The sequence below is a fragment of the Hemiscyllium ocellatum genome, chromosome 47 (assembly GCF_020745735.1).
Source record: "Hemiscyllium ocellatum isolate sHemOce1 chromosome 47, sHemOce1.pat.X.cur, whole genome shotgun sequence".
In the NCBI taxonomy this organism is placed as follows: domain Eukaryota; kingdom Metazoa; phylum Chordata; class Chondrichthyes; order Orectolobiformes; family Hemiscylliidae; genus Hemiscyllium; species Hemiscyllium ocellatum.
In genome coordinates, this window is record NC_083447.1 from 24,112,008 (window position 1) to 24,184,096 (window position 72,089).

General features: G+C 44.8%; 1 protein-coding gene across 1 annotated transcript; it reads right to left on the reverse strand.

Moving 5' to 3' along the window:
* Positions 1–20,882: 20,882 nt before the first annotated feature.
* LOC132836655 (beta-1,3-galactosyl-O-glycosyl-glycoprotein beta-1,6-N-acetylglucosaminyltransferase 3-like) lies at positions 20,883–34,805 on the reverse strand. Its single transcript, XM_060856040.1, is given in 3 exon segments — positions 20,883–21,401; positions 34,042–34,169; positions 34,172–34,805. Coding segments are annotated over 3 exon segments (1,281 nt in total).
* Positions 34,806–72,089: the final 37,284 nt, after the last annotated feature.

Consider the following 72,089-nt stretch of genomic DNA (forward strand, 5'->3'; position numbering starts at 1 on the left):
ACAAACATTAAACAGTTTGGGACCGTACTCACTGGGATTCAGAAGAATGAGCCATGATCTCATTGAAACATAGGCTTTGACAGCGAAAATGCAGAGACGATGTTTCCTCTCATGGGAGGTTTGGCCAGTTCACTGAACCTGCTCATCTTTGGAATGTGGGAGGAAACTGGAGCATCCTGAAGAAACCCACACAGACACAAGGAGAACGTGCAAACTCCACACAAAGTTACCAGTTTGTGGATGGCATTTGGAGGTGGCAGAAATGGGGCTTATGCAGTGTAGAGATACCTAACTCAATTCTGGTTTTCTTCCATTGACCAGTCCCTTCCCACTTATATCTATACTTTACGTCAGTTTCAGAGTTTCCAGTTTGCAGGCTCTAGCCACCTCCCCTTTACTGTGGACAAGCAATCTTCTCCCCATCCATCCCATTAGGGTGGTCTCAGGGCTCTCTGCTTCTTCCTGGAAAAATGGCCTGATGGGCCCTACCCACCACCACTCTCCTCCACCTGGCTGAGCTTATCCTCACCTGAACAGCTTCTCTTAATGGCACTCACCTTCTTCAGGTCAGAGAGGTGGCCATGGATACCCACACGGAGCCCAGTTATGTTGTCTCTTTGTGGGGTATGTGGACAAGGGAAGAAAAGCAGAATTGAGTTAGGTCTCTCTACACTCCATAAGCCCCATTTCTGCAACCTCCAAATGTCATCAACAAATATGTCCTCCCATCTCCTCTCCTCCCGTGTCAGCCTTCTTCAAGGACCATTCCCTCTGGGAGACTCTAGTGCACTCTTCCTTCATTCTGCAACCCCAGAAGGTAGAATATCTGTCCATTTACTTCCTCCATCATCAATATCTCAGCGGCTAAACACACCTTCTAGATGAAATCATGCTTAATCTATACTTCACTCGATTTAGTTTACTGCAATCCCTGCTCAAAATGTGGTCTCGACTACACTGGGGAAACAAAGCATAGACTGGGTGACTGCTTTGCAGAACATCCATGTTCTGTGTGCAAAAAAATGTCCCTGAGCTTCCAGTTGCTTGAAACTTCAGCATCCCATCTTGCTCTCTGGCCTACATCACTGTGTCAGGCTTGCTGCATTGTTCCAGAACAGTGCCTCATTTTCTATTTAAGAGCTCTAGAGCCTTCTAGAGTCGGAGTTCAACAATTTTAGAACTTGAAACACCTTCTTCCATTCCTTACCCCAACCCCAAGCCTTGTCCTTACGTGGTCTGCTATTACATACAACCCATTATTAGCCAGTAATTTATCCCCCTATTAGCTATTTGATTTCCCAGGCTGCTCCACTTCTCCGTCTGCCCAACTGTTTATCTCTCTCTCTCTGGGCTTCATCTCCACTTTACTCCTTCCCTCCCTCACCCCCGACCCACTCTATCTTCTGCATTAAAAAAAACACTTTCCTAGTGACTAGCAGCTCTGTGGAAGAGTCACTCCACTTGATTTCTCTCCACAGCCACTGCCAGACTTGTTAAAGTCTTCCAGCAAATTCTGTTTTTGTTGGTGATATTAGACTATATTACTTAGTGTGGAAACAGGCACTTTGGCCGAACAAGTCCACACCAACCCACAACCCACCTGGACCCATTCCCCCGCTTCACCTAACACTACAGGCAATTTAGCATGGCCAATTCACCTAACCTGCTCATTTTGGACTGTGCGAGGAAACCGGAGCACCTGGAGGAAACCTACGCTGACACGGGGAGAATGTGCAAACTCCATTGACAGTCACCTGAGGCGGGAATTGAACCTGGGTCTCTGGCACTGTGAGGCAACAGTGCTAACCACTGTGCCACCGTGCCGCCCAGACTTGCTAAAGTCTTCCAGCAAATTCTGTTTTTGTTGGTGATATGTTGTGATTTATTTAATTAAATGCTGATTGGAAGCTGCTGCTGTTCCAGACCAATCATGTGATGCTGAGTGACCGAGGGGCATCGCGATTTGCTGAAACACTGAGGTTTCCCGAAGTCCCAATGGAGGCTTTGATTACAGAACGTTTAGGGGAAATCGATGGCAGCGAAACCTCCAAGCAGCTTCCACCCCAGTAGATTTGCAAATGGAAGCGTATTTAATTCTATCTTATTTTGTTCATTAAACTATACCTCTTACAGAATCCTGTACAATGATTTTTATTGACCTCAGTATCATTATGGTTATGGGGTTTTAGTGTGGGCTCATTTGATATAATTAGCATTTCTTACAATATGGAACTTGTTTGAATCAAGTTGCCTGTTACCTTCCATGTTTTACTGTAGTGTTAGACGTGCAGCTGGAGTTGAGCAGGATTTTCTGAATTCCCATATCTGCAGAATCTGAGCCAAAATGTAAAAAGAAGCACGAGCCAGGGTTATGGCCAGAGCACCGTCTACACTTGGATGTTATTCATTCACCCTCTATTTGCCTAAAATAGTCACATGCGCAATAGTGTTTATCACATTGTACACAGATCCTCAGAGCACAGTCACCGGGCATGTGATATCAGAGTTAATCACTTATACTTGCAGTAACCAGCAGTTTCCTTCTGCTATGTTAAAGTTTTAGGTGAAAATGAGGACTGCAGATGCTGGAGATCAGAGTCAAGATTAGAGTGGTGCTGGAAAAGCACAGCAGGTCATGCAGCATCTGAGGAGCAGGAAAATCATTGTTTCAGGTAGGAGCCCTTCATCAGGAATGAGGCTGGGAGCCTCCGGGCTGGAGAGATAAATGGGAGGGGTGTGGAGATGAGGGGAAGGTAGCCAAGTGTGCAATAGGTCAGAGTTTAGGGTGGAGTGGATAGGCGGGAAGGAAGATTGGCAGGTGGGACAGGTCATGAAGAAGGTGCTGAGCTGGAAGGTTGGAACTGGGGTAAGGTGGGGGGAGGGGAAATGAGGAAATGGTGAAGCCCACATTGATGCCTTGGGATTGAAGTGTTCCGAGACGGAAGAGGAGGCATTCTTCCTCCAGGCGTCGGGGGATGAGGGAGTGGCGGTGGAGGCGGCCCAGGACCTGCATGACCTTGTCAGAGTGGGAGGGGAGTTCAATTTCTGCCGTCACTCATAAAATATTTTATCTTTGTGACTAAGGCTGTGCAGGAACGTGAGCATAACTTCAGTACACCATGCACTAACTTCATGTCCCGAAGTTTGACTATCTGCGAACAACATTATGTCATTATTGGAGCATTAACACTTGCTTCAGTTCAAGTGGTTAAGTAGACATCATTTTAACCTAGTTAGTTACTGTGCTTAATTGGTTAAAATAGTTTAATACTGAAGGGTTGTACACTGATACTTTATATATGATTTCCAATTTCTTAAGCTTCATTTTTGGCTAACATAGTGACCATGTGCTATTGCATTAAACAGTTTTGGGAATGTGGCCTGTGCCACTTCCACTGTAGGTCTAACTAACACCTTGGTCGGCCGGATTGGTGATAGCCCCTGCATAGGTAAGCAATTCCTCTTGTTGCTTGTATGGTATTCTTAACTTACCTGCTTTTGCACGCTCTATCCATGCAGTCACAGAGCAAGACAAACCAACTTCCATTCACTGAGAGTGGAGCAAAGGAGATGTTGGAGGGCTTGAGGGAGACTGGGGAGATGTGGAGGTCAAGGAACTGTAGGAAGCAGCGGAAATGGAAGGATTGGTGAATGGGGGGAGAATAGGGAATGGGGCTGAATTCTGCCTGGGGAAAAGGTAAATGGGACACTTGAAGGGAAGTCCCATGTGGAACCAAACTACCTTTTATCAACTATCATTCCTCCATCAAATACATCCACTGGCCACTCATCCTGCTGTCAGTGGAGCCTGTTTCTTTTTCTATAAATAGTTTCTATCAAATCTTCCCTTCACCTACTCTGCTGTCAGAAGAATATTCCTAGCTTCTCTTGGTTCCAAATATTCTTGCTATCATCCTTTATCCTCAATACCATTTCAGTGAATCCCCTTTTTGTGCGTTGCCATTCGTCCTATATTATGTTACCCATTGTTGAGCAGAGTTCTCTAACTGGGACTTAACCAATGATTTTGCAAAAATCGGGAGAAAATCTTTTGCTTTATCTTTGCATCTATTTGCTCCTTCATAATGTCAGAGGTGAGAATATTTGCTGATGACCATGCAATGTTAGCACCATGTGCAGCTCCTGTCCTTACTATATCCTAGAGCCACTTGTCAAGCTGTTGCTTCCAATTCTGGAATCTCCATCATTGAAAAAGACTAACTTGACAGGTGCATTCACATTCGTGTCCTACCTTAATTTGGAACTAGATTGGTATTCCTGCATTGTCACTGAATCAAAGTCATGGAATTCCCTGCCTAACATCAGTATAGATGCATTTTCACCAGATAGACCAGTTGTTCAAGTCGGCAACTCACCAGCACTGTCTCAATGGAAGTGAATGACAAGCCTTGCTAGTGTTGGTCCTGTTGCTAAACTGTAAGTTAAAAACAAGATTGCTGGAAAATCATGTATGCATAACCTCTCAACACAAATGGAGCTCCATTTCAGGTGCATTGTTTGTAGATATGTTCTATGTTCAAAGTTATTATACATCTCTGGAGCAGGTGGGATTTGATCCCAGGCCTCCTTGACAAGACACACGGACTTTACCATAAGAGACCTTCAAATTATGGATTTATCAGGCGCCTTTTGGATTGATTGTCTAATCTATGTTATAACTCGGGCTGTAGATGTGCTATTTAGTTCCTGTAGAGGGAAGTAAACCTTTTGCCTTGGTAGCAGAGCATGATAATTGGAGCGGTTCTGAGAGCGTCCTTAAAACAGGTAAACATCTTACAGCTCCAACAACTTTTCACAGAACACAACAGGTTTTAAAACTAAATTGGTTGGTCAGCTTGTCTGAAACATCCTACGAAAGCAATAAAAATCATACTAAATATGAAACCTTTCTGCTTTCTCCCCATGCTCAGTAATTGGACTGCATTTTGCAGCTGAGGATGATGTAAAAATGCTGAAAATGTGTTGCTGGAAAAGCGCAACAGGTCAGGCAGCATCCAAGGAGCAGGAAAATCGACATTTCGGGCATGCGACCTACTTCATTTCTGAAGAAGGGCTCATGCCCGAAACGTCGATTCTCCTGCTCCTTGGATGCTGCCTGACCTGCAGCGCTTTTCCAGCAACACATTTTCAGCTCTGATCTCCAGCATCTGCAGTCCTCACTTTCTCCTAGACAATTTAAAATTCATATACTAAAAACTTTTTAAATTGATTAATGGTTTTGCTGCTTTTAGTTTAGAATTTTCCAGTCACAATATCAGCAGCGTTTCCACTGACTGCCTGATTTTCCAATATCATCTCAAAGGTCTCTTCTGTTTTGAGCAACTGACTATGCAGACATTGGGAAAAAAAAATGATGTTTTACAGTGCCCTTCCTGAGTGACTTCTGGATTCTCACCAGAAGTGAAATTCACTGTCTTCATTTAGATCTCCATCTAACCTGCATCTTTATGTCCAAGGCCTTTCCAAATGCTCGTTCCTTTTCAAAAAACGTTGAGCAAAGAGAGTTTTAACTACTTCAAGTTAAAGTAACAGTGGTGCAATATAGTTTGTATTTTGAAATACATCCATTGGAAGCTTTAACAAAAGAAAAAGAGTAACAAGGATTTTAATGCTTGGCTTTTGTTTTAAAAACTGAAGACAATTCTTGGAGAAATCTAATCTAATCTAAAAGTGACAAAGTTGATTGATGAGGGAAGGGCTGTAGATGTCATACTCATGGACTTCAGTAAGGCATCTGATAAGGTTCCCCATGGAAGGCTGATGGAGAAAGTGAAGTTGCTGGGGCTCCAGGGTGTATTAGCTAGATGGATGGAGATCTGGCTGGGGAACAGGAGACAGAGAGTAGCAGTGAAGGGAGTTTCTCAAAATGGAGAGAAGTGACCAGTGGTGTTCCACAGGAATCTGTGTTGAGACCACTGTTGTTTGTTATATACATCAATGAGCTGGATCGATGTGTAGGTGGTCTGATTTGCAGATGACACTGAGATTGGTGGGTTAGCAGATGATGAAGGGGACTGTCAGAAAATGCAGCAGAATATAAATAGATTGGAGAGTTGGGCAGAGAAATGGCAGATGTAGTTCAATCCAGGCAAATGTGAGATGATGCATTTTGAAAGATCCAATTCGAGAGCGAACTACGCAGTAAATGGAAATGCCCTTGGGAAAATTGACGTACAGAGTGTTCAAGCCCTGAAGGTGGCAATGCAGGTCGACCGAGTGATCAAGAAGGCGTACGGCATGCTTTCCTTCATCGGACATTGTTGAAGAAAATCTCAGATGCAGACCTTGGGAATTGACCAAGCTTATTACATCTCATAATATGTCATGGGTAGCAGCCAGTCCATAAAACAGATGGATCGCGACTGCGTCGAAAAGCTCCAATTCAGTGGGGATTTATAAATGGCCCAATGACAATTTGCTTAATTAGATCAGTACCACAAATTCACCACTAGATGGCCGACTTACACTTGCATGCAGCAGAGTTTTTTTTAGATTACTTAGATTACTTACAGTGTGGAAACAGGCCCTTCGGCCCAACAAGTCCACACCGACCCGCCGAAGCGCACCCCACCCATACCCCTACATATACCCCTTACCTAACACTACGGGCAATTTAGCATGGCCAATTCACCTGACCCGCACATCTTTGGACTGTGGGAGGAAACCGGAGCACCCGGAGGAAACCCACGCAGACACGGGGAGAACGTGCAAACTCCACACAGTCAGTCGCCTGAGGCAGGAATTGAACCCAGGTCCCTGGCGCTGTGAGGCAGCAGTGCTAACCACTGTGCCACTGTGCCGCCCACCACTGTGCCACTGTGCCGCCCACCACTGTGCCACCGTGCCGCCCTTGCCAAGTTGAGACCTTGCCAAGAGTGGGGTATTAATGGTGCATTGTTCTCAGGGTGTGTGTCAATACTCTGTATTCAAATGCTGATTAGAGACAGTCTCCAGATAAGGCAGTTCGTGAGTCATGCAAGAAAGCATACGATCTCAGAGATAAGGCAAGTCTATTTCTAGAGCAAATTATACAATGATGGAAGAGAAAGTTAAAAATCAGACAACACCAGGTTATATTTGAAGAGGTTTATTTGGAAGCACTAGCTTTCAGAGCACTGCTCCTTCATCAGGTGGTTGTGGAGTATAAGGTTATAAGACATCGGTCTTTTTCAATAGATCATTTCAGTTACATCACACTGTAAACTTTTGCTATAAATTCTGTGTGTTATGATCTTATATTCCACGACCATCGAAAACGCTGCGAAGGCTAGTGCTTCTGAATAAACCTGTTGGACTATAACCTGGTGTTGTGTGATTTTTAACTTTGAACCGAATGCAATATTCTAAGTATGGCTTAACCAATATAATGCAACGTGACATCCTGACTCTTGGACTCAATGTCCTGACCAATACTGGAAGTATGACACACACCTTCTTAACACCCTACCTACATGTGAGGCCACTTTCAGGGAGCTACAAACTTGAACCCTAATATCCCACTGTACATCGATATGTTCAGGGTTCTGCCCTTAACTGTATACTTTTCCTTAACAATTGATCTCCTAAAGAGTAGCACCTCACACTTAGACGGATTAAACGCCATCTGCCATTTCTCCGCCCATATCTGCAACTGATCTATATGCCGCTGCATCCTCTCACAACCTTCTACAATATCCACAACTCTACTGATCTTTGCATCATTTTCAAACTTACTAACCCACCCATCTACAACTTCATCCAAGTCATTTATATCTGTTACAAACAGTAGAGGTCCCAATATGATTCCCTGCAGAACGCCACTAGTCACCATTCTCCAGCCAGTAGAACACCCTTTCACAACTACTCTCTGCCTTCTATGGGCAAACCAATTCAGAATCCATGCGGAAAGGTTACCATGGATCCCATGCATTATACTCTTCTGGATGAGCCGACCATGAGGGACCTTGTCAAAAGCCTTACTAAAATCCATAGAGACAATATCCACCCGCTCTACCCTCATCGATCACCTCCACAACCAATTCAACCATTAGATTAGATTAGATTACTTACAGTGTAGAAACAGGCCCTTCGGCCCAACAAGTCCACAACGACCCACCGAAGCGCACCCACCCAGACCCATTCCCCTACATTTACCCCTTCACCTAACACTACGGGCAATTTAGCATGGCCAATTCACCTAACCTGCACATTTTTTTTGGACTGTGGGAGGAAACCGGCGCACCCGGAGGAAACCCACGCAGACACGGGGAGAATGTGCAAACTCCACAGAGTCAGTTGCCTGAGGCGGGAATTGAACCCAGGTCCCTGGCGCTGTGAGGCAGCAGTGCTAACCACTGTGCCACCGTGCAAGTTAGTATGACATGACCTGCCCTACACAAAGCTACGCTCACTGCCCCTAATTAGGCACTGCTTTTCCAAATGTGTTAAATATGATCCTGGAGAATTCTGTCAATAGCTTCCCAACAACTGATGAAGGACTCACCAGTTTATAATTTCCTGGATTATCCCTTATTGCAGTCTTGAACAGAGGAACAACATTAGCTGCTTGCCAATCTCCCGGTATCTCTCCAGTGGCTAGTGAAGATACAAATGTCGTGGTCAAAGTCCCAGTAATCTCCTCTCCTGCCTCACTCAAAAACCTGGCATAGATAGCATCAAGCCCTTGCGACTTATCAACCTTAGTGCTCTTCAAAAAACCCAATATCACTTCCTTCTTTATCTCAAAAATGTCCTTGCATATCAGCATGCTGCACACTAATCTCACTATCCTCTAAATCCTTCTTCTGGGTCAATACTGACACAAAGTACTCATTCAGGATTTCACAAGCCTCCAAACACAAATTCCTCCTTTATTCTCAAATGGTCCTACCTTCTCCCTCTTTATCCTCTTATTTTTATTTTTTAAATGTATGCCTAGAATGCCTTGGAATTCTCTTTAAACCTATTTTCAATTTCATGGTCCCTTCTTGCTCTCCTAATTCCCTGCTTGAATTCTTTCCTGCTTTCTTTATATTCTTTACAGTCCTTGCCCAATTTTAGCTTCCTAAACCTTCCATTTGGTTTTTTCCTTTTTGAGTAAATTCACAACCTCCCTCTTTATCCAAGGTGCCCTTACCTTGCTATCCTTATCCTTTCTCCTTACTGGAACATGCCTTACTGGAACATGCCAGTCCCAATACTGACTCGTTGGGAACTCCACTCCAAATCATCCTCCAGCCAGAAATATATCCACTGACCATTGACTCTTTTTCCTATCACTCAGTTAATGTTGTATCCATGTTGCCCGTGCCTCTTGTACCATGACTTATAATCTTCTGCACAATTTGTTGTATGCTATCTTCTGGAAATCCATGTTAATCACATCAGTAACATTGCCCTCATCAACCCTTTCTGTTAAGTCATCAGAACACTTCAGCCAGATAGTTTTACACAATTTCCCCTTGACATTTTTTAACCAACCCACCTTTATCCATGTGATTATCAGTTTTATCACAATAGTTGTTTCCAGGAGCTCTCCCAACACCAGTGTTAAACTGACAAGGCTGAGTTCCAGGATTAACTTGCAAATCTTCACAGAATAAGGTCATAATGTTGATAACCCTCCAGTCTCCTGACACCTCCTCTCAGTCCAGAGGAGACTGTAATGTTATGGCCAGTGCCCCTCTCACTTCAATCAGAATCCTTGGATGTATCTCATCCTGATCTGGTGTCCTGTTAACCCCGAGTGCCAACATCATTTGGACAGGTAATTGGATAGGAAAAGTTTCCTCCTCAGGGTATCCGCACATTAACAGTTTACTGATTAGTATCATAGCTATTTTCTCACCTTCACTGGAAAGACTTAAAAATAAACTCTTATTTCTCTCCACCACGAGACCCCAGACCGCGACCTCGCGCAGAGTCGGTTAAACGGCCGCGGTCTCGAGACCCCGCGTGACAACTCAAGGCGGGCCTTTACTCTCATTCAGCTCTGATTGGTTAGTCAATCTGTCAATCTCGGGCTATTAGCCAATAGAAGTGCGGTCCCGCGTTGGGCACGTCATCTGGAAGTGAATGTGGATGAAAAGAGAAGTCGCTGGAGAAACTCGGCAGGTTTGGCAGCTTCTGTGGAGTTAAAACAAAGGTAACGTTTCAGATTCAGTGACCCTTCATCAGTACTGAAAGTAGCTCGGAAAAAAGTGCAGTTAGTGGCTCTCACTCCTGCAATAGGTGGAGATGAAGCCCAGAAAGAGAGAGAAGAGACGCAGATAAAGGGGATGGATAATTGTGAGGCAGGGAGAAATAAAAGCTGATACATGGGAAAATGTAGGAGCAGATTACTGCAGATACTGGAATCTATTGAAAACAAGTCACATTCCTGATGAAGGGCTTATTTCCGAAATGTGGACGGCACAGCATTTCTGCGTTTTTGGGGTTTCGCTTGAGGGAAGGATAGGATTGATAAATCAATGGCTGAAAAGGTGGTGCAATGTGCAGGGATTCAGTTTCTTGGATCGTTGGGATCTCTTCTGGGACATAAAAGATCTGTTCAAAAAGGATGGGTTTTACCTGAACTGGAAAGGGACCAATATCCGACTGGGGAGATTTACTAGTTCTAGTTTTGGATCCTGTCAACATTTTTAGAGTAGTGAGGAGGGAATTCTAAGTAACAGTGCATAGACAGAAATATGAGGATGGTTCTGAATCAGAAAAGAGCAATTAGTTCGAAAAGACAGACATGAGTGGTTCGAGAATGATTTAACTCTCAGGTAAGGCTGATAAGCTCAGCACATATATGGGAATGTAGGTTTGGGATGTCAAAGCTACTACAGAAGCTTGGCTGAGGAATTAACAAGAGAGGCAGCTCAGGCTTTAGGTGTTATAGGAGGGATAGTAAGAGAGGAGAGGGAATGGCATATTTAATTAAGTAATACATTACTACTGCAATTAGAATAGATATTTCTGAGGGACTGTCGTAGTGTTAAAGTTTTGGTTGGTGAAGAATTTGTTAAATGTGTTCAAGAAAATTTTCTTTATCAATAAATAAATGTTCCTGTAGAGAATGAGCAAAACTTGAATATCTTTTGCAAAACAAGGCAGAGCAAGTGACTGGAACTGGTGATTGTAATGCTGTTATTTTTAAAAAGCTATGGAAAAGGATAAATCTTCCAAAAAAGTTAAAGCTCTTAATTTGAATAAGGTAAAATTTAAGGGAATGATGCAATAACTTTCAAAAGTTGATTAGAGCAGACCATTTACAGCTAAAAGTATGACTGACATTTGGGAGTCTTTAAAAGTGTGATAATGAGAGTTCAGAAGCATATGGTCCTGTTGGTTGAAGGGTATAAAGTGGGTAGGAACATGCTTAAAAAGGAAATCAGAAAGGCAAAAATGGAAAATTAGATAACATTGGCAAGTAAGATTTAAGATAACCCAAAAAAGATTCTATAAACACTTCGAGAGAGAGAAAAATACCCTTTTAAAGATCAACAAAGTTGACTTTGTGTTGAACCTCAGGAGGTGGGAGAGATGGTAACTGAATATTTCACATCAATTTTTACTGTTGGAAAAAGAAACGAGGGCTAGAGAACTCAGGGAAATAAATATTGATATTTTAAAAACAGTTCACATTACAGAAGAGGAAGAACTGGAGGTCTTAGAAAACACAAACACCCTCCAGTACCTGATTATATGTGTCCCAGGATGTCGTGGGAAGTTGGGTAGAAAATTGTGAGGCACCTAGTAGAAATATTTGTTTATCTATGTGTTGGGGAAGAGTTAACATTATTTGCCCAGAAGCCATTTTCCTGATTCGGCTGAGGGTTGCATTTGTGTCCCCAGCCAGAACTTTGCTGACTATGCATTCCTTACTATGAGGTAATGTGAAAGGTTGTCCTTGTCTTCCTTCTCAAGATAGTGTCTCCTCCCTTTGCTGAATGATCAGCACAGGCTGTAAAACCAGTCAAGTTGACATAGACTTTCCAATTCGTCCCCCTTCCTTCTCTAGTTATTGCCTCTTCATGGTCATTCAGCCAATTAGGGGTATCTCTGCTTAGTGTTAACTGGAGCATGTGGTGATACCATTTCATTTGTCCACTTGTAAAATGCATAATAGTGCTTTAGTTTTGAACTTAATGACTAACCTCTAATTTAGTACCAACTTGTAAGTATGCCAAACTATGTAATTAACGATGAGCTTCTTTCTCTTTATAATCCTGAAGTATCCTGATGTGCTTCGGAATAACACCGAGCCACAGTTAGGATGGTGAACTCCCATGATATATCATGTAATAAACTAATCAGTTTGCAAGGTCCAAGTCTCGAGAGTTTTCTTCAACACTGAGCATGGGTGAAGAACCAAAGAACTGGAATTTGGCTAATATTGTGCTATTGTTTAAGAAAGGATGTGAGGAGAAGCCTGGGAACTATAGACCTGTGGGTCTAACTTTAGTGGTGGGTAAGTTGTTGGCGATGATTCTGAAAGATAGGCTTTATATGCTTTTAGAGAGGCAAGGATTGAGTAGAGATAAGTATGTGGTGTTGCATTTTAGTACAGCAAATCAGGAAAGGACCAATACACTAAATGGGAAGTGCTGTCAAATAGAGAGACCTTGGTGTGCAGGTTCATTGTTCCTTGAAAGTGAAGTCGCAGGTAGACAGGGTAGTGAAGTAGGCTTTTGGTGTGCTTGCCTTTATTGTTCAGTGTGTTGAGTATGAGAGTTAGAAAGTCATGTTGCAGCTATACAGGACTTTGGTTAGACCTTTTGCAATGCTGTGCGCAATTCTGGTCTCCCTGTTGTAGGAAAGATGTTGTTAAACTCAAAAGGTTTCAGGAAAGATTTACGAGGTTATTGCCAGGATTGGAAGTTATGAGCTGTAGGGGGAACTTGAATAGGCTGAGGCTATTTTTCCTGGAGTATTGGAGGCTGAGGGGGTGACCTTTTATAGAGGTTAATAAAATCATGAGGGGCATGGATAGGGTGAATCGTCAAGGTCTTTTTCCAAGGGGAGAGGAGTGCAAAACTAGAGAGTATAGGTTTAGGAGACGGAGTTGGATAATCAGAAGGACTTTGAGAAGGAATCCAGAGGTTTAGACAGTGCAGTGACACAGGATTGTTCCCAATTGTCAAACTTACTGTTGTTTCTGGCATTCATATCTGCATTTCATTTCACTTAATTCAATGAAATCGGTCATAGATATTTTACAAAATGTGATTCACACCTGTCCAAGAAAGCAAATAAATTAATGATGAACATGGAACATTTTGAATACAGGTAAACAGGTGAGAATGTAAATTCGAAAATTTAGAGGCCAACATGCTCCAGAGATGGCAAGTGAAAATCCCAAGGATAGAAACAAGATGTCAGGCTAATAAAAGCAAGTATATTATCTCCATTCTTTATCTACCTTCAGAGACTGGGTGTACATTCACCCCAAATCAGTTGTCAATGCTTCCCAGGGTCCTGTTGTTCATCGTGTATTTCCTTGTCTTGTTTGTCCTGCCCATGTGCATTACATCTCCTTACCTCACCTCATTACCGCTGTTTAGAGACTTATTGTTAAGTTTCACCATTTTAACATGAAACTCAGTGGCACTGCTATTACTGAGTCCCCTTTATCCATAATCTGTGGGAGTGAGGGACCACTGGGGTGGGGGAGAGGCGAGGCGGTGTGTATATGGGCCAAACACAGGCAAATGGGACTATTTAACAGTGAAAACTGAGTGGCATCGTCAAATTGGGCCTAAAAGCCTGTTTCCATGCTGTAGACCTCTAGGACTCTGTAAAACCTTCACAATCACAGCTCCATCTCCCTCTGCTTGACAGTGACTATCACCCACACCCCAATGCTCACCAGCTGCTCCTGAAATTTTCCACTGAATCTTGTTGAAACAAGGAAGACTCCACATCACTCCCATTTTATTTCAGAATTCCAGGAATTGCTTTTCTTGCGTCAATGTAATGTCTTGTATGTTTTGCTTTATCCTTTATAGAGGTGAGAGAAATACACCACACTGTAATATCAAGTCCAAATAGTTGGCAATTTCTTGATCCTTTGATCACACAAATATTCAGACACCAGCCCTGCATTCTGTCAGTGATCAGAGCTACCTCTTTCCATCTGAAATGAACGATTACTCCATAATCTAAGAGTGAAATAAATGATTAATAACCAACCAATTAATAAAGTTAAAATTACAGAATCATTTGTAGTTTTCCAACTGAAATGCACACGTTTTGAAATCGAACTGTAGCAGCTACACAGTAACAAATGGGTGTAAGTGGTGGGGAAGAGAGAATCAAATGAGCTGCTGCACACACAGACAGTGCTGTAGGAAACTAAGGTGTTTATAGTTGGGGAATAATGTAAATTGTGATGTAGTTGGACTGGGGGAACCTCACTGGACTTGTAATGCAGTGACTCAGGATACAAATACCAGCAATTGGCAGAATTTAATCTCAAATAATTAATCCATCTGGAATTGAAAGCTAGGTTCTGCAATGGAACTATGAAACTAACACCAATTTCTGTAAATACACATCTGCTTCACTCATGTCCTTCACCAAAGGGAATCTGGGGATCTTATCTGGTCTGGCCCAGAAGTGTTTTCAGAAGACATGAAATAGTTCTGACTGTTATATAATGCATGGTTAAAGATGTATGTTTCAGCTTCGACATTGAAATTGGCAACACACACAATGAATACAGTAAAGTACTTCATTCGAACAACTGGTACCAAGACAGACATGGTCTAGGTTGTTTTTGCTGATTATTACGTCACTTCACTCCTAAATGTTGATTGCCCTTTAAACACCACCTCAAAGACGTGCTTCAAATGGCAAGGACTGAGAACAGATTCTGACTGGGGAGCATCAGATTCGCAGTAGCAACACGAGGGACCAAATTCATCAATTCATGAGGAGATGGTCAACCAGACTAGACCTGAAACTCGCATGAAGGGAACCAGTGAGAGAGAACAACTTACTTGTGTCCCACTCCTCCAATAGATGGAGCCCAGAAAGAGAGAGAGAAGAGCAGTCTGGCAGACAAAGGGATGAATAATTGTGAGGCAGGGAGAAAGACAAGCGGATCATGGAGCTACAAGTGAAAATGGAGTTGGCTGTGCCTGAAGCAGCCCATGTCATGACCAGGCCCTGGGTTGTGGAGGGTCGATGCAAACTCAATGGGCCAAACGGTCTCTTTCTGCAGTGTAGGGATTCTATGATCTTTGACAAGTTGAGATGATGATCACAGATAAGTACCTAATGCTATTAATCATTAAAGCAAACATTAAAAATTAGAGCTACACAAACCCTGTCAATTGAGCTAAAAGTTGAACTGGGAACTGAACTGAACTGCATTGCCAAAGAATTCATCAATCTTGGAGAGTTGGCACAGGAAGATTACCAGGAGGGTACCAGAGCTGGAGAACTTTATTTAAATTTGTTCACAAATGGGAACATCATTGGTTGGGCCGGCATTATTTTCCATCCCCAACTGCCTAGAGGGTAGTTAAAGGTCAAGCATATGCTGTGGGTCTGGAGTCACAAGTAAGCCAGACCATGTCAAATGGCAAATTTCCTTACCTAAAGCTCATTAGTGTATCAGACGGGTTTTCACAACAATGTTTTAATGGGGAAGACTCCTTCCTTTTCCCTGAAATTGAATTCAATTCCCACCATCTGCCACGGTAGGATTCAAACTCATGTCCCCAGAACATTGACTCGATTTTTTTCTGCCCTTGCCCAGTCCCTTCCCACTTCCATCTGTGATTTCTCTGACGCCTTACTTGGGTTCTGGATGCTGCCAGGTTTATAGTGTTGTCAATCACAGGGACTCTGTTTCCAAAACTCATTCAACTTCCACAACAGAATAATCATCTCACTCCTTGTGCTCCTCATGTTGTAGCTCAGACTGGGAAAACTTCATATCCCGCAGTTTGACCTACACTGCTGTCCCACAGGGACAAATCACCTTTGGAGTAGAAGGATAGACTGGGCAAGGAATGGGAATTTTAATCAGTCACTAAGTTAGCTTGGCAATATCTGCTGCACATTATATTCCATCTGCTAATTCCTTTCTCACTCAGTGAAGTTGCCCATATCTTCGGTCATCCCCACAGCTTTCTCTCCCACCCACTTTTCAGTGAACTTGGAAACATTACATTTGTTCCCTTCAGCTACTCATTGCTATCAATTGTAAGTGCCTGTGTCTTTAGCAGTGACCCTTCAGGCAGCCCCACTTGGTACTAACTCGGAGAAGGTGAGGACTGCAGATGCTGGAGACCAGTGTAGAAAAGTGTGGCGCTGGAAAAGCGCAGCAGGCCAGGAAGCATCTCAGGAGCAGAAGAATCGAAGTTTTGGGCATAGGCCCTTGTTCAGGAATGAGGCTGGTGTGCCAAGTGGGCTGAGATAAAAGGTGGTGGCGAATTTGGGGGAGGGCGCTGGGAATACGATAGGTGGAAAGAGGTGAGGGTGAGGGTGATAGGCCGGAGAGGGGGTAGGAGCGGAGAGGTCAGGAAGAAGATTGCAGGTCAAGAGGACGGTGCTGAATCCGGGGGTTTGGACTGAGATAAGTGCGGGGAGAGAAATGAAGCTGGAGAAATCTACATTCATTCCGTGTGGTTGGAGGGTTCCTAGGCGGAAAATGAGGTGCTCTTCCTCCAGGCGTCGTGTGGCCAAGGTCTGGCGATGAAGGAGGCCAAGGACCTGCATGTCCTTCGCGGAGTGGGAGGGGAAGTTAAAGTGTTCAGTCACGGGGTGGTTGGGTTGGTTGGTGCGGGTGTCCCAGAGGTGTTCCATGAAACGTTCCGCAAGTAGGCGGCCTGTCTCCCCAATGTAGAGAAGACCACATCGGGTGCAGCGGATGCAGTAAATGATGTGTGTGGAGATGGAGATGAATTTGCAATGTATATGGAAGGATCAATTGGGGCCTTGGAGGGAAGTGAGGGGGGAGGAGTGGGCGCAAGTTTTGCACTTCTTATGGTTGCAGGGGAAGGTCCGGGAGTGGAAGTTGGGCTGGTGGGGGGTGTGGACCTGACAAGGGAGTCGCGGAAGGAGTGGTCTCTGTGGAACGCTGATATATCCCTGGTGGTGGGGTCTGTTTGGTGGTGGCGGAAATAACGGAGGATAGTACGATGTATCCGGAGGTTGGTAGGGTGGAAGGTGAGGACCAGTGGGGTGGTGTCCTGGTGGCAATTGGAGAGGCAGGGTTCAAAGGCGGAAGTGCGATAAATGGAGGAGATGTGGTGGAGAGCATCGTCGACCACATTGGAGGGGAAATTGCGGTCTTTGAAGAAGGAGGCTATTTGGGCTGTTCGATAGTGGAATTAGTTCTCCTGGGATCCGATGCAGCAGAGGCAAAGGAATTGGGAATATGGGATGGCGTTTTTACAGGAGGCAGGGTGGGAGGAGGTGTAATCTAGGTAGCTGTGTTGAGTCGGTCGCCTGAGATAGAAATGGAGAGGTCGAGGAAGGGGAGGGAGGAGTCTGAGATGGTCCAGGTAAATTTGAGGCTGGGGTGTTACTAGCTCACCAAGCTGGAGATGGCATTGTTTACTGCCCACCAGCTAGTCTTCCAACCGCCAGGGCACAGCATACACCGTGACATTCATGGTACACTCTCTCTTAACATCGCAATGGTGTCATGAACCCACAGAAAACCCACAGAAAACCCACAGAAAGCAGAGATGAGGGAGGGAGGCAGAGAAGTGAGATGCAAAGAGAGAGAGAGAAAGAGAGAGAGACACACACAGGGAGAGAAATAGGGAGACAGAAGTGGAGAGACAGACACATTGTCTATGCCTATGAGGGAGAGAGAGCTGTGAGGGCTCACTGGGCTGAATACATTCCTAAATGATGAAACAAAATTCAGAGACAGATCTATAGTCAATGACAGTGTGGAGATGGCATTTCAAACCCATGGCCAAAGGAACAATGATGGGAACAATGTCGAGGTGAGTTCTTCCTCTGTACCTAACACCATTCTCTCCCTGTCCTGGGAGTGTTTGATGAGGATGGAGTGGAGGGAGATTTACTCTTATCAATCCCAGGATTGTTCCTGCCCTGGATGTATACAGATGGCATTACATGTGGCATTACAGAGGCAACATTTCTCTTTGTACACCTTCTGCTGTCATTGCCCTGTCAATTTTGGTGGGAGACGGATAAAATGGAGATGTCTGAGTCCTTGAAGTATGAAGCAAGCTCCATTATACAATCCCTGGATGTTAGACTAACACGGGCCATTCACACACATAGGTCAGCTTCCATCATTTGTACAGAAACCACCCTGAATCCCTTGATTAGATTCCAGTCTGAAAGTCACTCCCGCATATCTGGTATTCTTGATACAAACCACCTGAGACCCTCAATTAGATGTGGACATCATTGCAGTGTTCTGATTTCTGTTCATTAAACAGCCATAATCATTCTCACTCAGTCCCATTTAGAATCTACTTGTAGAAATGGGAACTATCTCATTTGTTTTCTTTTTGACTGTTTTCATTTCTATCTGCATCCAAATGATATCCAGTGTCACTATTTCCGGTGTTAGTGTCTATAGTTAAAACATCTGACATCGCAATGTCCAGCATTACACTGTCCAGCGTCACAGTCTGATCTCACAGTATCTAGTGATAGTGTCCAGAGGGACAGTGTTGTAACCGGAGTGACAGTGTCAAGCGTTGGAGTGTCCAGACTGGCAGTGTCATACAGGGAGTGACAGTGTCCAGAGTTATTGTGCCTGGAGATACGGTGTCCAGACTGACAGTGTCATACAGGGAGTGACAATATCCAGAGTTATTGTGCCTGGAGGTACGGTGTCCGGAGTGACACAGGAAAATGAAGCTCAACCAAAACCAGCCTCCCGATCACTGGATTTGCAACACAGTGACATTCAACTATTCAATGGCCCTCAAAATCGTTCAATTGTTCCTAACCAGAATTTACAAATAACGGATCTTGGATATTAAGTTTATAACTTAATAAATTGTTAATTTCTGTTTATGTCATATTAGCAGAACATAGATGATCATAAACCCATGCACCCGCCCCCCAATTCGCACACCAGCAGACAGTTAAGAGATAAACTTGTTTAAAATTTTAATTTGCCAGTTGATAACAGTTTCAATGATAAATTGTAAGCCATCATGAAATCCTTTGATGCTGGGTTGTATTACCGGCACAAGAACTGTACACTGTGTTTGAACTTAAAGTCACCAGTCAAAGCGAACAAATTCTGAAGACCTGTGGAGACTAATACTCATTCCTGAAGACTCACATTCTCATCTCAGACCTTTTAACAAGTTAACAACTGGGGAAATAACTAGACAAAGTCAAACCAAAAAGGAAGACCAGACCAGTCCAACAACTTCCAAAGAAGCACTTCCTCCAAGCCCAAAATCCAGTCAGAGCGAGGTCACTCATGCTTTTTGCGTTCTTTCTCACCATTCTCTGTGGTTACCTGCCTGGCAGCATTCCTCTTACTGACTGATCCATTCAATATCCATCCAGCTGTCAGTCCCTGAGCAGAACTACATCTCAGTGCTGAAATGTCTGCTGTGTTCAGAGAGCAGTAATTCATCTGCATTATCTTTCCTGGCCTGATTCTAACAGCAAACATCAGTCTTTTGTCTCTCCAGTTTTTTTAAAAGAAGAACTAGCCACTGTTCAAAGTTCAATTCTCAATTTGGACTCAGTTCCAAACCAAAATGAGAAAAATAAAAAAATAGTGATGGTCACAATATCGGTCTTGCAGTGTCCAGCTGTACAGTGCCCACTCGTGCAGTATTCCAGTAATGCAGTGCCCACTTGTGCAGTGTTCCAGTAATGCAGTGCCCACTAGTGCAGTGTTCCAGTAGTGCAGTGTTCCAGTAATGCAGTGCCCACTAGTGCAGTGTTCCAGTAATGCAGTGCCCACTTGTGCAGTGTTCCAGTAATGCAGTGCCCACTTGTGCAGTGTTCCAGTAGTGCAATGTTCCAGTAATGCAGTGCCCACTAGTGCAGTGTTCCAGTAATGCAGTGTCCACTCGTGCAGTGTTCCAGTAATGCAGTGCCCACTTGTGCAGTGTTGAGTATTATTGGTGGATGTGTCCCTGTGAGACTGGGCACAAATAACCCCATTGACCTGTGGCCAACCACTTCAACTCCCTTTCCCACTCCACAATGACATTTCCTGCCTCACCAAATCCAAGCTATCTGACGACTGGAGGAAGAACACCTCATCTTCTGCCTTGGGACCCTCAACCACTTGGCATCAACATTGACGTCACTAGTTTCCAAATCTCTCCTCTGCCCCCACCTCATCCCAGATCCAACCCTCCAAGTCGGCTCTCCCCTCTTGACCTGTCCATCTTCCTTCCTAACTATATGTTCGACCTTCCCCACCGACCAATCACGATCACCTAACCAACTGGACTTACCGAGCACCTTCCCAGCTACCTTCCCCAAAAGCCCCACCCTCACTCTATTTATCTCTCAACGCCCTTATTCCCCCACATTTCTGATGAAGGGCTTATACCTGAAACATTGATTCTCCCGTTCCTTGGATGCTGCCATGCTTTTCCAGCACCACACATTTTGACTCTCACAGTAACTAATGTTACAGTGCTAAGTCTCACAGTGCCCAGTGTTACAGTGGATAGTATTAAGGTATCCAATCTCCACAGTGCCCAACATTATAGTGCCCAACCTCACACTGCCTACTGCTACAGTGGTCATGTTACAGCATGCAGTTTCACAGTGCCTGGCCTCCGCAACAGCCAGTGTTATAGTATACAGTCTCACAGTGCCCAGTTTCACAATGCCCAGTCTCTCAGTGTTTCCAATGTCTCACCCACCACCGCTACCACCATCACCGAGGTTTACTCTGTCCCAACCTCCTACCCAGCCCCGGTTTTACCAAGTGTTCTGTTTCGGAGATATTCCTCCATGCACTGTACTGCCGTGTTGTCCATGTTGGGGTCAAACTTATTTGCAAAGTAACATCTCTGACGGACCACCCACTGTAGATCTCCTGCCCCATACACACAAACCAAGTGGCGATACCTTCCCGTGCAGGGAGGGTATAGGGCACCCCTCGCAACGTCACCAGCCTCAAAGGACCACTTTACTGCCCGGCCAAGTGTCCTGGTGGCCCCTTGGGTGTACGGGATGGAGCCGGGTACATTGGGCATTCTGTGCAGGGTAGCCCACACATGCTCGTCTGGCCTGTAGGTGTCCTCCGACCACTTGAGGAAGGCCTGGATCTCAGCACTGGCAAACACATGGCTGACAAACTCTCTGGTGGCCGTGAAGTAGGCACTGCCCACGAAGATGGAGGTGCTGATGTTCGGCTGGTCTTTCAGTTGCGCCGTCAAGACGACTTGGTCGAGCGTATCGTGGTGGTATTGCCAACGTTTCTAAAAGGCAAGCGCAAGAGAGAGTGAGAGAGACGAGAAAGTAGTAATGATAGCTTTTCAAATTCGCCTATGGCTTTTCCCCTCCCCAACTCCTCTGCACTCTCCTTGCCCCCAGCTCCAGCAAGATCCATGCACACTCCTTCTCTCAGTTACTCACTTTACAGTGGAGAACAAGGCCATTCAGGCCCTCAGGCCTTTCTCACTCCTATTGCCTAGTGCCAGTCACTTGCCTATTTCCCCATATCCATGCCTCCCAAACCATCTCCCAATGCTCATTTGCTGAGCAAACATAAAACTCATCCTCAAACCCTCCCAGTGGATCTGGCTCCAAAAGTACACTTCAAGCTGTGCCCTCTGGTCATAAAGGTTGAGAGCACCAGAAAAATAGATCCTTCAGCCCATCGTGTCTGCACTGGCAAAACAGGCTCCTTCTAATCCAGTCTCATTTTCCAGCACTGGGAATGTCGCCTTTCATGCCTCACCAGTGCAATGGAGACACTTTCCTGTGGTCATCAACTCCTGGAGTGGGACTTGAACACAGAGCTTTTGCCTTAGAGAGAAGGACATGGTGTGCAGGGATATAGTTCTTTGAAAGTGCATTGCAGATAGACAGGGTGGTGAAGTATGTGTTTGATACCTTTACCTTCATTGAGTATAGGAGTTGGGATGTAATGTTGCAGCTGTAACAGAGATGGATAGAGCTCTGAAAGATAGTGGAATCAAGGGTTATTGGGAGAAGGCAGGAACAGGATACTGATTGTGGATGATCAGCCATGGTTATAATGAATGGTGGTGCTGGCTCGAAGGGCACCTATTGTCTATAAGTAGGAGTATCTTTGACTATCTCTGATATGCCTTTGCCATTACCAAGTGTGATCTATTGTCTGTAGAGGACATTGGTGAGGCCACTTTTAAAATACTGTATACAATTCTGGTCACCCTTCGAAAGAAAGAACGTTGTTAAACTTGAGAGGGTGCAGAAAAGATTTACCAGGATGTTGCCGAGATTGGAGAGTTTGAGTGACAGGAAGAGGTTGAATAGGCTGGGGCTATTTTTCCTGGAGTGTCGGATACTGAGGGGTATCCTTACAGAAGTTCATAAATCAGGAGGGGCATGGATAGATGTTGAAATGATCAGCTGGATGATAGTACACTTCACACAGCTTCCTTTATCACATACATGCAAGAAGACTCAACCAGCCGGGTCAAAGCCCACCCTTGCCTGGAGAGTCTGAAACAGGCAGTTGCAATCCCACTTTTACACACAAATCAATGTTCCCTTTTCACAAATTACATTTTGATTTCAAGCCTTAGCAACACAACTAATCAATCAGATCCTGATCTAGGTACATGAGGCTTAGCATTAGATCATTGACCTTAAACTTCTACAACACCTGTTGAGTGTTGTTCCGATCTTCCTGTCTTCTCGCTTAACTGGAGCCAGTTTCAGTAAGCTCGCTAGCTTACATACGTGCTTGGCTGCACTTTTCTGTTGCAGCAAAGAACTATATCCCTGACCTCCTTTTCTGATCTTGCCGCATTTTGATTCCTTCCACGTCGGTTGTATAACCAGAGGTCATTTCCCAAGGGTGGGGGAGTCCAAAACTAGAAGCATAGGTTTAAGGTGAGAGGGGAAAGACCTGAGGGATTAGTTTTTCACGCAGTGGATGATGTGTGCCTGGAATGAGCTACCAAGAGGTTGTGCAGGCGGCTGGTATAATGACAATATTTAAAAGGCATCTAGATGTGGACATGAATAGGAATAGGTTAGAGAGATATGTGCCAAAGGCTGGCAAATGGGACGAGTTCAGATTGGGATGACTGGTCAGCGCAGATAGGTTGAACTGAACAGTCTGTTCCATACTGTATGATGCTATGACTCTGTGCTCTCTGGTTATTGAGGTTTAGAGCACCAAAATAATAAGTTGCCCTTCAGCCTATCGTGTCTGCACTGGTCAAAAAGCTATTCTCATCCCATTTTGCAGCACTTGGCCCATACCCTTGAGTGTCTCACAATAGCAATGAAGTCACCTTCCTATGGCCATCAGCTCCTGAAGTAGGACTTGAATCCAAAGCTCCTCCCTCAGAGTGAAGGACACCACACATTAGATTCTCTACAGTATGGAAACAGGCCATTTGGCTCAACAAGTCCACACCAATCCTCTGAAGAGCTACCCATCCACACTCATTACCCTATCCGATATTTACCCCTGACTAATGCACCCGAATACTATGGGCAATTTAGCACGACAAAAATTTAGCCTGCACATCTTTGTGGATTGTGGCAAGAAATCAGAGCACCCGGAGGAAACCCATGCAGACATGGGGAGAATGTGCAAACTCCACACAGACAGTCGCCCAAGGCTGGAATCGAACCCAGGTCTTTGGCGCTGTGAGGCAACAGTGCTAACCACTGAGACACCATGCCACCCCTTCCGCAAGTCACAAGACACTTTATTCACATTGTGTCAAAAGGTATCTTTTATCCTCGGTCCTTGTGGCATCATGCATGGGAGATATGGATCCTTGGTTACCAAGGGGAGGATAGATTATTGATGGTGTGCAGGAATGTGGATGGTGGAACAGGATCAAAAGGGCCAATGGCCTACTCTTGTTCCTTGTATGTATGGGAAGAGATTTTTTTTTATCCAACTTACATCGGAACTCGCCATCATCTCATACAAATGTAGTTTAGGCTTCATTAACGTTTCAATTCCTCAGTTATCCTCACCATGCCTCTAACCCAAAATCTTACATCTGCATTCCATTGCACTTGTACAATGGGTGAACAGTGAAGTATATTTCCTTGACTTCATTACCGAGTGCTCACCCTGTACCCATTGAATAAACCTCACCCCACTTTCCTTTGTTCCAGTGGGAGCATCGTTGACCTTTCCAACTGAGCCATCCAACTTAAACCCTGGCACCATTCTGCAAAATCTCCTCTTCTCCCTGTCCTGAGGGCCCTCACATCGTTTTATAGTCACCGGAAATGACCACAACAATCCAACTGGGGCTAAACCAATTTGACATGCAGTATAACTCAGCCATTTATTGGCATCAATGTCTCTATTTATGAAACCTTCTGCTTTTCTACCCTCTTATGGCCTTCTCCATCTTCTAATGTTGATGAATGTTTATCGCCAGATCCCTCTAACCCTGCGCACTCTATATGATTGTGCCATTACATTTCTATTACCACTCCACATCCTTCTCCCAAAACATATCACCTTACACTCTTCTGTATTCACCTCTGACTGGATGCTGTCTGTTCATTGTGGTGACTCTGGACAATTCACATCATCCTCACCATTTGCCAATTCTCCAGGTTTATCATTGCCCCGAATATGGGCATTTTGCCACATACTCCAAATTGATATCACTGACATATTGAATAAAAGCAGTCGTCTATTTAGGGCTGAGATGCGGAAACATTTCTTAACTTACAGGATAGTGAAGTTATGGAATTCTGTACCACAGAAAGCTGTGGAGTTTGAGTCATTGAATATATCCAAGAATGTGACTAACAAATATTTAGGTTTCAAAAGCATCAAAGGCATGGGGAGAAAGTGGGAGTATGGCTGTGAGATAGAGGATTAGCCATGATCATATAGTATGGTGGGCCTCAGGAAGGGCCAAATCATCTTCTCCTGCTCCGGGTCTTGATGTTTATATGTCCCAGCTGTGTGGATCATTCCCACCTACCAACCGACCAACCTCTCGTCCAAAACAAGATCCATGAATCAGGCCTTGTGTTGTCAATTTTGTTGTCCAGCCATTTTGATCTAGTGCCTAGTGAAACACTTCATTGAATCCAGTTCAGACAACATTCTCTGCATTCAAATTCTCAGCTGCTTCATCAATGCATGATGCGAGGTTGGAGACTTACCTTTTGAAAACCTGCAGTGGCTTCGCTTCATTAATTTGATCTAAGGCAGGTTGGTGCGAATTGCAGTCATAACTACCAGCATCAATGTCAAGTGCATGATATAAAGTAAACTAGGATCCATGCGATGTGAGCCTCGAAGACCCAGGTTTAAGTCGCCTCTGCTCCAGAGTTGTGTGATAACATCTTTGAACAGGTTCATCAGTAAATGTAAGACCATTAACAAGTCGGGACAAGAGTCGGCCATTTAGTCCCTTAAGCCAGCTCCACTAGGATCATGGCTGATTCAACATTCCTCACATCCATGTTCTTGCCCTATCCCCGTAACCCTTAATTCCTCACTGACCAAGAATCTATGCATCTGAGCCTTAAATATATACAAGGAATTCCAAAGATTCACAACCTTCTAAGAGAGGAAATTCCACCTCATCTCAGTCATAAACTGGTGCCCCTTTATTCTGAGACAATACCCGACCTGGTCCTGGACTCTTCCATGAGGAGAAACATCCTTTCAGCATTTACCCTGTCAAGCCCCTTAATCCTGTCCATTTCAATGAGGTCACCTCTCATTCTTCTAAACTCCAGTGAGTAGAATCCTGTTTAGCCTTTTGTTTTTAAGACAATCCCTCCATCATGGGGGCCATACCACTGAACATTCTTTTAATTTCCTCCAATGAAATAACATGTTTTCTTAAATAAGGTGACCAGAAGTGCTCACAGTACTCCGTAAATGCTCTCACAAGCACCTTGCACAGTTGCAGTAAGACTTCCTGACTTTTATACTCCAACCCCCTTCAAATAAGGGCAAACATTCCACTTCAGTTCTGAAGAAAGGTCACCAGACTCAAATCATTGACTCTGTTTTCTCTCCACGAATCCTACCCGACCTGCTGAGTCTCTCCAGAAATTTCTGATTTCATCCAATATTCCAATTGTCTTCCCAATTACCTGCTGCCCCCGTGTGCAAGCTTTCCATGTTTCATTCACTAGTTCCCTCAAGTCCCTTTGTGTTGCAGCTTTCTGAAGCTTTCTCCATTTAAATAATATTCTATTCTTTTGATTTCCCTTCCAACTGAACAACTTCATATTTTCCCACATTGCATTCCATTTGCCAACATTTTTTGCCAGCTTAACGTATCGATATCTGTCTGTAAAGCACATAAGACAACATTGTTTACTGTAACTCGATATACATGACAGTAAAATATCAGCAAGGTTTGAGAAGGTTTGTAGTTCAGGTTGAGGTTCTCGATGTAGGTTTGCTCGCTGAGTTGGAAGGTTCACTGAAGATGTTGCCTAGTATGGTGACGAAACATCTGAAAATGAACCTTCCAGCTCAACGAGCAAACCTACATCCAGAGGATTGTTTCAAGTCAACCTCAGAGTACAACGGGGTCTTGATCAGATGGGCTAATAGGCCAAGGAGTGCCAGATGGAGTTTAATGTCGATAAATGTGAGGTGCTCCATTTTGGAAAGGCAAATCAGGGCAGGAATAATACACTTCATGGTAAAGTCTGGGGAGTGATGATGAAACAAGAGATCTTGGATTGCAGATTCATAGCTTCTTGAATATGGAGTTCGCAGATAGACAGGGTAGTGAAGAAGGTGTTTGCTACACTTGCCATTATTGGTCAGTGCATTGTGTGGAGGAATTGGGAGGTCATGCTGTGGGTGAACAGGACATTGGTTTGGCAATTTCTGGAATACAGCATACAATTCTGGTCTCTCTGCTATAGGAAGGATGTTGCGAAACTAGAAAAGGTTCAGAAAAGATTTACAAGGATGTTGCCAGAGTTGAGTGTGGAAATGCAGGAGATTGGTACTAGATGTGGAAAATTACAGACACGATGGGCTGAATGGCATCCTTCCGCAAGAATTCTTTAATTCTGTGACTGGCACAGAGGAAGATTTCCTTCAAGGTTCATGTTATCAGGAGGGACACCAAAGCCCTTTCCTCAGCTGAGTGGTCAGAAAACTCCCTACTCTTTACTTGAACTAAGGCATAACCTGACTCCACCAGTATCATAGCAAAAATCAGCCATTCGTCCCTTCAAGTCTGCTCCACCATTCAAGAAGGTCACTGCACTTCTGGTTGCAATTTCAATTCCACATTTCTATCGGTTGCCCCGGGGTCCTTATCTTTTTTTAAAAAAAGGTCACCTTGCTCACTCTTTCATAACTTCATCAACTCAGCCTTCACAACTTCGTACAGAGTGCCACAGCCCTCTCAGGGGAAAATAATTCTGCAAGGCATTGGTGAGGTTACTTTTGGAGTACTGGGTAAATTTGTGATCGCCCTGCTATTGGAAGGGTGTTGTTAAGCTGCAAAGGATGCAGAATAAATTTCCAAAGATGTTGCCAGGACTGGAGGGTTTTAGTTATAAGGAGAGGTTAGGACTTTTCTCACTGGAGTATTGGAGGGTGAAGGTTGACCATATAGAGGTTTATAAAATTGTGCAGGAAATCAATAAAAGTGAATAGCCACAGGATGGGGGAGTCCAAACCCAGAGGGCATAGGTTTAAGGTGAGACCTGAGGGTGGTGCAAATATGGAGCAAATTGACGAAAAGAATTGTTGTAGTGGGTACAATTACAAGATTTAACAGACGACATAAATAGGACAAGTTTAGAGGGATATGGACCAAACACAGGATAATGGGACTAGTTCCAATTAGGATACCTGGTTGGCATGGATGAGTTGGATGAAAGGGTATGTTTCGGTGCTGTAGGACTCTGACGATATCTTATTCTACAGAACATCTTGTCAAACTTACAATGTCCCATCAACCACCTTATCATGTTCCCTCAGAGAAATTTATACATTTCAAAAACATCTCTCAGATTTCCAAACTTAAATATGTAAAAGCCAACTTGTTCAACCTTCCTTCATAAGGTAAGCCCTTCATCCCAGGAAAAAGGCAGGTGAAACTTGCTGTCAATGTAATTATTTTATGTTTTAAATGAGAGAAAAATGTACAGACTAATTCTGATGTGGTCTCATCAAGGCCTTGTATGGCACTCTCTCCACCCCTCAGGCCTGGAAATGGACTCTACATTTTGAAGAAAAATGTCTGTGCCAATGGACTCTGGACTAGAAAGAACTCTGTTTGTTGGTAATTAACTGTCATATGGTTTGTTGGGCTTATCACCTGCGCTATCTTGCATGTCTCTGGGTCTGGCAGGTCTTACTGTGAGCTGGGAGGCTCATGGGTCCTCCTGAAAGCTGTCACCCCGAGAGCCGGAGGGTGGGTAGGCCATCCTGTGAACCTAAAGATTGGTAGGCTGTCCCGAAAGCCGGAGAGTGGGTAGGCCACCCTGATGACAGTCTCCCCGAGAGCTAGATGGTGAGTAGACTGTCTTGTTTGTCATGTGTGTCCCTGGGTCTGGCAGGCCTTACTGTGAGTTGGGACGTTCATGGGTTGTCCTGAAAGCTGTCACCCCAAGAACCAGAGGGTGGGTAGGCCACCCTGATGCCAGTTGCCCCTAGAGCCAGTAGGTGGGTAGGCCATTCTGAGCGCTTTCAGAAGGAGTAATCTGGATGGGCTGTCCTAGAGCTGGTCGGAAGGTGTCTCAGAAGGTGCATAGGGGCAGGCTGAGATCCGGAAGGCTTGTGGGCTACCCTGCATGCTGTCGTCCCTGGGAAGGGGACGGGCTGTCCTAGAGGTGCCAGAAGGTGTGTCAGGTAGTCCACTGGCCAGACGGTGTATTGGGGTGATGAGAGCCCAATGATAAGTAGGGGCAGACAGAGAGCCAGAGGCCATCCTCAGCACTGTCGCCCTGGACGGGTAACGGGGTGGATTGTCCTAGAGGTGGTTGAAAGGTGTGTCAGGGTGGACCAAGAGCCGGAAGGTGCGTAGGGGCGGGCTGTCTTAGAGCGGCCAGAAGGTGGGAGGGATTGGGGTGGGGGGGGGGGAGAGGCTTGCTGTTTTTTTTTTGAGGGTCTGTATCATATGCGCTGTTTCTTACACAAGTCTTATATGTATGAATGTCATTGTTACTGTTTGTAACGATTGAAACTGGGATTTGAGGTTTGTCCTCATTTCCCTGAAAACCGGTTGAATGTCAGGATTTGGGGCTTGGCTTTGTCATTCCCCTCCCTTTAAAATTGCTGTTTCTCTGTATACAGCTGTAAATGTAATTGTTTGTATAAACTGTGCATTGTTTAATAAAATATAAATAAACAGGACTGTCTGTTTCCTTTCTTCCTGGTGATGGAATATAAATTGTGAGGAGCAATTATAAATGTTGTCTGCAAAAATCACAAAGCTGAATCATGAAAGAGGAGGAGGAGTGTAGGTTAAGCTAGATATGCTTGTACAAACAGTTATAAACATCTGTTTCCCACTTCTGCAAAAACAAAAACCACAACCAAGGTCATAAGGCTCAGTGTGGACGAAGAATGAGAGGAAATGTTGCTTTAGCATGCAAGGAAGCAGATGGCAGTGAAGGAGGACATACGCTAACAATAGACCACAGAGGGATGTGGAAATGGCCAAGCAAAACCTGTACTGTTACGCACAAGGCCTGATAAGGCTAGAGATAAACAATAGGAATGGATGCTGGGTTTAGAGTAGTGGGAGGAGGGAAAGAGAAATGATTTGTATCAGGTTTTGTACTCGGAGTGCCTATCTTGTAGACACCACTCTTGCAAGAGTATATCAGATGATATTGCTGCTTCAGATCTTGTCTTGGACTGAAATTATTAAAGTCAGTGGGTTCTATTTCCCACATAAATTAAGATTTACACACTTGTTGTTTTTTACTGCATCTGACACCTGCACACATGACATGGGTATAAGGGAAAAATAAGCATGACTGCTGTTGGGTGGTAGTGGAAGAAAAATAAACAGGCATGTCAAGGGATCTGCTCACTCTGAGAGCTGGCTCTAGGGGAGCTGGATCATCATATGAAGGACTCTTCAATCATCTTGAGGAGAGGAGACGGACTTTGAAACAGCCTCAGTGTGTCTTATGTGCTGCTGTTGGCGCCTTCCTACTGAGTAGGAGTTTATTTTTAATTTTTTTTTCATTGTTTGTTCTGATTGTATTCTGGGGTTTCTTTCTGCTTATTTCTGTTCATTTGAAGCTGTGCTCAGCTGTTCAGGCAGCTACTACCACCACTGCTGCTACAGTTTGGGCCTGCTCCTGCTACTGAAGCCTGGACTTTGCCTGCACCCCTGCTGCTGCTGCCTGGGCCTACCTAAACCCTGGGGAAAACTTTGACTGCTACTCCTGAGGCTGCTTCCAAAAAAAAAAGGACGATCAGATGTTCTGTTCACTCTCAGCTGGCTCTGAGGAAGCTGAATCCATGTCAAGGACCCTCCATGTGTAAACAAAAAGGTGATTGGTGACTGGATAATGGCCTCTGTGAAGTTATTCCTGATGTTGGGGTTTCCTGCTCCTTGGATGCTGCCTGACCTGCTGTGCGTTTCCAACACTAATCTTGACTGTAATCTCCAGCATCTGCAGTGCCCAATTACAGTCATAGAGATGTACAGCATGGAAACAGATCCTTCGGTCCAACCTGTCCATGCTGACCAGATATTCCAACCCAATCTAGTTCCACCTGCCAGCACCCGGCCCATATCCCTCCAAACCATTCCTATTCATATACCCATCCAAATGCCTCTTAAATGTTGTAATTGTACCAGCCTCCACCACTTCCTCTGGCAGGTCATTCCATATGCGTACCACACTCTCCATGAAAATGTTGCCCCTCAGGTCTCTTTTATATCTTTTCCCTCTCATCTGAAAACTATGCCCTTTGGTTGTGGACTCCCCGACTCCAGGGAAAAGACTTTGTCTATTTATCCTATCCATGCCCCTCATAATTTTGTAAACCTCTATAAGGTCACCCCTCAGCCTCCGAAGCTCCAGGGAAAACAGCCTCAGCCTGTTCAGCCTCTTGCTATAGCTCAAATCCTCCAACCCTGGCAACATCCTTGTAAATCATTTTGGAATCCTTTCAAGTTTCACAACATTTTCCAATAGGGAGGAGACCAGAATTGCACGGAATATTACAACAGTGGCCTAACCAATGTCCTGTACAGCCGCAACACGACCTCCCAACTCCTGTACTCCATACTCTGATCAATAAAGGAGCATATACCCAAACGCTGCCTTCACTGTCCTATCTACCTGCGACTCTGCTTTCAAGGAGCTATGAACCTGCACTCCAAGGTCTCTTTGTTCAGCAACACTTCCGAGGACCTTACCATTAAGTCCTGCTAAGATTTGCTTTCCCAAAATGCAGCACCTCGCATTTACCTAAATTCAACTCCATCTGCCACTTCTCAGCCCATTGCCCCATCTGGTCCAGATCCTGTTGTAATCTGAGCTAACCCTCTTCGCTATCCACTACACCTTCAATTTTGGCGTCATCTGCAAGCTTACTAACTGTACCTCTTATGTTCGCATCCAAATCATTTATGAAAATGACAAAAAGTAGAGGGCCCAGCACCGATCCTTGTGGCACTCCACTGGTCACAGGCCTCCAGTCTGAAAAACAACCCTCCACCACCACTCTCTGTCTTCTACCTTTTGAGCCATTTCTGTATCCAAATGGCTAGTTCTCCCTGTATTCCATGAGATCTAACCTTGCTAATCAGTCTCCCATGGGGAAGCTTGTTGAATACCTTACTGAAGTCCATATAGATCACATCTACCGCTCTGCCCTCATCAATCCTCTTTGTTACTTCTTCAAAAAACTCAATCAAGTTTGTGAGAATCTTTCACTATCAACCTAAGAACAATCCTTTACATGCTCTGAACCAAACTTACATTCTTTTGTTCACTCTTAACTCTTAAGGGGTAGCTATGAGCACCCACATGGACCCCAACTATGCCTGCCTTTTCATCCATCGGCACCATTCCCCACCTTTTCTGCCACTACATTGATGACTGGATTGGCACTACCTCGTATTTGCATGAGTTGTTGAAAAGTTCATTAATTCTACCAACACCTTCCAACCTGACCTCAAATTCACCCGGACAATCTCGGACACCTCCTTCCTCTTCCTGGACCTCTCCATCTCCATCTCTGGCAACCGACTAACCGCAGACATCTACTACAAACCCACCAACTCCCACAGCTACCTGGAATACACCTCCTCCCACCCTGCCCCTGTAAAACCACTATCCCTTATTCCCAATGTCTCTGCTTCTGCTGCATCTGTTCCCAGGAGGACCAATTCCACCACAGAACATCCCAGATGACGTCCTACCTCAAAAACTACAATTTCCTCTCCCACGTGGTTGACAATGCCCTCCAGTGCATCTGCTCCATTTCCTGTACCTTCACCCTTGAACCACACCCCTCCCAACGCAACAGGGACAGAACCCCTCGGTCCTCACCTTCTCCCCCACCAACATCCGGATACATTGCATTATTCTCCACCACTTCTGCCACTTACAAACAGACCGCACCATTAGGGACATACTTCCCTCTGCACTCCATCTGCATTCGATGAGACCATTCCCTCTGCAACTCCCTTGTCAGATCCACACCCCCCACCAACCCACCCTCCCCTCCTGGCACCTTTCCTGGCCTCTGAAAAGTGCAAAACCTGCACCCACATCTCCCCCCTCACCTCCGTCCAAGGTTTCAAAGGATCCTTCCACATCTGACAGAAATATACTTGTACCTCCACCAATGTCATCTACTGCATCCATTGCACCCGATGTGGTCTCCTCTACATTGGGGAGACAGAACTCTTACTTGTGGATGGTTTCAGAGAACATCTCTGGAATACCCACAACAACTAACCCCACTGCCCCGTGGCTGAACACTTTAACTCCCCCTCCCACCAAGGGCATGCATGTCCTGGGCCTCCTCCATCACCAAACCCTTACCAGCTGATGCCTGGATATTCCATCTTGGAACCCTGCAACCAGATGGATCAATGTCGATTTCACGAGTTTCCTCATTTCCCCACCCCAAGTAATCGCAGTCTCAAGCCTCCAACTCAGCACCACCCTCCTGACCGGTCCATCTTCTTGCTTACCTGTCCACTCGACCTTCCGCACCCCCGCCTGCCCCCCCCATACCTTCATCTATCTATCAATTTCCCAGCTACCTTCCACACCCATCCCACTTATCTCTCAGCACCCAAGTCCACAAGCCTCATTCCTGATGAAGGGCTTATGTCCAAAACATTGATTCTTCTGCTCTTCAGATGCTGCCTGACCCGCTGTGCTTTTCCAGTGCCACATTCTTGACTCTGATCTCCAGCATCTGTAGTCCTCACTTTCTCCTACACTCTTAACCAACCTACATTCCTGTATATTTGTGTAATCAGTCTATCTCCCTCCTTATCCCAAGCCCAGCCCTTGCTTTCCACCCCATCCCTTTCACCTGACCATCTTCCTTTCCACCCATCTGCTCCACCCCACCCACTGCCCAATCACAGCCATCTCCTCCCTGCATCCACCAATTGTCATCCCACCCACCTTTCCCCAGCCCCACACCCCCATTTATTCTGCAGCCCCTTCCTCTCCCCGGGTTCTGATGAAAGTTTCCGACCTGAAACGTCAATTGCCCTTCTACTCTGCTTGCAGCTCAACTCTCCAACTCCTCTATATTCCTTTGTACATTCTGAACCTCCCTCCTTGCAACTGAACAGTTTTAACAACCCTGTCTCTCTTTGTACAGACAGGAGTGGAGGACTGGAGGGAGAAAGAGACAGAGATGATGGAGGGAGGGAGGATGGAAAACACTTGGATGAAGAGAGGCCCAGCAGACAGGAAGGCGGTTACCTTTTTGAACCCTGGCGCAGGATCCGACTCAATCACGTTGGAGCCGTTCAGAGCTCTGAGGCTGCGGACTATCTCCCGGTTGGTCTTCAGGGGGAAGTCTTGGCCACTCACATTGATGAAGTACCTCCGGGGACAGGGCTCTCCAGCAGCTCCTTCATGCAGTTGAGATCCGCCTGAACTCTGCTCCAGCCAGCATAGGTGACCCACTCCAGCTTGGCTGCGACAAAGACATTGTGGAAACACGAAGCGATGGCCCGAACGGCCGCATGAAATTGACTCGGGGATTTGCGGTCCACGTGGATACAGTAGACATTCTGTGGGGCATAAATGCTCCGTAGGAGCCTCTCGAACATCTCAATGCTCTGGTGGATGACCATGGAGTAAGCCAAGGGGAAGTGTTCCTCCTCAGGGCTCAGGGGGACAGTGATATACTTACGGGCCCTCACAAACAATCTGCAATTTTGGGTCATGTTCAGATAATCTCCCTCAGTGATGGCTTGGTGCTTGAGGGAGACAGTAATAGAGTTGAGGAGGGCCCTTTCCACCTCCTGCCTGTCCCCCTGGATGATCTGCCAGCAGGTGGAGTTCTCCTCGACCAGCAGGTGTTCCTGCATTGGACTGGCGCCTGGTTTCACCAGCCTGAGGGTCAGCCGGCCCCCTCTTCTCTGGACCAGCAGCCATTGGCACAACAAGACCACACTGAGTACACACAGCGCTGATCTGAGGCACGACCAGTGGGCACAACGCTGGCTCAGCTTGGGCATGGCACTTTCCAGAGGGCAGTGTCCCCAGCCTATAGGCGATAGGCAAATGCTGAATGGATGCTCTCTGTGCTGGGCAGCACTGCCTCCACCAGGCCTTGGGGAAGGAGTGACTGCAATTTGCTGGAGAGGTCGCCCCAGCCAGTCCCCTCTCCTTGTTAGACTCTTGTCTTCCCTTTTCCCCAAGATTCAACGAATGACTCCGACTTTCACTCCCTCTCCCCCCGGAACTGCTCTCCCTCTGGAATTCCTCTCCCACTTTAACACCTCTCCCTCTCTCCGATACCCCTTTGTAACCCCGCTCCCTCAATAACCCCTCTCCCTTTGTAATCCCTCTCCTCCACTAACTCATCCCTCTCCCTCAGTAACTCCTCTCCTCCCTGTCTCGGTAACTCCTCTCCTCCCTCTCTCGGTAACTCTCTCTCTCTGTCTCTCTCAGTAACTCCTCCTGCCCTCCTTTGGATGAAACCCTGCCAATGTTCCGTTGTTTCTCTCTCGGAGTCCGGGCTCCTCTCGCTCCTGTCTTCCTGCCTGGCTACAGGTGTTTCCTTGCCCAGTCTCTGCTTCTCTCCGGCCGTTCCAGGACCTGTGTTGCCTGGGTGAAGTAAACAAGAGGATCGCGATGGTGTGCAGTCTGGATCGGAGAAATTATGACCAGAGAGAACACAGAGCCAGCCAAAACCAATAAACCACACCCCAGCCTGGGCTGCTCTTTCAGGAAGGAACCTGCCATCGAGCCCACAACAATGTGGGAGGAGTAACCCTTGGATGAAGAGAGGGCCAGGAGACGGGAAGGTGGTTACCTGTTTGTATCGTGACTCTTAACTGCCCTCTGGGCTATTTGGGATGGCCAATAAACACTGGCCTGGCCAATGATGCCCCCATCCCATGAATTTATTTGAAAAAAAGTGACAAGAGGAAATCAAATAAAATCAAACTTCACCACCTGTCCTCTCTCTCTGATGCAAAATTGGAATTATGGTGATTTGACCCTTCATAATAAAGCTGGGAATCTGAGCACAGTAAGTTGATATTAATCCAAAAAAAAATTCCCCTGGCCGAGAGTGGCTCAGAGGTTAACATTGCAGGAGCACAGTGCCAGGGACCAGAGTTTAATTCTGTGTGTGGCTGTGTGGAGTTTTACATGTTGTCTGCTTGGGTTCCCTTCGGGTGCTCTGATTTCAAAGATGTTCAAGTTAGGTGGATTGGCCATGCTGAATTGCCCATAATATCCAGGGATGTGCAGGCTGAGTGGGTTACTATAGCCACACACACACACACACACACACACACACACACACACACACACACACACACACACACAGCAGAACACTCCTGCAGGTTTAGGCAATGCTCAATGTAATGCAACATCCTGGTGGATCTCCTTTGCGCACCCCTCCATCCCCAGTACAATCACATCCTTCCTATAATGCGGTGACCAGAACTGCACACAGTACTCCAGCTGTGGTCTCTCCAAAATCCTGTAAAGCTCCAACATGACACCTCCCTGCTTATGTATTCAGTGGCTTTGACCCTTCTTAATTCCCTTACCTGCCTATCCTACTGCCTTCACGGATGGCTGGACATACAAACGAGGATCCGTCTAATCTTCTGTGCTTGCCAGGGTCCTCCTATTTAACATGTACTCCCTTGCCCTGTTCGTCCTCCGGAAATGCATGTCACAGAAATTTGGGCATTCAGTAGCACAGAATCAAGAAAAAAAATGACTGGCATCAAGAGCTGGCATCTTTTAAACATTGTAACTGTGCTCACATACATTACTTCATCTGGAAGTTCATTCCATCACAAACCACTCTGGGGAAAAAAGAGTTGCTCCTCAATCTTCAAATCTTTTTCCTCTGACCTTACAAATATGGCCCTGAGTCTGAACTCCCCCACACTAGGGAAAAGACCCTTGTCATTCACCTTATCAATCACTGTCATGATTTTATAAACCTCAACAAGGTCACCCCTCAATTTCCTATTCTGTAGTGGAAAACACGTACAGTTCTGATGTGGATCCTTTAGAGAGGGGACAGAAAAGGTTTACCAGGATGTTGCCTGGAATGGGGGATTTTACCTGTGAAGGAAGATTGGATCGACTGGGTTTGTTTTCACTAGAATGCAGGAGGTTGAGGGGTGACCTTATTGAAGTTGATAAGATTGTGAATGGCATGGATAGGGTGGAAAGTAAGAGGCCTTTTCTCAGGATGGAAGAGTCAGTTACTCGGGGTCACAAGTTCAAGGTGCAGGGGTCAGGGGGGTGTTTAAAAGAGATATGTAAGGCATGTTTATCATGGAAAGGGTGGTGAGTTCATGGAACACACTGCCAGAACAGACAATGGAAGCAGATACAATTGTAGTTTTCAAGAATCATACAGCAGCAGGCATGAATAGGAAGGGAACAGGGGAATACGGATCCTGTAAGTGAAGACAGTTTTAATATGGAAGGCAAAATGTGTCAGTGCAGGCTTGGAGGGTTGAAGAGCCTGTTCCTGTGCTGTAATGTTCTTAGTAAAATGACCCCAGCCTCTCCAGTCTATTTTTATATCTTAAACCCTGCACTCCTGCCAACATCCTGGTAAATCTTTTCTGAACCGTCTCCAGTTTAATAATATCCTTCCTACAGCAGCGTGAGCAGAACAGGACACAGTATTCCCGAACTGGCCGTACCAACTTCCTGTCCAACCTCAGCACGCCATCCCAACTCCAATATTCAGAGAGCTGAACAATGACGGTTATCACACTCCAGCAGGTATTGTTTCACCCTGACTCCCCTTGTAACTGTCCACATCTCGCTGGGACACTGATGGGAAACATCTTGACTCTTTGACTGATTCGACCAAGTCTCATTTCTTACTGTTCCTGTGTATCCCTCAGAACAGGAATGTAACGTGCATTCCCATGGCAACATCACAATGACAGACTTGTTTGTGGATTCACATGAAGTGAGCATCACTGACTGGGACAGCCTTGTTATCCATCTCCCTAATCTCTCCGGCATAAATGATAAGGAACTCTCCTCTTTAACCCCACTGTCCTTGTGTTTTAAGAACCCTGACCACAAATGCAAAGTCATATGGTAGAGAGTTCCAGGATTCTGTCCCAGAAAAACTGAAGGAAGGATGATTACTTTCAAAGTTGGGATTAAGGGTGAAGTGGAGAGTAACTGCAGAAGGAGCAGTGTTGCGTCATATTGCTGGCCTTGTCTTCAAGGTGATATTGATATTGGGTTTACAAGGTGCTGTTGAGGGACCCTTCCTGAATTACTCTAGTAAATCCACAACAGGTATAACATTGTTTCCAGGAAAAAATGGACAGGATTCATCAGAGAAGGGAAATGAAAATTGCTCAAAGTCTTATGAGATGATAACATGGAGGGCCCAAGCAGCTGAAGGCCGGTGGAGTGATGGAATCAGGGGATGGTCAAGAGGCTGGGATCGCAGGAGGGCTGACATCATGGAGTGATAATGAGCATTGATGTTACAGCTAAGAGAGGGTTATTGAGCTGGGAGGTGGTTTCAAAGATAGGGTGGGGTGGAGGGGGTGGAGGAGGTTCTGGAAATAGGGAAGGTGTCAGGGCTGGATGAAGTTACAGAGATAGGGAGGAGTGTACTGGGTGGAGGAGCTTATAGAGATGTACAATGCAGAAGCAGTCCCATCAATCCAACTCATCCATGCCGACCAGTTCTCCAAACCGAATCTTGACTCAATTGCCCGCACTTGGCCCAAATCCCTCTGCACCTTTCCTCATCATATACCAATCAGGATGCCCTTTAAATGCTGTAATTGTACCAGCCTCCACCACTTCCTCTGGCAGCCCATTCCATACACGCAACACTCCTCAGCCCATTGGCCCATCTCATCAAGATCCTGTTGTACTCTGAGATAACCTTCTTTGCCATCCACTGCACCTCTAGTTTTGGTGTCATCTGCAAACTTACTAACTGTATCCCCTATGTTCACATCCAAATCATTATATAAATTATGAAAAGCAGTGCACCCAGCACCGATCCTTGTGGCACACCACTGTCACAGGCCTCGAGTCTGAAAAGCAACTCTCCGCCACTGCCCTCTGTCTTTTACCTTCAAAGTCAGTTCTGTATCCAAATGGCTAGTTCTGCTTGTACTCCATGAGATCTAACCTTGCTAACCAGTCAACCATGGGGATCCTTGTCGAACGCCTTACTGAAGTCCACATAGATTGCGTCTACCCCTCTGCCCTCATCAATCCTCTTTGTTATTTCTCTGAACAAACTCAGTCAAGTTAGTGAGACATGATTTCCCACACACAAAGCCATGTTGACTTTTCCTAATCTGTCCTTGCCTTTCCAAATACATATAAATCCTGTCTGTCAGTATTCCCTCTAACAACTTTCCCGCCACCAATGTCAGGCTGACCGGTCTCAGCTTTAAAGCATCACCTTTTCATTTTGAGGCTATGTCCTCTGGTTCTCGTCCCTCCTACTTACATAGAACATAGAACATAGAAAGATACAGCGCAGTACAGGCCCTTCGGCCCTCGATGTTGCGCCGACCGAATCCTACCTAACCTACACTAGCCCAATAACTTCCAAATGCCTATCCAATGCCCGCTTAAATGACCATAAAGAAGGAGAGTTCACCACTGCTACTGGCAGGGCATTCCATGAATTCACAACCCGCTGTGTAAAGAATCTACCCCTAACATCTGTCCTATACCTACAACCCCTTAATTTAAAGCTGTGTCCCCTAGTAACACCTGACTCCATTAGCGGTAAAAGGTTCTCAGTGTCGACCCTATCTAAACCCCTAATCATCTTATACACCTCTATCAAATCTCCCCTAAACCTTCTCTTCTCCAATGAGAACAGCCCCAAGTGCCTCAGCCTTTCCTCATAAGATTTTCCTACCATTCCAGGCAACATCCTGGTAAACCTCCTCTGCACTCGTTCCAATGCCTCCACATCCTTCCTATAGTATGGCGACCAAAACTGCACACAATACTCCAGATGAGGCCACACCAGAGTCTTATACAGTTGCAACATGACCTCAGGACTCCGGAACTCAATTCCTCTACCAATAAAGCCCAGTACACCATATGCCTTCCTCACAGCACTATTTACCTGGGTGGCAACTTTCAGAGATCTGTGTACATGGACACCAAGATCCCTCTGCTCATCCACACTACCAAGTAGCCTACCATTAGCCCAGTAATCCATCTTCTTGTTACTCCTACCAAAGTGAATGACTTCACACTTAGCTACATTGAATTCCATTTGCCACATTTCTGCCCAGCTCTGCAACTTTTCTATATCCCGCTGTAACCTACCACTTCCTTCCTCACTATCCACAACTCCACCGACTTTTGTGTCATCCGCAAACTTGCTTACCCAGCTTTCAAGCCCTTCCTCTAGATCATTTATAAAGATAACAAAAAGCAATGGTCCCAAAACAGATCCTTGTGGTACACCGCTAGTAACTGCACTCCAAGATGAACATAGTCCATCAACTACTACCCTCTGTCTCCTTCCAGCCAGCCAATTCCTAATCCAAACCTCTAATGTATCCTCAATGCCATACCTCCGTAGTTTTAGCATTAGTCTACCATGGGGAACCTTATCGAACGCCTTACTAAAATCCATATACACAACATCTACTGCTTTACCCTCGTCCACTTCCTTAGTCACCTTCTCAAAGAACTCAATAAGGTTTGTGAGGCACGACCTGCCCTTCACAAAACCATGCTGGCTATCCTTGATCACGTTATTCCTATCCAGATGTTCATAAATCTTATCCCTTACCATTCTCTCTAAGACTTTGCCCACCACAGAAGTCAGACTCACTGGCCTATAGTTACTAGGGCTATCCCTACTCCCTTTCTTGAACAAGGGGACCACATTCTCTATCCTCCAGTCCTCTGGTACTATTCCCGTTGACAATGACGACATAAAAATCCAGGCCAATGGCTCTGCTATCTCCTCCCTAGCTTCCCATAGAATCCTAGGGTAAATGCCATCAGGCCCAGGAGACTTATCTATTTTCATCCTCTCCAATATTCCCAGAACCTCTTCCCTGCATATTTCCAGGCCATCCATTCTAATCATTTGTGACTCCATATTCACATCAGCAACAGTGTCCTGTTCCTGAGTGAATACTGATGAAAAGTATTGATTTAGTGTCTCTCCAATCTCCTCCGCCTCCACACACAACTTCCCACTACTATCCTTGACTGGACCGATACCTACCCTAGTCATCCTTTTATTCCTGACATACCTATAGAAAGCCTTTGGGTTTTCCCTAATCTTACCAGCTAAAGACTTTTCATGTCCCCTTCTCGCTTCTCTTAGCTCTCTCTTTAGATCCTTCCTGGCTACCTTATAACTCTCTATCGCCCCAACTGAACCTTCACGCCTCATCTTTACATATGCCGCCTTCTTCCCTTTCACAAGGGATTCCAATTCCTTACTAAACCACGGCTGCCTCACAAGGCCCTTTGCACCATGCCTGACTGGTACATACTTATCGAGGACACGTAGTAGCTGCTCCTTGAACAATCCCCACATCTCATTAGTGTTCTTCTCTTGAAGCCTGTTTTTCCAATCCACACATCCTAAGTCATACTTGTGGAAACACCTTTCCATTTCCAGTCTACCATGGGGTTTTAGTATTCTGTAAGTTTCAATCAGATCTCCCTCACTCTTCTGAACTCCATTGCATCCAGACACAGAGTCCTCAACCGCTCCTCATGTGACAAGCCTTGTCCTTGTGTGTATATTTAAGGCTGAGATAGATAGATTCTTGATCAGTCAGGGAATCAAGGCTTCCAAGGAAAGCACAGGAAGGTGAAAGTGAGGAATGTTGGATCAGTCACGATCCTATTGAATGGTGGAGCAGGATCAAGAGCTTAAGGGCCTACTCCTGTTTCTGTTTCTTATGGCATTCTGAGCACTAACCTACTGTTCTGGAAATCATGGTGTCGAATGCTACCACAGCTGATGGTGAAATATGAATTCAGTAAAATCTGAATTTAAAAACTAGCCTATGATGACCATATAACCATTGTTGATTCTCAGATTACAGGTTTATGAGTGAAACTCCAGATCCATGGCAATTACGTTGGCTCTGAACTGACATCTGAAATAGTCAAGTAAGACACTCAGTTCAAAGGTAATAATGGATGGAAAACAAATGGCAGCCTTACCAAAAAAGCCACATCCCAGGAAAGAATAACAAGAAAAGAAAAACATGTTATGAACCTAATGTAGAGGATTTTTCACTTAATTCCCTGCAGCTCTTCTTCTGTGGCCCAAGGTCTTTGAAAGGAGGCAGGATCTTGGGACTTGTCTTCTACATCAACATCATGGCAGCTCCAAGACGGTCTGAAACAATCCTCCAAACTCTGGCATTGATGGTTAAACATCGATAAGTTAAACATTGTGGAAGTGACAAAACCTTTCCACTCTCCAGCTCTGCAGGTTTGTGATAGGGCAGTCTAAAAGCAATATGGGTACAGGCTATGGCATCCTACAGCTGGGGGAAGGAAGTGATGGCAGAGAATCCTACTGCCCAGGTTGCTTGGCTCTCCTTGTTATAGGTGAATGATGTAAAACAAGTGTAATCTGGAGAAAGAGGCATCAGTGACAGCTTGGATGCATTTGCAGGTCGCCTCAACTGGGAGATACTACAAAAGACCCGATGTAAAATATATGTGTGTGTAAACTGTATGGGACATCGAACTAATGACAAATATGTTTTGTCCTAATTATTTGAAAGCACTTAATAATTATCTAGGTATGTCTTTCTGGAACCATGAATTAAAGGTGGAATGTGCCTCCTGGAATATTAATGGTTATTTGTTATATTGTGCTTGTTTGTAAGAAAAATCATTGACAGATTTTGTTCTGAGCAAGGATCACTGGACCCAAAACATTAACTCCTGATTTCTCTCCACAGATGCTGCCAGACCTGCTGAGTTTTTTTTATTTTTGGAATGACTGCAGTTTTTGAATAGGAAATGGGACTTTATTTTGTGTTTTGAAATATTTTATAATATATTGCCAGTAGAAAGTAAAACTGCAGATGGAACTGGAGATCTGAAAGAACCAAATTCAAAGCATGCCTGAGAAATTCAGAGGCTCTGGTAACATCTGTGACAGAGAAACAGAGTTAACACTGAGACTGGTTTGAGTGTTCCACAGAACTCTGTTTCTCTTTCCATGAATGCTGTCAGACCTGCTGAGTTTCTTCAGCATTTTTGAGGTTTGTTTTGATTTCCAGCATCCACAGTTTTTGCCTTTCGTCAGATCTGAAGATAAAGCCATTCATATCTGTGTCTTTGGGGACACTGTTTGCAAGTAATCCATGGCTGATACATTAATCAATAAAGACATTTGAGTGTGCAGGTGGGAGAGAATTTAAAACAAGGAAAAAGAGTAAGTGCTGAGGGAATGCAGCAAGTTTGCAGCGTCTGTGGAAAGAGAGACAGACAGACAGACAGAGTTAACATTTTGAGTTCAATGTTCAGTTCTCGTGACAATTTACGGTCTCCTCTGAATGACAGAACCTCCCACTAGCTCTGTTCTGGTTACTCAGGACTGATGTTCATGTTCAAGTTTTGTACAAGAGCCAGATCCTACTCAAATGGCTACAGTTTAAGCAGTTAAAGCCTGAGTAAATTTTGGGAATTAATAGGAGGGTTTTGCAATTAAAGCCCAGCTACCAAGCCAAATCAAACTACAATTGAAAATAATGCATTTCCATTGGCTTAGAACAAGGCAAACAAACAAAATAAATTGATTGCAAGAACATTTCATCATTGAGTTTAGTCTGCCCTTCCCTCTGAACATAATAAAACTGCAATGAACAATGCACCTGTTTCTAGGATTTGTTTTATTTCCACAATAAATACTTTGTACAGTGAGCAATAAAATCTTGCTGAGGACACAGGACAGTGAATATTTTCTCTGTGCTGACATTTGAAACACAGATGGAAGTGATATGGGATATTTTGGAGCTATCATGGTCCCTGGATCACTAAAGATTAGATATATAAGTAAGATAAAAACGGAAATCCTGATGATAACACTTGCACGTTTCAAATTCCCATGAGCCCCTGTCGACCCTTCTCCCTGACCATCCAGAACACCCAAAGCTTCACACCCAGCTCCCCTGCCTGTGATATCCTACCTTGGTTTATTTAGACATTTCAAAGCAATCCTCTGCCTTCTGCAGTGAGTTTCAGTCACAGACACAGACATTGCAAAGTCCTCATTAGTTTCCTGGTAGCTGTTTGCTCAATCTTGGCTTTAACCACCTCTTGGGTAACTAAACTCCTGATAGCACCATCACACATACTGAGTCCCCTTTCCCATCTATCATTCTATTCCTTTGTCCATGTGATTACTATCCAAACCCACACATTACCTTCTGAATACCCAGTGACCGAGTGAATGAGCTAACCTCCAGATCCAGCCCCACAAACATCCAGACCCTCTGAACCCTGTCAGTTGAAATTATAAACATACATCATGGATCATCCGATTTCAGCCCCACCCCCTACCCTCCCCTCATCTGACCTGTCAAACACCTTGATTGTTAGAACCATCTTCCAAACCAGAACTGACCAGAAAACACCATCACCCACACATTCTAATTCCTCCCACCAACTGGACCTCAGCTTTTGACCCCAAACAGACACAATTATCCCCATTGAAATGCATTAGAGTCAGGCCTGAATATACAGCCCCTTTTCCCAACGATCCGGATACTCTCAAGACAGAATAACCAGCTCATCCTTGTACCAGCTCAGCAATCTGCATGATCCAATCTCTGTTTATTTAACCATTTCAAAGCCATCCTCTGAAATGTGAAGGAAGGCTGACACTCAGGAAACACATAGATTTGACAAAAATCTTCTGTGAAGATTGCAGCTCTGTATCAGCTTAGCGACAGAGTTCCATGATTAAGTGCGATGAATCTGTCACAGTCACATTCCATTAATTTGCTGTGGAGAGTTTCAGAGATCAGAACTCTGGGTCGGGGACAGAATTGTCACATTTGATGGATTTCCAACTAGAATTCTTGAGACCAAAGTTTGGTTTCTGGTCACTGGATTCGAAACGTTAACTCCGAATTCTCTTCACAGATGCTGCCAGACCTGCTGAGCTTTTCCAGCAATTTCTATTTTTGTTTCTGATTTGCAGTATCTGCAGTTCCTTCCATTTTATTTGATTATCAAGGACCTGAATGCTCAGCACTTGTCCAATATAAAATGTTTAAATAGCCAATCACTACGAGACAGAGACTAACAGTTAATAAGTCTGTTGTCCACCTGTAAACTTGTGAAATACTGACTCTCTTTGTCCCTGTGCTGCTTAACTGACTTACTCAAGGGCGAATGCAACAGGCCAGACAGACAGTAAGTCAGGTGGCATGTGAGACAGTATTGAATTCTTATTGAATGTTCATTGGCATTTGGTGCTAAAAGTTTGGATTATGATGCAGTCTGGATAAGTTAGATATTGCAAACAGGAGATAATCAAATGGACAGTCACTATTTTCAACAATATAAAAGTGCAGAACTGGAAAAGCACATCAGGTCAGACAGTATCCAAGGAGCTGGAGAATCGATGTTTCAGACATTAACCCTTCATCCATAGATGTTAGGGAAATGGTGAATTAAATGAATAAGTACTTTGCTTCTATCTTCACTATAGAAGATACAAAAAGCATTTCAGTAATAGTGGTAAGACACTGTTTTGCTGACATTGAAACTTCAGGCCAACTGTGTCTGCATGCTGACTCAGAACTGAGCACATGCACAGTTCCAGATTGTCTGCATCATCATCCCAATCTCCCTCACCCTCTCCCCTCCTCTCTGAATCTGAACATCACCACCATTCTCCGCACCACCTCCACCAGCCCCAACCACCATCAGACTGGACATCAATCTCTCTCCTCTCCAGGTCACAATCTCTCTCTCACACTCAGACTTTCTCTCCCACCCCCACTCTATCCCTCCAAATCTCAACATCCAGTGAAACTGAGCAGACATGGAAAGAAGATGCATGATTGAAACACTTCAACCAATTGCATTCACCCATGCATGAGTAAGCATCTCCCTAGAGAATACTGTATGTGCTCCTCAGTGTCAATCCAATTGTAAGTCAGGAAGTAGGAGGGAGGGATGAACACAATGTAATTACAGTCACTAAGGAGGCTGGACTCAGCAAACTGATAATAGGTCCCATCACCTTCTGTCTCCATCCCACAGACTTAAAAGAGGTTGTCAATTTGGTTGTCGATGAATTAATGCAAATTCTTTGAATTTCCCAAGATTCATTAGACTTCACTCAGTCAGAGATCATTTAGTCTGTCAACGTTTTGCCCCATCACTTGTCAGTGACCATCACCTTCCTGCCTCTAAACCTCTTCTGGCCCCAAGGCCTATCTGGAATGACTTGATGCTGTTTGTAGACTCCTGCTGACACTAACCTCGGGGATGCATAAGGTTGACTTGGTACAAGGTTCATTAATTGAAACCTGCTGCTTTTCTATTACTATGGTATAATAATGTCTATTTAACCCTGACCGTATAATTCATTTCGACAGTCCCTTATTTTGAAAGAAGATGTAAATACATTATAGACAGTTCAGAGGAGGTTTACTCGATGAAGACTTTGAATGAGTGGCTTGTGCAATCAGGATAGGTGCTCAGACTGGGTTTGTTGCTAATGGAGTTTAGACGGGTTAAGAGTGATCTGATCAAACTGTATAAAGGCTCTTAATGATCTTGACACAGTGAATGTGGAATGGATGTTTCTTCTTGTGAGTGAGTTCAGAATTAGGGACCATGTTTATACAATTAGTGAGGGATCACACTTTTTGGACAGAGATGAAGAGAATTAATTTTTCTGGTGTGTAATTTTGGAATTATCTGTCCCAGAAAGTGGGAGAGGTGAGGACACTGGATATTTTTAAGTCACAGGTAGATTTATTCCCTTGCATAACAAGAATCTAAGGTTACACTGGGTAGATGGGAACTCAAAACATAGACTTATCAGCCATAAACTTATGAAAGAGTGGAATAGGTTCAAGCGAGCAAATGAATTTGTTAGATGCATTCATGAAAATTTCCTCAAGCAGTATATAGAGGATCCTACTCAGGAAGGGACAAAACTTGATCTACTCATGGGGAATAGGGCAGGACAGGTGATGGAAGTGATAGTGAGGGAGCACTTTGGGACCAGTCCTATTAATTTTAAAGTAGTTATGGAGAGGAACTGGTCCACAGGTTCAAGTTCTAAATTGGAGAAAGGTGAATTTTGATGGAATTAGTCAGGAGCTTGCAGGGTTTGTTTGGAATAATTTGTTTGCAGCAAAGGGACCTCCAGCAAATAGGAGGCCTTTAAAAGTGAGATCACTGGAGTTCAAGGTCTATATGTTCCTATGAAGTTGAAAGGCAAGGTTGACAGGAATAGGGAACCCTGAATGACAAGAGATTTTGAGGCTTTGACCAGAAAACGAATGAGGTATGGCTGAGGAACCGGCAGCTGGGTCCAAGGGAATCCCTGGATGTATACAGGAATGCAGCGCTTTACTGAAGAAGAAATCAGGAAAGCAAAAAGGTTGCCCTTGGCTGAGAAGGTTAGGATGCATCCAAAGAGGTTCTTTAAGTAAAAAGAAGTAAGAAATAACTAGTTATTTCTTATTTTCTAAAGGCAAGTATAAGTCATTGTGTTCCAGAGGCGATTCAATTGGACAAATTGATAGGCTTCAAGCAAACGCACTTTATTCTTACACTGCAGTTATAATAGTGATTTTAAAATAGCGACAATTCCAAGATGGAGGTGGAGTAGGACACCTGAGATTGAGCTTGTCCACTCCGCCCATTTGGAGTCATTGGATCAGAGAAATGTACAGCACAGAAACAGACCCTTCGGTCTAACTCATCCAGATATCCCAACCCAATCTAGCCCCATCTGCCAGCACCCGGCCCATCTTCCTCCAAACCCTTACTATTCATATACCCATTCAGATGCCTTTTCAATGTTGCAATTGTATCGGCCTCCACCACACCCTGTGGCAGCTCATTCCATACATGTACCACCCTCTGTGTGAAACAATTGCCACTTAGGTCTCTTTTATATCTTTCCCCTATTAGCCTAAACCTATGCCCTCTAATTCTGGACTCCCCCACCCCATTTGTCTATTTATCCTATCCATGCCCCTCATGACTTTATAAGCCTCTATACAGCCACCCCTCAGCCTACGAAGTTCCAGAGAAAACAGCCCCAGCCTGTTCAACCTCTCCCTACAGCTCAAATCTTCCAAACCTGGCAACATTCTTGTGAATCTTTTCTGAACCCTTTCAAGTCTCACAACATCCTTTTAAAAGGAAGGAGACCAGAATTGCACACAATATTCAAAAAGTGGCTTAACCAATGTCCTGTACAGCTGCAACTAACTCCTGTATTAATACTGTGACGAATAAAGGAAAGCATACCAAACACCTTCCTCACTATCACATCCTACCTGCAACTCTACATTCAAGGTGCAAGAACCTGCACTACAAGGTCTCTTTGTTCAGCAACACTCCCTAGGAACTTACCATTAAGTATATAATTCCTGCTAATATTTGCTTTCCCAAAATGGCTCCTACCATCACTACTTTACAGTTCATAAACTTTTGCACAACCTCCCTGAAAATTTATTTTTACGTAGCTTGCCCGTGAGTTCTTGGTCTATAGAATACAGGCCTAATGCACTATATGGTCTCTTAAGAATGTCAATCCCTGTGTGGCAAATTCCCAACTGCAGCATTGCCATGTGCCCTTGCAGATGAGAGGGATAATTAGTGGGATTAGTTCAGCCTTGTTCAAAAGAGGAGAATTACTTGAATATCGAAGTAGTACATACTATTCACGCTCAATGAAGGAGGAACAGAATATTGGTTTGCTTCAGCATTGTCTCATATGCTGCAGATGGGAGCTCTGTGAGTATTCCTTCATTTGAAAAGGGGATTTTCAAACTAAATGAGAGAAAAATTGTATTAGATGAAATCAATCAAGTTCCATTTGCCAGCATCTGGCCCACACCCCTTCAAACTTCTCCCACTCAAATGCCCCTCCAGATGCCCCTGAAATGTTGCAATTGTACCAGCCTCCACCACCTCCCCCGACAGCCCAGTCGATACATACATCCCTTTCCTTTTCATTTTTCTCTTTTCCTCCTTCGCTTTTCCGTTTTTGTTCTTTCTCCTCTCTTCTTTCTTCTCCTAGCCATGGGACTCCTGGCCACAGACTGTGTACAAACCCAGCCTGACAGTCTCTCGGCCCAGCTGAGCAATCTCTCAGTGGCCCACGGTGCCGCTCTCTCAATGGCTGAGCATGTGCAGTCTCTTGGCCAGGTGTGTTGTTCTCTCTGCCTGATGTGGTGATCTCTCGGCTGGCTGTGGTGATCTCTCGGCTGGCTGTGGTGATCTCTCGGCCGGGTGTGGGGGATCTCGCAGTCCACCATGGTAATCTCTCAGCCCAGCATGATGATTTCTCAGACCAGTTTGGAGATCTCTCAGCCTGGCATTGTCAACTCTCAGCTGGGGGGATGGTGATCTTTCAGCCTGGCATGGTGATCTCTCAGCCTGGTATGGTGATCTCTTGGTCTGGCATGGTGATCTCTCAGCCTGGTGTGGCGATCTCTCAGCCTGGTGTGATTATCTCTCAGCCTGGCATGGGGATCTCTCAGCCCAGTGTGGTGATCTCTCGGCTGGCTGTGGTGATCTCTCAGCCGGGTATGGGGGATCTCGCACTCCACCATGGTAATCTCTCAGCCCAGCATGATGATTTCTCAGACCAGTTTGGAGATCTCTCAGCCCGGCAGTGTCAACTCTCAGCTGGGGGATGGTGATGATCATCAGTGTGATGATCTCTCAGCCTGGTGTGGGGATCTCTCAGCCTGGCGTGGGGATCTCTCAGCTCAGTGTGGTGATCTCTCGGCTCAGCATGATGATCTCTCGGCCTAGTGTCGTGATCTCCCAGCCCAGTGTGGTGATCTCTTAGCCCAGCATGATGATCTCTCAGCCCGGTGTGGTGACCTCCCAGTCTGGTGTGGTGATCTCTTGGCCCAGCGTGATGATCTCTCAGACCAGTCTGATGATCTCTCGGCCAAGCATGATGATCTCTCGGCCTGGTGTGGTGATCTCTCGGCCCACCATGTGCAGTCTCTTGGCTGGCTGTCGCCTTAGCACGGACCTCTGATCTCAAGGTGATTCTTTGAAGTGCGGTCCAACTGAGATTAAGCACTTAAGAAAGACTGTAATGTTTGAACCTGCATCTTTATTCCTTTATTTTCCAATTAAAAGTAGGAATGTCTGCAACGTGTAACTTTTAACCTTACATCGTGTGTTTTATGTTATACTATATTTACTTTAAAAATAAGAAGTGTTGAATCTTTAATATTGTTCTTTCTTCATTCCTTCTTCTTAAGATTCTGTGCCTCGGTATTTGTCCCTAAGATAGTGCATTGTGTGGTGTCATTATACACTTCTCACTGTATTCCTGGACCTTTGTACTGAGTACACATGACAATAAAATCAAAATCAAATTACAGACAAAAGAAAGACGAGATGGAATAGATATTGGAAAACTTAGCAGGATAATGGGTTATTTAACTCATAAACAGCAACTGCTCCAATAGAGTAACATCCCATAAACACATCCTTGGCACCAGCAAATTCAGTAAAATAGATTGTCTCACATGCAATTCTGGACAAGGATTGTAATAGAGTTGTTCAAGATTACATTTACTTTCAGTGTTCTGGAAACAGTACAATATTTATTTATCCCTTTAAATCTTTCCTATTCATGTCCCTGTCCAAATGTCTCTGAAATGTTGTAATTGTACCTGCCTGGACCACTTTCTCTGGCAGCCCATTCCGTACACACACCCCCCTCTGCATGAAAATGTTACCCCTCAGGTCCCTTTTAAATCTTTCCCCTCTCACCTTAAACCTGTGCCATCTGGTTTTGGACTCCCCTGTCCTGGGGAAAAGGCCTTGGCTGTTCATCTTGTCTGTGCCCCCCTCATGATTTTATAAATTTTGCCAGCGATGATAGAGAAGCAGGGTAGAAGATGAAAGGCTGAATGTCAGGAAACACAGAGTCAGAATAATGGCTTCAGTTTCAAACTGGTCACTAATGGAGTGTCACAGGAATCAATGCTGTGACCTCAACTATTATAATCACATTAAACTACTGGGTTCGGTTGAGTAAATGGGAAGGAAAAGGAGCCTGGAGTATAATCTGGCTGTGGCATGAGGTTGTTTGATTGACAGGAATAACAGAGAGCAGAACATTATTTAAAAGGAGAGCGATGACAGAATTCTGGAGGAGGAGGATCTGCCTTTTCTTGGAGAGGAATCACAAAAGAGTAACATACAGGTACATCAAAGAAGTAAGTAGTTAGATGGAATATTGACCTTTAACGTTAGGGAGTAATGTATGAAAGGAGGGAGGTCTTGTTACAACTGAACGGTCACTGTTTAGACCACACATCGAGTATTGCGTTCAGTTTTGGTTTCCTTTATGAAAATGATATATTTGCATTGGAAGCAGTTCAGAGTTTATATCTAAAATAATCAATACCCCGGAGTGAGTTACAGACTGGAATCTAATCAAGGGATTTGAAGAAGTGATCTGAATGGAAAGCCACTGGAATTCTGAAAATGTGATTGCACTGATATTTTTGTCTCAATACTATCCTGCGGAGGGGTCTTTTTAAATGTAAAACTCAATATTCAAACTTCCATGTTCCTAGTCTGGGAAAGCTACATCTGGGACTGTATCCTCCAAGATGGGTCTGTATCTCAGTGACCTGGAGTTGTTTCATAGCATCCCTGTTGCAGTGTTTTAAATGCAGGAAGAGCTCACTGAACAGAGAAGAATAAAGAACATTGCAGCACAGGAACAGGCCCTTCGGCCCTCCAAGCCTGCGCTGACACGTTACCCTTCCATACTAAAACCATCTTCATTTCCAGGATCCATATCCCTCTATTCCCTTCCTATTTGTGTATTTGTCCAGGTATTCCCTTGAATGCTGCTCATGTGTCTGCTTCCATCATGTCCTCTGGCAGTACATTGCAAGCACTCACCACCCTTTGTGTGAAAAACGGGCCTTGAACATCTCTTTTAAACTTCCCTCCTTGTGGTTTGAACCTGTGTCCCTCGTAATTGAACCCCCCCCCCCCCCCCAACAACCTGTGAAAAAGCCTCATATTTCTACTTCATCCAGTGCCATTCACAATCTTATAAACTTCTACATTCCAATGTAAACAAATCCAGTCTATCCAAACTTTCTTCATAGCTAAAACCACTCAGACTAAGGCAACACCCTGGCAAACCTTTTCTGTACCCTGTCTAAAGCATCAACATCCTTCTAGTAGTGTGGTGATCAGAACTAGACACAATATTCCAAGTGCAGTCTAACTAAAGTTCTACAAAGCTGAAGCATAACTTGCCTATCATAGAAATCATAGAATCCCTACAGTGTGGAAACAGGCCATTTGGCCCAACAAGTCCAGACCGACCCTCTGAAGATATCCCATGCAAACCCATTCCCCTTCCCTATTATTCCACATTTCCCCTGAATAATGTGCCTACCTTACACATCCCTGAATGTTATGGGCAATCTAGCTTGGCAAATTCACTTAACCCACACATCTTTGGACTACTGTTACACTCAATGCCCATTCCAATGAAGGCAAGCATGCCATCGGCCTTTTTACTCCCTTATCCACCAGCAAGAAAGGAAGCACATGTCAGGTCTAGACAGGACAGATCGAGTGCACATGTCAGGTATAGACAGGATAGATCAAGTGCACATGTCAGGTATAGACAGGATAGATTGAGTGCACATGTCACGTATAGACAGGATAGATCGAGTGCACATGTCAGGTATAGACAGCATAGATCGAGTGAACCCTTAGAGAGGAATCAGGAAGGCAAAAAGGGGACATGAGATAGCTTTGGCAAATAGAGTTAAGGAGAATCCAAAGGATTTTTACAATTACATTAAGGACAAAAGGGTAACTGGACAGAGAATAGGGCCCCTCAAAGATCAGCAAGGTGGCCTTTGTGTGGAGCTGCAGGAGATGGGGCAGATACTAAACGAATATTTTGTATCGGTATTTACTATGGAAAAGGACATGGAAGATATAGAATGTAGGGAAATAAATGGTGACATCTTGAAAAATTACAGAGGAGGAAGTGTTGGATGTCTTGAAATGCATAAAAGTGGATAAATCCCCGGGACCTGATCAGGTGTACCCGAGAAATCTGTGGGAAGTGATTGCTGGGCCTCTTACTGAGATATTTGTATCAGCGATAGTCACAGGTGAGGTGCCGGAAGACTGGAGGTTGGCTAATATGGTGCCACTGTTTAAGAAGGGTAGTAAGGACAAACCAGTGAACTTCAGACCAGTGAGCCTGATTTCGGTGGTGGGCATGTTGTTGGAGGGAATCCTGACGGACAGGATGTACATGTATTTGGAAAGGCAAGGACTGATTAAGGATAGTCAATATGGCTTTGTGCATGGGTAATCATGTCTTACAAACTTGATTGACATTTTTGAAGAAGTAACAAAGGATTGATGTGGGCAGAGCAGTAGATGTGATCTATATGGACTTCAGTAAGGCATTCGACAAGGTTCCCCATGGGAGATTGGTGAGCAAGGTTACATCTCATGGAATGCAGGGAGAACTAGCCATTTGGATATAGAACTGGCTCAAAGGTAGAAGACAGAGGATGGTGATGGAGGGTTGTTTTACAGACTGGAGGCCTGTGACCAGTGGAGTGCCACAAGGATCGGTGCTGGGTCCACTACTTTTAACATTTATATAAATGATTTGGATGTGAACATAAGAGGTATAGTTAGTAAGTTTGCTGAAGACACCAAAATTGGAGGTGTAGTGGACAGAAAAGATTACAATGGGATTTTGATCAGATAGGCTAATGGCCCGGGGAGTGGCAGATGGAGTTTAATTTAGGTAAATGTGAGGTGCTGCATTTTGGGAAAACAAATCGTAGCAGGACATACACATTCATGGTAAGATCCTAGGGAGTGTTGCTGAACAAAGAGACCTTGGAGTGCAGGTTCAGAGTTCTATGAAAGCGTAATCTCAAGTAGATAGGTTAGTGAAGAAGGCATTTGTTGTGCTTTCCTTTATTGGTCAGAGTGTTGAGTATAGGAGTTGGGAGGTCATGTTGTGGCAGTACAGGACATTGGTTAAGGCACTGCTGGAATATTGCGTGCAATTCCAGTCTCCTTCCTATTGGAAAGATGTTGTGAAACTTGAAAGGGTTAAGTAAAGATTTGCAGGATGTTGCCAGGGTTGGAGAATTTGAGCTACAGGGAAAGGTTGATAGGCTGGGACTTCTTTCCCTGGAGCATCGGAGGCTGAGGGGTGATCTTATGGAGGTTTATAAAATCATCAGGGGCATGGATAGGATAAAAAAACAAAGTCTTTTCCCTGGGGTGTGGGAGTACAGAACTAGACGGCATAGGTTTAGGGTGAGAGGGGAAAGATATAAAAGAGACCTAGGGGGCAACCTTTTCATTCAGAGGGTTTTACGTAAATGGAATGAGCTGCCAGAGGAAGTGGAGGTGGCTAGTAGAATTGCAACATTGAAAAGGCTTCTGACTGGGTATGTGAATAGGAAGGGTTTGGAGGGACATGGGCCAGGTGCTGGCAGGTGGGACTAGATTGTGTTGGGATGGCATGGATGAGTCGGCTGGAAGGGTCTATTTCCATGTTGCATATCTCTGTGACTCTGTGACACTGTGACAGTGCCACATTTAGTGACCTGTGGATGTGCACACCCAGATCTTAATGCTCCAAAGCGTTCTGCCATTCACTATATATTTGACCTTTCAAAATACATCACCTCACATTTGTTGAGATTAAACTCCATCTGCCATTTTTCTGCCCATGCCTCCAACTGATCTATGTTCTGTTGTATCCTCGGACAATCCTTCTCAATATCCGCAACTCCACCAATCGTTGTATCGTCCCAATCTTGGTATCATCCACAAATGTACTAATTAGACTTGTCACATTTTCCTTCAAATTATTTATAAAGGCCATGAACAGTAGAGGTCCCAGCTCTGATCCCTGTGAACCCACTAGTCACAGCCCTCCATTCTGAAAAGCATCCACCACCACTCCCCTCTGTCTCCTATGATTGAGTCAGTTTGAAATAGGAAAATCCATCTTGCCAGCTCACCCCCGATACCATGTGACTTCACCTTCTGTACCAGTCTGCCATGAGGGACCTTGTCAAAGGTTTTACTGAAGTCCATGTAGACAACATCAACTGGTTTTCCCGCATTAATCATCTTCATCATCTCCTTAAAAAACTTTGTCAAGTTAGTAAGGCAAGACCTCTCCCGCACAAAACCATGCTGTCTGTCACTAATAAATCCATTTTCTTCAAAATGCAGATAGATCTTGTCTGGGTGAATATTTTCCAATCATTTCCCTAACACTGACATAAGGCTCACAGGTCTGTAATTCCCAGAATTATCCCTGCTACCCTTCTTAAACAATGGGACAACATCAGCTATTCTCCAGTCTTCTGGGACCTCACCTGTGGCCAGAGAGAATACAAAGATGTCTGTCAATGCTGCAGCAATTTGTTCTCTTGTCTCCTTCAATATTCTGGGATCGATGCCATCAGGACCCAGGGACTTATTTGCCTTCATACTTTTTAAGACACGCAGATTGTTTCCATGTCCCGTGTTTAACCTGATGTCATGAGGCTTCATGGGGTCTGGCATCAATGCTGAGCACTTCCAGAGCACAGCCCTCTTGACTGTATCCCACGAGCTGTTTCCTCTGCTGGCTCTGTCCTGCCAGTGGGACAGGACCTGCCCTGAGATGGTCATTGTGTTGTCTGGGACATTGTCTGTAAAGTGGGATTCTGTGAGTGTGACTATGTTCGATTGTTGCTGGATTAGTCTGTGAGGAATATCCTGCAGGGCAGTGTTAAGTGAATTACAAGAAAGAGTTAACACCTCTTTATTTCTTTCAATTTTAAAATCAAGTCGGACCAAACTATCTTTTTCAGTTGAAGACAATTTAACTATTTTTCACTTCAATAATCAGAGTACACAACTCAATTCAGTAACTGTAATAACCAGCTGGGTCACCTTCCCAACACACTGCCCGACCAAATACATTGAAAACGGCTTCGGAAAAGCCTTAATTCAAATATAGTGCTGCTGCACCTCACTGTCCCTCCAATAAAGAGTGAGTCAATGATGGGATCTGAAATCTGTCCAGAGAACTTCCAAATTGGGTCCAGGCAGTTATTCAAATATCCCCTCACTCCAGACAATTCCGAACTATCTCAGAGAGGGTGCAGAATATTCCCAAAGGGGAGAGGGACCAGCAGGATGTTGCTGTACACATTGGAACCCATGATACAGGATGGGAAAAGGACCAGGTTCTGAGGAGAGAAAATAGGAATTTAGGCAGGAACTTAAAAAGTCGATCCCCGAGGGTAGTTGTAGGAGGGGGATGAGGGTGTGAGACCTTTTAGGGTAGAGAGTACGAGAAAGATTATCAGGCTGATATGATTTAACCAAATCAGAAATTACAGATGTACTTAATAAAAGCAGAGGGCTCAGTAAACGGATTCCCGCGGCTGGGTTTTGAGATTTCACTCCCTGTTGCCGGTTTCCTCCCTCATTCATTCCATTTCACGGAAACGCGATTTGACAGTAACTTTCTTAAAGGGGACAGAGACCCCACCCCATTCAATCTGTATCTAACAGGTCCGTGCTGATGGAGACAACTTGTTTGATGTCCTGCAAACTGTCCAAGTCCCGGTAGATGGTTCTGAGGGGGATTAGTATTCTCATCTTTTCATAGTTTCGGGTGAGATAGTGCGCTGGGGAGTGGGGAGACCACAGTTTGACGAATGACTGAATGAAATGCGGAAGGAGTAAATACCGAGCGATTGTGAGTGGGTTGGCAAATAAAGCACCTTAATATAAAAATAAAGAAACTTACAGCACAATATCTCACAAAACCATAGAATAAGATGTTTGAAGGTGATTGTCTCTCTGCATCAGTAAAGACACGCCAGCTAGCCCACAGAGACATTGGTAGTGATGAACTGATATGGGTGAGCAGGGCAGAACCTCAGCAGATCACAGGATATTCAGGGACAAAGGTTACAAGATAAACAAGTGACCACATCAGCGAACAGGCACCGTGTGTTTGAATCTGACTGGTAGGTATGTAATACACAGTGTCCTGATGTGATCAAAATGCCTAGTTAATTGAATTATTAATTTGATGTAATTAATTTACAGACCTGATGGAATCATCACCCAGTTAGTTGACTTGTGGACTTGATCTGAACAATAACAGTTAGTTTGTAGCCTGACATAACTTTGATGTCAGAAAGTGTAAGAATGGTATTGTACGGGTGTCTGACAGAGAGAGCTGGATTGTCCTGTGTGACGGTCTTGAGTTCCTCTCCTGGCTGTAATCGATTCCCGCTGGAATAAACTGCTGTTCCTGCTGAATTACCCAGACCTTCAGAGTCTTCTTGCCTCAGAGACAGCGGTCACTCCTACAGCAGTAATATCTGGATTACTCCCAGTGCCGTGTCTCAGTGGGAGTCGGAATAGGAGGGTAGAGCAGATGAATGCGCGGCTGAGGAGCTGGTATTGGGGAAAAGGATTCACATTTTTGAATCATTAGAATCTCTTCTGGGGTGGAAGAGACCTGTATAAGAAGGGACAGTTGCACCTGAATTGCAAGAGGACTGATATACTGGTTGGAGGCGGAGGGGTTTGGAATTGATACCCAGGGAGATAGTGGGGAAAGAGATCAGTCTGAGGCTGGTATAGTTGGGAAGACGAGCTTGTCAGTTACACCAGGGCAGGCAGGAACACAACAGAGAAGAAGGTAGGACTGAGAAATTAAACTGCATTTATTTCAATGCAAGTGGCCTAACAGGTAAGGCATTACAAATCAGGGCATCGTTAGGAACATGGGACTAGAATATCATTGCAATTCCAGAGATGTGGCTCAGGGATGGACAGGACTGGCAGCTTAATGTTCCAGGGAAATATATGCGAGAGGAAGGATTGAAAGGGGACAAGAGAGGAGAGGGAGAGGCGTTTTAATTTGATGAGGGATAATATTACAGCTGTACTTAAGGTGATTATCCTTTTCTTATTTCTCGGTTCCACCCAAATTGCTTCTTTTTTATTCATTTATGGGACATAGGTGTTTCTGGCTGGCCAGCACTGATAGCCCATCTCTATTTGTCCTTGAGAAGGTGGTGGTGAGCTGCCTTCTTGAATCACTGCAATCCACTTGCTGTGGGTTGACCCACAATGCCGGTAGGGAGGGAATAATTTCCCTGGATGTACTCACAGGAATACCTTATTAGGATTTTACTGTGGACTCCCAAAAGTCAGTGGGAAATAGAGAAGCAAACTTGTAAGGAGATCTCAGTTATCTGTTAGAATAATAGGATGGTAATGGTAGGAGATTTTAACTTTCCAAAGCTTAGACTGGGACTGCCACAGTGTTAAGGACTTGGTTGGAGAGGAATTTGTTAAGTGTGTACAAGATTTTTTTCTGATTCTGGCAATCCCCATTAAGAAAGTTACTGTAAAATAGCGTTTCCGTGAAATGGAATGAATGAGGGAGGAAACCGGCAATAGGGAGTGAAATCTCAAAACCCAGCCGCGGAAATCCGTTTACTAAGCCCTCTGCTTTTATTAAGTACATCCATAATTTCTGATTTGGTTAAATCATATCAGCCTGATAATCTTTCTCGTACTCTCTACCCTCAAAAGACTCACACCCTCATCCCCCTCCTACAACTACCCTCGGGAATCGACTTTTTAAGTTCCTGCCTAAATTCCTATTTTCTCTCCTCAGAACCTGGTCCTTTTCCCATCCTGTGTCATGGGTTCCAATGTGTACAGCAACATCCTGCTGGTCCCTCTCCCCTTTGGGAATATTCTGCACCCATTCTAAGATAGTTCGGAATTGTCTGGAGTGAGGGGATATTTGAATAACTGCCTGGACCCAGTTTGGAAGGTCTCTGGACAGATTTCAGATCCCATCATTGACTCACTCTTTATTGGAGGGACAGTGAGGTGCAGCAGCACTCTATTTGAATTCAGGCCTTTCCGAAGCCGTTTTCAATGTATTTGGTCGGGCAGTGTGTTGGGAAGGCGACTCAGCTGGTTACTGCAGTTACTGAATTGGGAAATAATCGGGTATGTACTCTGATTATTGAAGCAAACGAGAACTAAATTTAGTTCCGCTTGATTTTAAAATTGAAAGAAATAAAGAGGTGTCAACTCTTTCTTGTAATACACTTAACACTGCCCTGCAGTATATTCCTCACAGACATATCCATGAACATAGCGACGCTCACAGAATCCCACTTTACAGACAATGTCCCAGACAACACAATGACCATCTCAGGGCAGGTCCTGTCCCACTGGCAGGACAAAGCCAGCAGAGGGAACAGCTCCATGGGATACAGTCAAGAGGGCTGTGCCCTGGAAGTGCTCAGCAGTGATGCCAGACCCCATGAAGCCTCATGACATCAGGTTAAACACGGACACAGAAACATTCTGTGTGTCTCAAAAAGTATGAAGGTAAATAAGTCCCTGGGTCCTGATAGGATCGATCCCAGAATATTGAGGGAGACAAGAGAACAAATCGCTGCAGCATTGACAGACATCTTTGTATTCTCTCTGGCCACAGGTGAGGTCCCAGAGGACTGGAGAATAGCTGATGTTGTCCCATTGTTTAAGAAGGGTAGCAGGGATAATCCTGGCAATTACAGACCTGTGAGCCATATGTCAGTGTTAGGGAAATGATTGGAAAATATTCCTCCCAAACAAGATCTGTCCGCATTTCGAAGAAAATGAATTTATTAGCGACAGACAGCATGGTTTTGTGCGGGAGAGGTTGTGCCTTACTAACTTGACCACGTTTTTTAAGGAGATGATGAAGATGATTAATGCGGGAAAACCAGTTGATGTTGTCTACATGGACTTCAGTAAAACCTTTGACAAGGTCCCTCATGGCAGACTGGTACAGAAGGTGAAGTCACATGGTATCGGGGGTGAGCTGGCAAGATGGATTTTCCTATTTCGAACTGACTCAATCATAGGAGACAGAGGGGAGTGGTGGTGGATGCTTTTCAGAATGGAGGGCTGTGACTAATGGGTTCACAGGGATTGGAGCTGGGGACTCTACTGTTCATGGCCTTTATAAATAATTTGGAGGAAAATGTGACGAGTCTAATTAGTACATTTGTGGATGATACAAAGATTGGGACGATACAACGATTGGTGGAGTTGCGGATATTGAGAAGGATTGTCCGAGGATACAACAGAACATAGATCAGTTGGAGGCATGGGCAGAAAAATGGCAGATGGAGTTTAATCTTAACAAATGTGAGGTGATGCATTTTGAAAGGTCAAATATATAGTTAATGGCAGAACCCTTTGGAGCATTAATATGTAGTGGGATCTGGGTGTGCACATCCACAGGTCACTAAATGTTGCACTGTTACAGTGTCATAGAGTCACAGAGATATGCAGCATGGAAATAGACCCTTCCATCCAAATCGTCCATGCCATCCCAACACAATCTAGTCCCACCTGCCAGCACCTGGCCCATGTCCCTCCAAACCCTTCCTATTCACATACCCATCCAGATGCTTTTTCAATGTTGCTATTCTACTAGCCACCACCACTTCCTCTGGCAGCTCATTCCATTACGTAAAACCCTCTGAATTAAAAGGTTGCCCCCAGGTCTCTTTTATATCTTTCCCCTCTCACCCTAAACCTATGCCGTCTAGTTCTGTACTCCCACACCCCAGGGAAAAGACTTTGATTATTTATCCTATCCATGTCCCTCATGATTTTATAAACCTCCATAGGATCACTCCTCAGCCGCCGATACTCCATGGAAAGAAGTCCCAGCCTATTCAACCTTTCCCTGTAGCTCAAATTCTCCAACCCTGGCAACATCGCTTCAAATCTTTACTTAACCCTTTGTAGTTGCACAACATCTTTCCAATAGGAAGGAGACTGGAATTGCATGCAATATTCCAACAGCCTTAACTAATGTCCTGTACTGCCACAACATGATCTCTCAACTCCTATACTCAATACTCTGACAAATAAAAGGAAAGCATAACAAGTGCTATCTTCACAAACCTATCTACTCGAGGTTATGCTTTCATAGAACTATGAACCTGCACTCCAAGGTCTCTTTGTCCAGCAACACTCCCTAGGATCTTACCATGAATGTGTATGTCCTGCTAAGATTTGTTTTCCGAAAATGCAGCACCTCACATTTACCTAAATTAAACTCCATTTGCCACTCCTCGGGCCATTAGCCTATCTGATCAAGATCCCATTGTAATCTTTTCTGTCCACTACACCTCCAATTTTGGTGTCTTCAGCAAACTTACTAACTATACCTTTTATGTTCACATCCAAATCATTTATATAAATGTTGAAAAGTGGTGGACCCAGCACCGATCCTTGTGGCATTCCACTGGTCACAGGCCACCAGTTTGAAAAACAACCCTCCGCCACCATCCTCTGTCTTCTACCTTTGAGCCAGTTCTATATCCAAATGGCTAGTTCTCCCTACATTCCATGAGATCTAACCTTGTTCACCAATCTCCCACGGGGAACCTTGTTGAACGCCTTACTGAAGTCCATATAGATCACATCTACTGCTCTGCCCACATCAATCCTCTGTTACTTCTTCAAAAATGTCAATCAAGTTTGTAAGACATGATTTCCCATGCACAAAGCCATATTGACTATCCTTAATCAGTCCTTGCCTTTCCAAATACATGTACATCCTGTCCGTCAGGATTCCCTCCAACAACTTGCCCAGCACCGACATCAGGCTCACTGGTCTATAGTTCACTGGCTTGTCCTTACTACCCTTCTTAAACAGTGGCACCACGTTAGCCAACCTCCAGTCATCCGGCACTTCACCTGTGACTATCGCTGATCCAAATATCTCAGTAAGAGGCCCTGCAATCACTTCCCACAGGTTTCTCAGATACACCTGATCAGGTGCCGGGGATTTATCCACTTTTATGCATTTCAAGACGTCCAGCACTTCCTCTTCTGTAATTTTTCAAGTCGTCACCATTTATTTTCCTACATTTTATATCTTCCATGTCCTTTTCCATAGTAAATACCGATGCAAAATACTCGTTTAGTATCTGCCCCATCTCCTGCAGCTCTACACAAAGGCCACCTTCCTGATCTTTGAGGGACCCTATTCTCTCCCCAGTTACCCTTTTGTCCTTCATGTATTTGTAAAAACCCTTTGGATTCACCTCAACTCTATTTGCCAAAGCTATCTCATGTTCCCTTTTTGCCCTCCTGATTTCTCTCTTACGTATACTCTTCTAAGGATTCACTAGATCTATCCTGTCTATAGAACAAAGAATATAGAACATAGAAAAATACAGCGCAGTACAGGCCCTTCGGCCCTCAATGTTGCGCCGACCGAATCCTACCTAACCTACACTAGCCCAATAACTTCCAAATGCCTATCCAATGCCCGCTTAAATGACCATAAAGAGGGAGAGTTCACCACTGCTACTGGCAGGGCATTCCATGAACTCACAACCCGCTGTGTAAAGAATCTACCCCTAACATCTGTCCTATACCTTCCACCCCTTAATTTAAAGCTGTGTCCCCTTGTAACAGCTGACTCCATTAGCGGTAAAAGGTTCTCAGTGTCTACCCTATCTAAACCCCTAATCATCTTGTACACCTCTATCAAATCTCCCCTAAACCTTCTTTTCTCCAATGAGAACAGCCCCAAGTGCCTCAGTCTTTCCTCATACGATTTTCCTACCATACCAGGCAACATCCTGGTAAACCTCCTCTGCACTCGTTCCAATGCCTCCACATCCTTCCTATAGTATGGCGACCAAAACTGCACACAATACTCCAGATGAGGCCGCACCAGAGTCTTATACAACTGCAACATGACCTCAGGACTCCGGAACTCAATTCCTCTACCAATAAAGCCCAGTACACCATATGCCTTCCTCACAGCACTATTTACCTGGGTGGCAACTTTCAGAGATCTGTGTACATGGACACCAAGATCCCTCTGCTCATCCACACTACCAAGTAGCCTACCATTAGCCCAGTAATCCATCTTCTTGTTACTCCTACCAAAGTGAATGACTTCACACTTAGCTACATTGAATTCCATTTGCCACCTTTCTGCCCAGCTTTGCAACTTGTCTATATCCCGCTGTAACCTGCCACATCCTTCCTCACTATCCACAACTCCACCGACTTTTGTGTCATCCGCAAACTTACTCACCCAGCTTTCAAGCCCCTCCTCTAGATCATTTATAAAGATAACAAAAAGCAATGGTCCCAAAACAGATCCTTGAGGTACACCGCTAGTAACTGCACTCCAAGATGAACCTATACCATCAACTACTACCCTCTGTCTCCTTCCAGCCAGCCAATTTCTAATCCAAACCTCTAATGCACCCTCAATGCCATACCTCCGTAGTTTTTGCATTAGCCTACCATGGGGTATCTTATCGAACGCCTTACTAAAATCCATATACACAACATCTACTGCTTTACCCTCGTCCACCTCCTTAGTCACCTGCTCAAAGAACTCAATAAGGTTTGTGAAGCACGATCTGCCCTTCACAAAACCATGCTGACTATCCTTGATCACGTTATTCCTATCCAGATGTTCATAAATCTTATCCCTTACAATTCTCTCTAAGACTTTGCCCACCACAGAAGTCAGACTCACTGGCCTATAGTTACTCGGGCTATCCCTACTCCCCTTCTTGAACAAGGGGACCACATTCGCCATCCTCCAGTCTTCTGGTACTATTCCCGTTGACAATGACAACATAAAAATCCAGGCCAATGGCTCTGCTATCTCCTCCCTAGCTTCCCAGAGGATCCTAGGATAAATGCCATCAGGCCCAGGAGACTTATCTATTTTTGTCCTTTCCAGTATTCCCAAAACCTCTTCCCTACATACTTCAATGCCATCCATTCTAATCACTTGTGACTCAATATTCACACCAGCAACAGTGTCCTGTTCCTGAGTGAATATTGACGAAAAGTATTGATTTAGTGTCTCTCCAATCTCCTCCGCCTCCACGCACAACTTCCCACTACTTTCCTTGACTGGACCGATACCTACCCTCGTCATCCTTTTATTCCTGACATACCTATAGAAAGCCTTTGGATTTTCCATAATCCTACCAGCTAAGGACTTTTCATGTCCCCTTCTCGCTGCTCTTAGCTCTCTCTTTAGATCCTTCCTGGCTACCTTATAACTCTCAATCGCCCCAACAGAACCTTCACGCCTCATCTTTACATATGCCGCCTTCTTCCCTTTCACAAGGGATTCCAATTCCTTATTAAACCACGGCTCCCTCAAAAGACCCTTAACTCCATGCCTGACTGGTACATACTTATCAAGGACACTCAGTAGCTGTTCCTTGAACAATCTCCACATATCATTAGTATTCTTCTCTTGAAGCCTGTTTTTCCAATCCACGCATCCTAAGTCATGCCTCACCGCATCATAATTTCCCTGCCCCCAGCTATAACTCTTGCCCTGCAGTGCACACTTATCCCTCTCCATCACTAAAGTAAAAGTCACCGAGTTGTGGTCACTGTCCCCGAAGTGCTCACCTACCTCCAAGTCTAACACCTGGCCTGGTTCATTACCTAGAACCAAATCCAGTATAGCCTCACCTCTTGTTGGCCTGTCTACATATTGTGTCAGGAAACCCTCCTGCACACATTGGACAAACACCGACCCATCTAACGACCTCGAGCTATAGCTTTCCCAGTCTATATCTGGGAAGTTAAAGTCCCCCATAACAACCACCCTGCTACTTTCACTCTTCTCCTGAATCATCCTCGCAATACTATCCTCTACTTCTCTCGGACTATTAGGGGGCCTGTAGAAAACACCTAACAGGGTGACCTCACCTTTCCTATTTCTAATCTCAGCCCAAACTACCTCAGATGGCAAGTCTTCCTCCATCGTCCTTTCCACCGCTGTAATACTATCCTTGACAAGTAATGCCACACCTCCCCCTCTTTTACCCCCATCTCTGACACTACTAAAACATTTAAACCCTAGAACCTGCAACAGCCATTCTTGCCCCTGTTCTACCCACGTCTCTGTAATGGCCACAACATCGAAGTCTCAGGTACCAACCCACGCTGCAAGTTCACCTACCTTATTTCTTATGCTTCTGGCATTGAAGTATACACACTTCAAGCCACCCTTCTGTTTACAGGCACCCTCCTTCGAGATTGCTGCCTTGTTCCTAACCTCCCTACACTCAAGGTCCTGTACCCTAAAGCTACAGTCCAGGTTCCCATGCCCCGGCGGAGTTAGTTTAAACCCTCCCAAAGAGCACTAGCAAACCTCCCCCCAAGGATACTGGTGCCCCTCAGGTTCAGGTGTAGACCATCCTTTTTATAGAGGTCCCACCTTCCCCAGAAAGAACCCCAGTTGTCCAGAAACCGGAATCCCTCCCTCCTGCACCATCCCTGTAGCCACGCGTTTAACTGCTCTCTCTCCCTGTTCCTCGACTCTCTATCACTTGGCACGGGTAACAAACCAGAGACAACAACTCTGTTTGTTCTAACTCTGAGCTTCCAACCTAGCTCCCTGAAAGCCTGCCTAACATCCTCACCCCTCTTCCTACCTATATCGTTGGTGCCAACGTGGACCACGATCTGGGGCTGCTCCCCCTCCCCCTTAAGGACCCGGAAAACACGATCAGAGACATCACGTACCCTTGCACCTGGGATGCAACATACCAATTGTGAGTCTCTGTCGCCCCCACAAAACCGCCTATCTGTACCCCTCACTATTGAGTCCCCAAGAACTATCGCTCTACCTTTCTCCACACTTCTCTTCTGAGCAACGGGGCCAGGCTCCGTGCCAGAGGCCTGAACCTCGTTGCTTGCCCCTGGTAAGTCATCCCCCCCCACAAGTATCCAAAACGGTATACTTGTTCTTGAGGGGAATGACCGCAGGGGGTCCCTGCACTGGCTGCTTCCTCCCACTCCCCCTCACTGTCACCCATCTGTCTAAAACTTTCGGAGTAACTACTTCCCTAAAGCTCTGATCTATGACCTCCTCTGCCTCCCGAATGATCCGCAGTTCATCCAACTCCAGCTCCAGTTCCCTAACACGGGCTTGGAGGAGCTGGAGATGGGTGCACTTCTTGCAAGTGTAATCAGCAGGGACGCTAATGGCTTCCCTCACCTCATACATGTTGCAAGAGGAACATTGCACTGTCTGCACTGCCATCCCTCTAAAAAGTAAGCTTTCTTTTTTAAAAAAAACAACTAAATCTAAAGAAACAAACAAGCAAAATGCAGCACTTACCTGCTAGTCACAACTGGTCTTATTATTAGGTTAGAGGAGGAGGACGGGTGGGAGGCACTACGCGTGTGGTGCCTCGGGTTACTCGCCTGCGCGTTTAAATAAGGAAAAAACCCTACCCAGGTAACCTAGCGCGACACTAAGATTAGATTAGATTAGATTACTTACAGTGTGGAAACAGGCCCTTCGGCCCAACAAGTCCATACCGACCCGCCGAAGCGCAACCCACCCATACCCCTACATATACCCCTTACCTAACACTACGGGCAATTTAGCATGGCCAATTCACCTGACCCGCACATCTTTGGACTGTGGGAGGAAACCGGAGCACCCGGAGGAAACCCACGCAGACACGGGGAGAATGTGCAAACTCCACACAGTCAGTCGCCTGAGGCGGGAATTGAACCCAGGTCCCTGGCGCTGTGAGGCAGCAGTGCTAACCACTGTGCCACCGTGCTGCCCTAACTTCCGGGTCTGCTAAGCGCTTTTTTTAAAAAAAAACTTGAAATTTTTAACTGTTAAACAAACGACACTACTGGAACTTACCAAACAGCCGTCACGTGGTCCACCGAGAGACTGAGGCCTACGACTCGGAGCCCGCGTTTAAATACGGAAAAAACCCTACCCAGGTAACCTAGCGCGACACTAGCTTCCGGGTCTGCTAAGCGCTTTTTTAAAAAAAAACTTTAAATTTTTTTTTTGGATCCGCTATACCTGACTTGTATAGCGGATCCAGACACTCTATACAATCAACACAAGAATTCTTGGACATCATCAGAAATATACACATAGACAAGGGAGAAACTATGGTCTCATTCGATGTAACGGCACTGTTCACCTCTATCGACAAAACCCTAGCCAGAGAAACAATATCCAACCTGCTGGACATACAGAACAGTCATTGAACCTATTAACAAAGACGGCATACTTAAACTACTGGACCTGTGCCTCACAACACACTTCACATTCAACAACCAGATATACGAACAAATCAACGGAATACCCATGGGCTCACCGATCTCTGGACTCATAGCAGAAGCAGTAATGCAAAGGTTAGAAAAAACAGTCTTACCGCAAATACAACCCAAACTCTGGGTCAGATATGTGGACGACACCTTAGTAATCATTAAAAACACAGAAATAGAGAACACACACCGGATCATCAACGCCACACTCACAGGAATCCGATTCACGAGAGAGGAAGAAAAGGACAACCAGCTCCCATTCCTAGACGTGATGGTACAGAGAACACCGAACGGAGAATTCAGCACAAAGGTATACAGGAAAGCCACACACGCAGACCAAGTCCTGAACTATGAAAGCAACCACCTCAACACACACAAATGAAGTTGCATCAGGACACTATTCAAAAGGGCCACAACACACTGCAGCACACCAGAACTGCAAAAAGAGGAACAAAAACACCTATTCAAGGTATTCACCAAAAATGGACACCTGCATAATTTCATCAACAGATGCCTAAGGGAAAGACAACGGAACGAGGACATACCGCAACCCAAAGGACTAGCCACACTACCATACATCAGGAGCATTTCCGAACTGACAGCCAGACTGCTGCGACCACTAGGACTCATAACAGCACACAAACCAACAGCCACTCTAAGACAACAACTCACCAGGACGAAGGACCTGATACCCAGCATGAGCAAAACCAATGTAGTGTACAAATTCCCATGCAAGGACTGCACAAAACACTGCATAGGACAAACAGGAAGACAGCTAACGATCCGCATCCCTGAACACCAACTAGCCATGAAACTACACGACCAGCTATCCTTAGTAGCCACACACGCAGATGACAAGCAACATGAATTCGACTGGGACAACACGACTATTGTAGGGCAAGCCAAACAGAGAACAGCCAGGGAATTCCTACAGGCATGGCACTCATCCACAGATTCTATCAACAAACACATCGACCTGGACCCAATATACCGGCCACTGCAGCAGACAGCAAGAACTGACAACCGGAAGCGACAGAGACAAGCCACTATAAATGCCGGAGGAAACATCACAGAAGTGCTTCACAGGAGGCTCCCAAGCACTGAGAATGTCACCTAGACAGGGGACAAAACGTTTGCAACACAAACTCCCAGCTCGGTGAACAGAACCACAACAACGAGCACCCGAGCTACAAATCTTCTCCCAAACTTTGAATCCCGCTAATTATCCCTCTAATCTGCAAGGGCACATGGCAATGCTGCAGTTGGGAATTTGCCACACAGGGATTGACATTCTTAAGAGACCATAAAGTGCATTAGGCCTGTATTCTATAGGCCAAGAACTCATGGCAAAGGTACGTAAAAATAAATTTTCAGGGAGTTTGTGCAAAAGTTTATCAACTGTAAAGTAGTATTGGTAGGAGCCATTTTGGGAAAGCAAATATTAGCAGAAATTATACTCTTAATGGTAGGGTCCTAGGGAGTATTGTTGAACAAAGAGACCTTGGAGTGCAGGTTCTTGCACCTTGAACGTAGAGTTGCAGGTAGGATGCGATAGTGAAGAAGGTGTTTTGTATGCGTTCCTTTATTCGTCACAGTATTGAACACAGGAGTTAGTTGCAGCTGTCCAAGACATTGGTTAGGCCACTTTTGGAATATTGTGTGCAATTCTGCTCTCCTTCCTTTTAAAAGGATGTTGTGAGACTTGAAAGGGTTCAGAAAAGATTCACAAGAATATTGCCAGGGTTGGAGGATTTGAGCTGTAGGGAGAGGTTGAACAGGCTGGGGCTGTTTTCCCTGGAGCATCAGAGGCTGTGGAGTGGCTGTATAGAGGTTTATAAAGTCATGACGTGCATAGATAGGATAAACAGACAAATGGGATGGTGAGGTCCAGAATTAGAGGGCATAGGTTTAGGCTAAAAGGGGAAAGATATCAAAGAGACCTAAGTGGCAACTTTTTCCACACAGAGGGTGGTACATGTATGGAATGAGCTGCCACAAGGTGTGGTGGAGGCTGATACAATTGCAACATTGAAAAGCCATCTGAATGGGTATATGAATAGGAAAGGTTTGGAGGAAGATGGGCCGGGTGCTGGCAGATGGGGCTAGATTGGGTTAGGATATCTGGATGAGTTGGAGCGAAGGGTCTGTTTCTGTGTTGTATATCTCTATGACCCGATGACTCTAAATGGGCGGAGTGGACAAGCTCGATCTCAGGAGTCCTACTCCACCTCCATCTTGGAATTGTCGCTATTTTAAAATCACTATTATGACTGCAGTGTAAGAATAAAGTGCGCTCTGCTTCAAGCCTATCAATTTGTCCAATTGAATTTCCTCTGGAACACAATGACTTATACTTGCCTTTAGAAAATAAGAAATAACTATTCTTTCGCTAGTTATTCTTACTCCTTTTGACTGAAAGAATCTCTTTGGATGCATCCTAATCTTCTCAGCCAAGGCCCATCCGATGCCCCATTTTGCTTTCCTGATTTCTTTTTCAGTAAAACCCCGCATCCCCGGTATACATCCAGGGATTCCCTTGGTCCCAGCAGCCTGTACCTCAGCCATACCTAATTCATTTTCTGGTCAAAGCCTCAATATCTCTTGTCATTCAGGGTTCCCTATTCCTGTCAACCCTGCCTTTCACCTTCATAGGAACAGAGAGACCTTGAACTCCAGCGATCTCACTTTTAAAGGCCTCCTACTTGCTGGAAGTTCCTTTGCCTGCAAACAAATTATTCCAATCAACCCCTGCAAGTTCCTGTCTAATTCCATCAAAATTCACCTTTCTCCAATTTAGAACTTGAACCTGTGGACCAGTTCCTCTCCATAACTACTTACAAATTAATAGGACTGGTCCCAAAGTGCTCCCTCACTATCACCTCCATCACCTGTCCTGCCCTATTCCCCATGAGTAGATCAAGTTTTGTCCCTTCCTGAGTAGGATCCTCTATATACTGCTTGAGGAAACTTTCATGAATGCATCTAACAAATTCATTTGCTCGCTTGAACCTATTCCACTCTTTCATAAGTTTATGGCTGATAAGTCTATGTTTTGAGTTCCCATCTACCCAGTGTAACCTTAGATTCTTGTTATGCAAGGGAATAAATCTACCTGTGACTTAAAAATATCCATTGTCCTCACCTCTCCCACTTTCTGGGACAGATAATTCCAAAGTTACACACCCGAAAAATTAATTCTCTTCATCTCTGTCCAAAAAGTTTGATCCCTCTCTAATTTTATAAACATGGTCCCTAATTCTGAACTCACCCACAAGAAGAAACATCCATTCCACATTCACTGTGTCAAGATCATTAAGTTCGCTCAGATCACTCTTAACCCGTCTAAACTCCATTAGCAACAAACCCAGTCTGAGCACCTATCCTGATTGCACAAGCCACTCATTCAAAGTCTTCATCGAGTAAACCTCCTCTGAACTGTCTATAATGTATTTACATCTTCTTTCAAAATAAGGGACTGTCGAAATGAATTATACGGTCAGGGTTAAATAGACATTATTATGCCGTAGTAATAGAAAAGCAGCAGGTTTCAATTAATAAACCTTGTACCAAGTCAACCTTATGCATCCTCGAGGTTAGTGTCAGCAGGAGTCTACAAACAGCAGTTAGTGCCATCAAGTCATTCCAGATAGACCTTGGGGCCAGAAGAGGTTTAGAGGCAGGGAGGTGATGGTCACTGACAAGGGATGGGGCAAAACATTGACAGACTAAATGATCTCTGACTGAGTGAAGTCTAATGAATCTTGGGAAATTCAAAGAATTTGCATTGATGCATCGACAACTGAATTAGCAACCTCTTTTTAGACTCTGGGATGAAGACAGAAGGTGATGAGACCTATCATCAGTTTGCTGAGTCCAGCCTCCTTAGTGACTGTAACTACATTGCATTCATCCCTCCCTCCTACTTCCTGACTTACAGTTGGATTGACACTGAGGAGCACATACAGTATTCTCTAGGGAGATGCTTACTCATGCATGGGTGAATGCGATTGGTTGAAGTGTTTCAATCATGCACCTTCTTTGCATGTCTGCTCAGTTTCACTGGATATTGAGATTTGGAGGGAGGGTGGGCGAGAAAGTCTGAGTGTGAGAGAGAGATTGTGACCTGGAGAGGAGAGAGATTGATATCCAGTCTGATGGTGGTTGGGGCTGGTGGAGGTGGTGCGGAGAATGGTGGTGATGTTCAGATTCAGAGAGGAGGGGAGAGGGTGAGGGAGATTGGGATGATGATGCAGACAAACTGGAACTGTGCATGTGGTCAGTTCTGAGTCAGCATGCAGACACAGTTGGCCTGAAGTTTCAATATCAGCAAAAGAGTGTCCTACCACTATTACTGAAATGCTTTTTGTATCTTCTATAGTGAAGATAGAAGCAAAGTACTTATTCATTTAATTCACCATTTCCCTAACATCTATGAATGAAGGGTTTATGCCTGAAACATCGATTCTCCTGCTCCTTGGATGCTGTCTGACCTGATGTGCTTTTCCAGTTCTGCACTTTTTGCCCCCTATCACCTACCAATAACTCCATACTCTCACTCCCCAGAGGAGTGACACTCGCATTACATACATGTTTTGTTTTTAAATACCCATGGAAACTCTTGCTTTGTTGTTTTTAAGATTTTGAGTTGGGTTCTGAGATTCCTTTATTTTCTAATCAATCATCTGACCTGCCATCCATCTTTGCAATATCCTCAAGGTGGACAGTTTCTTCAACTTTTTCAGTCAACCACAGAAAACGAGTCATAGAACATAGAACATAGAAAAATACAGAGCAGTACAGGCCCTTTGGCCCTCGATGTTGCGCCGATCCAAGCCCACCTAACCTACACT